The sequence below is a fragment of the Anomaloglossus baeobatrachus genome, unplaced genomic scaffold (assembly GCF_048569485.1).
Source record: "Anomaloglossus baeobatrachus isolate aAnoBae1 unplaced genomic scaffold, aAnoBae1.hap1 Scaffold_259, whole genome shotgun sequence".
Taxonomy (NCBI): Eukaryota; Metazoa; Chordata; class Amphibia; order Anura; family Aromobatidae; genus Anomaloglossus; species Anomaloglossus baeobatrachus.
In genome coordinates, this window is record NW_027442140.1 from 160386 (window position 1) to 232474 (window position 72089).

A 72089-nucleotide genomic window follows, 5' to 3' on the forward strand; every position below is an offset into this window, starting at 1 on the left:
CCGCACAGACAGGCGGCAGGGGGGCGCCCGCACAGACAGGCGGCGGGGGGGCGCCCGCACAGACAGGCGGCAGGGGGGCGCCCGCACAGACAGGCGGCAGGGGGGCGCCCGCACAGACAGGCGGCAGGGGGGCGCCCGCACAGACAGGCGGCGGGGGGCGCCCGCACAGACAGGCGGCGGGGGGCGCCCGCACAGACAGGTGGCGGGCCGACCGCACAGACAGGCGGCCGGCCGACCGCACAGACAGGCTCCGGCCGGGGGTGAGGGGGGAGGGAGGGAAATCAGCGCTGGGGAGATTAGTTTACTGTACCAGCAGCAGCAGAGGCAGCGCTCCTCTCTATGCCACGTCTACTAGGATGGTAGGAGGGAAAAGCAGGGAGGCGGAGAGAGAGTGGGTGGGCGGAGCCCGGGAGCCGGCCGTCCCGCCCGTGGCAACGGGACAAACAACGTAAAGCGTGAAAGTCCCGCTGTATCCGGGACGGTTGGGAGGTATGCAGCATGTTAGAATGTGTACATAAGATCCCGCTGGTGGTGGCCGCAGCTTATAGGCCCCAAATCTGGTGACAGGTTCCCTTTAAAGTGAACCTGTCAGGTGCAATATGCACTCAGAGCCAGGAGCAGTTCTGGGTGTATATTGCTAATCCCTGCCTAACCGTCCCTGTATACACTAGCATAGATAAAGAGATCAAGAACAAATATTTTTAAAGATCTTATATCTTATGCTAATGAGCGCGGGGACTAGTCACAAGGGCGTTACTTCACTTGGCTAGTCGGCTCGCATAGCATGTTAGCATGTTATTACGCCCCTGTGTGAGTACTAACACGCTATATGAGCCGACTAGCCAAGTGAAGTAACGCCCTTGGGACTAGTCCCCGCGCTAATTAGCATAAGATATAAGCTCTTTAAAAATACTTTTTCTATAGATGCCTTTATCTATGCTAGTGTATACAGGGACAGTTAGGCAGGGAATAGCAATATACACCCAGAACTGCTCCTGGCTCTGAGTGCAGATTGCACCTGATAGGTTCCCTTTAAAGGGAAACTGTCACCAGAAATTTAGCAAAAAAAATAAAAGATTCCCCTCTGCAGCTCCTGGGCTGCATTCTGGAAAGGTTCCTGTTGCTATTGTGCCCCCTTTGAGACCTAAAAAAATACTTTCTGAAGTCTTACCTTTTTGTATGCAAATCTGTTTTTATGGTCACGGGGGCGGGCTGCCTGGCGTCCGTTATTCCCCCTCCTGCCGTTGTACGCCGTCCCCCATTGCTCATTTCCATACATGAGGACGCCTTCCTCATGTAACTGTCCTCCTGAAGTTTTGTGCATGCCCAGTGCCACTCTCGCGGGAGTAAGCACTGTGCAAAGTGTGAACGCTTTTGAGGTGATTGCGCAGGCGCGAGATTATGGGCGGCGCTGTAATTGTCATCAGCAGCGTCATCCAAGTACCCGCCCATAATCTCGTGCCCGCGCTTCTCACTCTGCCTCCACCGTTATGCGCAAGCACTGGCCATATGAACCACGTTACCTATTACCATGGGCGCGAGATTATGGGCGGCGCTGTGATTGTCATCAGCAAAGTCATCCAAGTACCCGCCCATAATCTCGTGCAAGCGGTAATAGGTAACATGGTTCATATGGCCAGCACTTGCGCATAACGGTGGAGTCAGAGGGAAAAGTGCGGGCACGAGATTATGGGCGGGTACTTGGTTAACGCTGCTGATGACAATCACGGCGCCGCCCATAATCTCGTGCCTGCGCAATCACCTGAAAAAGCGTTCACATGCGCAAAACTTCGGGAGGACAGTTACATGAGGAACGCGTCCTTGTGTATGTAAATGAGCAATGGGGGACTGCGTAAAGCGGCAGGAGGGGGAATAACGGACGCCAGACAGCCCGCCCCCGTGACCATAAAAACACATTTGCATACAAAAAGGTAAGACTTCATAAAGTATTTTTGTAGGTCTCAAAGGGGGCACAATAGCAACAGGAACCTTTCTAGAAGCAGCCCAGGAGCTGCAGAGGGGAATCTATTACTTTCATTGTGAAATTTCTGCTGACATGTTCCCTTTAACTGGTAGGGGAGCCAGGATAAAGCAGAGCTGAAGTTGTTGGGAAGCTAGGACCCAGCAGCTCCACAGGCAGGAGACCACTGATCGGTAACTAATAGAAGCCTGCAGATGTCACTCTGCATAGGTTATTGCCACTGCTATCTGCAGGAGAGAGAAGTGCTGATTGCACGGTCTCCTCAGCTTCCTGACTCCCCGCGTGTCTGCAGCAGTGAGAAGCCACACACGGGGAGTCAGAGAACAGCTGCAGACAAACGCAGGCTCCGGGATTGGGGGGGTCGGCTCTGGTGCAGGGGGGGGGGTCGCTCTGCTTCAGGGGGGGGTCGCTCTGCTGCAGGGGGGGTCGCTCTGCTGCAAGGGGGGGTCGCTCTGCTGCAAGGGGGGGTCGCTCTGCTGCAGGGGGGGGTCGCTCTGCTGCAGGGGGTGATTCATACCTCAGCAGCAGTCACAGGAGTAGGTGCGCGCTCGGCTCTGTAATGAATAGTAGAAGGGAGAAACAGTGAGGCGGGGCTACAGTGGGTGGGTGGAGCCGGGACAAACAGCCTCACGGGCGGGACCCGGGATCAAAGGCTCAGAAGAGGGACTGTCCCGCTGTATCCGGGACGGTTGGGAGGTATGCATACGTTCTGATGATATTCCGGCCTCTGTACTGGGAAATGTCGTCTCCATCTTGTTATATTCTCAGGGTTTTCCCTATAGAGAAAGAGATTTCTTGTATCTCCAGTAATTGTATTATTACAGCGGATTCTCTATGATGTTACATCGTCATCTTCTCCCCATTCAGGTCCCTACAATATCGGATCCTCTCAGTGGAGATCTTCTATATAAGAGAATTCTCCTGATTGCCCCGTGAAGGATGGATATGGACAGGGACAAGATGGCGGAGAGGATATTACACCTCACCCTAGAGATCCTCTTCCGGCTTACTGGAGAGGTGAGAGATTCTGATGACGTCACATTACATCATTCTTATCTATGGGAATAACAGATGGACAGAACTGGAGAGGTGAGGACTCTGGAAATGTGTGGAGTGAGATTTATTACTGTGTCTCTCCATAACCAGGATTACACAGTAGTGAAGAAGACCTCTAGTGAGCGCTGTCAGGCCCCTGTGTCTGAGGGATGGGGAAGACCCCTGAGCCCAATCACGGGGCCTCCACCTCACCCCCCGATACATGAGGACATCAATGACCAGAAGATCCTAGAACTCACCTACAAGATGATTGAGCTGCTGACTGGAGAGGTGACACTGCTGGGAATGCTGGGACATTATACAGTAACGCTATGAAGGGATCGGGGGTGACGGTATCATTGTATGTGTCAGGTTCCTATAAGGTGTCAGGACGTCACCGTCTATTTCTCCATGGAGGAGTGGGAGTATTTAGAAGGACACAAAGATCTGTACAAGGACGTGATGATGGAGGTTCCCCAGCCCCTCACGTCACCAGGTAATAGACAGGACTAAATACACACGGCCTATAATTATCTGTATGTAAGGAATGAATTCAGTCCCTGTATGTGTCTCCTCCAGTTCTATCCAGTAAGAGGACAACACCAGAGAGATGTCCCCGTCCTCTTCTCCCACAGGACTGTAAACAAGAAGCTCCCGATGTTCCTCAGGATCATCAGGTAGATGGAGAGAAGGAGCCATGAAATCTCCCTATGATGTGTAGACGGCTGTGAAGGTCTTGTGCTCAGTCTTGTTTTATCCTCCAGTATTATATGTGTTATACTTGTGTAATGAGAGCGGTGGAGATGGCAGGATTAGAGCTGATCATAGATGGGACTTCTCCATCTGTCTGTGACTTTTACAATATTTGTTTCAGGGGGAAGATCTGCCCCATATTAATACTACAGAGACATATGTGAGGGGTGATGAGTGGAGTAAAGAGGAGATTTCTACAGATAATCGCCCAGGTGAGTAGTGACCACTAAATGTAGAGTAGTCACAGATTCTTCTCAGTCACCGGCTGTGGCTGCTTTATCAGGGTTGTAGTCCGGCCATAGAAAATGGTCACCATTCTGCTGCTAGACCCCCACATGCTCCTCCACACAATACTGACAATATTATTTTGGGCATTGTTGGAGTCAGATCAGCTACAGTAGATCTTACAGGTAGGATCCATCATATTCCCTGAAATTAGAAGACGTTTTCCTGTGAATTACCGTAAATTGGAGCCTTCTCTCATTTTCTTTGATAGAAGGTTTGATTTGCAGAATTTACAATTATCTCTTATTGTTTATGGAACAATAATAATATTTATTCATTTATATTGCGCTATTAATTCCACAGCGCTTTACATACATTGGCAACACTGTCCCCATTAGGGCTCACAATTTACAGTCCCTATCTGTATGTCTTTGGAGTGTCGAATAAACTGGAGCACCCGGAGGAAACCCACGCAAACATGGGGAAAACAAACAAGCTCCTTGCAGATGTTGGCCTTGGTGGGATTTTGAACCTCAAGCGCTGCAAGACTATAGTGCTAACCACTGAGTCACCACAAGACAGCAGTGCTAACCACTGAGCCACCATGTCACCAATAAGTTTTTATTTTGTTATTCAATAATTAACAAATATTTTTTACAACCATATATTCCAATAAAAAAACAGAGACAGAACAATGTCATACAAAAGGGATTAGGGGGTAGAAAGAAGAACACACACCATAAAATATGGTAACACATTAGGGAGCTCAATAGGGGAAGTAAGCACCAATTCAAGTACAAAAAGCCTTATATCATTACTAGATTTGGTTAACCAAGTCCCAAAGTTAGGAGAGCTAAAGGAAAACCGGGGTAACCATGTCCTCATATTCATAAGACTCAGAACGGAGCCAATCATATGAAATTACTAAATCTTCCATCCATATAAAAAAAGTCCACAGATTCAACCCATTCCAGCTTAGAGCGGAGAGGACGATCTCCAGTGTCTAGGGATGACGTGCCTCATTGCTGTCAGAGATATTCAGAAGAGACCTTTCTTGATGGATGAAATTGACAATGGAAATACTGAAAGTAACGTTGCTTCTGGAGAGTTCTGTAGTGTTGTACCAAAGACTTTATTAAAGAGATCAAAGATTGAGTCACAAACTTGCCCCACCAAAGATTGGTTATATTGCCCACAGGTGAATCACATTTCTAAAGCCCGCTTTACACGCTACAATATATCTTACGATGTGTCGGCGGGGTCACGTCGTAAGTGACTCACATCCGGCATCGTAAGGTATATTGTAGTGTGTGACAGGTACGTGTGATTGCAATTGAACATTAAAACGTTCATCGCATGCACGGCGTTCAATTACTAAAAATTGAACGTCAGGTTGTTCATCATACCCGGGGTAGCACACATCGCAGTGTGTGACACCCCGGGAACGATGAACAGATCTTACCTGCGTCCAGTGGCTCCCGGCTGGCAATGTGGAAGGAAGGAGGTGGGTGGGATGTTTACGTGCCGCTCATCTCCGCCCCTCCGCTTCTGTTGGCCGGCTGCCGCGTGATGTCGATGTGACGCCGAACGTCCCTGCCACTCCAGGAAGTGGACGTTCGCCGCCCACAGCGAGGTCGTATGGACAGGTAAGTACGTGTGACGGGGGTTAATCGTTTGTGCGACACGTTCAACAAATTGAACGTGCCGCACATACGATGGGGGCGGTTACGATCGCATATACGATATTGTATGCGAAATCGTAACGTGTAAAGCAGGCTTAACACTTATCAGATGTACCAGGGAACATATGATGAATGTGCTTGGGGGTCCTATACCACCTTGACAAGATCTTATAGTTAGTCTCTCGGACGTGACAAGATACGGAGATCTGATAAGTAAGGGCAGAGTCACACTTGCGTATGACTCGCACAAGTGCAATGCGAGAAAATCTCATATTGCACTCGGCACCATGTAAGACAATGCTGCAGCTCAAATCTGTGAGTTTTTCCTCAGCCCTAATCGGACTGAGGAAAAAAATTGCAGCATGCTGCGATTGTATCCGAGTCTCGGATCACTCGCACCCATACAAGTCTATGAATACGAATGTACGAATGAAACATTGGACTGCACTCTGATGACATCCAAGTGCAGTGCAATATACGCACAGGCTGACAATGGAGGAGATTAAGAGATCACTCTCTCCCTCTCCTCCGCAGCTGTGATCCGATCACAGGATCAGATCACAGTTGCATGATACTCAGCTCACGCTCGCAGCAGAGCAGGAGCCTAGGGTCATTAGTATATCGCATTCAGTGCTCTAGCATAAGACGAAATGCGCTATTGTGACTTTGCCCTAAGAGTAAAGATCACATCCCATTCAGCAGGAGAAAATGATCTATTGAGCTCTCGTTCCCATGCCCCCTGAAATGGAGCCAGGGAATTTAATCTTTCTGCCTCCCTCAACAACCTACTCAGCAACACAATGAGAAGGAGCTTCCTCTTTGATACAAAGTTTTTCAAACTCCATTAAGGGTCTCAGCCAAACCTCTTGACTTGGGGTTAAATGGAAAAGACCAGATATGTGACTGTAGCCCATGCGGATACGTGCGGCTGCGGAACATGCTGAGGATAATAGGTCCGGGACTTCCTCAGGTAATCCGCATGAATGTCCGCAGGTTTTCCACAGCTATTTCGCTGTACTATCGCAGCTAAAAATAGCTGCGGATTCCCGCGAGCAGCTGCGGGAAACCTGCGGCCGTACCTGCGGATATATCCGCAGGTACGAGCTCCCGTGGGCACATAGCCTAAAAGTATTAGCATCCTGTGAATCCCGTATGAATGGAGGCATAGGGCCAGGTATAGAAGAGATATTAGATTTATGAATTATCCAATCCCAGAGGAATATAAATAATGTTATAGGATTCATAGATTCTTCCAGCTCAGTCTATATTTTGTTGGAAGGATTTATGATTATATTTAAAATACAATTAAGTATGGAGGCTTTATGGTATACCAAAAACTGTAACACCTGCCCCTCCCCTCCTTGTGCCCTAGAGAGCATCAATACTGAGCATATGTCATGCGGTGTCCTACCCCTCACTGACTAGGTGTCATGGTGACTATAGACCCTATTCACATTTGCTCAGCCAGAGTCAGGTGTCGTCTCTTTAGTGCACTCTGGTCTTCGGTTTAGCAGGAGTTAATTCCTGCTGACTGATGAATTGCTGCTGGGGTCACAGGTTGCTGAGGTCTTATCACAGCCGCCTCCACCATATAATAAGTGGTAGAACCTAGCCTCACATGCCGAAGATGGCTCTAGCTTTGCTCCAGCGTTATCGGTCTTGTGCGTGGTGATCCTGTTGTTGGTGAACTGTCGTATGCTATTTGGTGTGCTGTGGAAATATCCTTGTTGTTTTGTTTTTTTTTCCTCCCTGTACTTTATTTCTCCCTGAGCATGTATTGTTGTTTTACCTGTATGTGCTTGCAGTGAATAAGGGACAGTTTGCTATTGGACAGCCTATACATCGGACACTGATCCTTGCACTCGCCTTTCCTGGTCTCACTGGCTCTCCTTGCCTCTTCTTATTCCCTGGCTACATCATTTATTCTTTATGCTCTATCTCTACAAAATATTCATTCATTTGTTTACCTAATGATTAATTTACCTTTACAAAGGCTCACCACTGAGCCGAAATGCTGACAAAACTGAGTTTGACTTTTTTTGCAGAATAAACATACATAATAGCCAGTTTCTGTAACCCTATTCCAGCATGCACCGCGGCACTGACGTCACCGCTCTTCCCACGCAAGTGCAGGACCAGCCGCGCCTCGATCACACATTTGTATACACACCTGATGTGTGTACGTGTGGCATCCGGGTTAAAAACGGATGTCACACGTACCTGAAACACGGACGTCTGAAACTGGCCTAACATTGTGCTATGCATACCACATCTACATACATAATTGCCAGTTGTTGGATGTTACCGCATCCCTCAATGCACTGCGGCACTGTCAGTTACGCAGCCGCACTTTGCGCCCATATCATAGCCATGGTAACCAGGCACAACAGTGCAGGTGGAGCCCAAATAGAGACATGGTGGGTGGCACTGAGAGAGACATGGCGGGCAGCACAGAGAGAGACATGGCTGGCTGCACTGAGAGAGACATGGCTGACGGCACTGAGAGAGACATGGCGGGCGGCACAGAGAGAGACATGGCGGGCGGCACAGAGAGAGACATGGCGGGCGGCACAGAGAGAGACATGGCTGGCGGCACTGAGAGAGACATGGCTAGCGGCACTGAGAGAGACATGGCGGGCGGCACTGAGAGAGACATGGCGGGTGGAACTGAGAGAGACATGGGGGGCGGCACTGAAAGAGACCTGGCTGGCGGCACTGAGAGAGACCTGGCTGGCGGCACTGAGAGAGACATGGCGGGCGGCACTGAGAGAGACATGGCTGGCGGCACTGAGAGAGACATGGCTGGCGGCACTGAGAGAGACATGGGGGGCGGCACTGAGAGAGACATGGGAGGCAGCACTGAGAGAGACATGGTGGGCAGCACTGAGAGAGTGAGAGATAGAGACTCCAATCATAGTCACAACAGCTTAGAAGAGACCACATAGTGTAAACATACACAGCACACAGGGGAGACAGCACATAGTGAACACAGCTCAAGAAACACAACACCAGATACCAATATACAGCACACAACAAGGAAGAGACAGTGCACAGGGGTGAAAGAGGTCAAATGACGCAACACATACAATACACAAATGTGGAAGGATGACATACAACAGATATGTTGGAAAGCGCAAACAGTGACACATGTCCACTGCTCCTGTCAGCACCACTAAGCAGAGACAGATGTTCATTTCACTGCACTCCCGATGCAATAGCATCCAGCCTATTTCTAGAATATCATAATATCCTGTGTGAATTCTTATGTGTTCCAGAAATATTTTTCTACTATATTAGCGTTTTATTCTGAGCACCAACCATAATAGTTGTAGCGGAGCTTCTCCATTATTAGTTTAGGGCCCCTAGTATGACAGCCAGTTGAGGTGACCCTTCTTCTGGTTACTGTATCATACCCATAACTGTGTGACAGCCTGGACCTCAGGGTTCCCCAAATGAACCTGGAAGAAAAAGATTTAAGTCTTAGAAAGATCTGGGTAGGTTGAAGGGGATAGTCTGGAAGAGGTAATGGATCCTTGGTAAAATGTCCATCTTCAGCATATTAACCCTACTGTACCATGAAACCAAGCGCCCGGATAAGTTCAATAAATCGCTCTCAATATTACATAGAAGAGATAAAAAATTTAGAGTATTTAGTGATCCCTAGATATTTGATGTGGTCATTCCGCCATTTAAAGGGAAATGTAGAACTAAGGTGTAAGGCTTCAGCCCCCGGCATATTTATATTAATCTTCTGTGATTTAGACATATTCACTTCACAGTTAGATAAAAAGGAAAAGTATTTAAATTCCACTCCAGAAAGAAGACCATTGTAATGTTTTCCAATTACAAAAAAAAAATAAATCAGAAATTTGTTAAAAATTTACAATAATTAGAAGTGATCAAACATTGTATTTGGATGCTTTTAACCTCATAACGACGACCGTATGACTTAAAGCGGTGGAAAAACGGTACTTATTCTGTTCCGCCGCTTTAAAGCGTCGGGCCAAAAAAACACTGTAGCGCCCGCCCAGCGACCGAAAATCTCGGGGGTTTCAGCTACCGGGGGTAGCTGAGACTCCCCAGATTATGAATCGGGGTGTTTTTTCCAGACCCCGATAAACTGATCGCCGGTATACACCGTATTCCGCCGGTCACATTAAAAAAAATTAAATGGCAGGTAAAATTGATTTATTTCTCATCTGACGTGATCAAACATGTCAGATGAGAAATAAATATGAGCCCCTAGTGCCCCCAAGGCCCCCGGTACCGGAGAAATCCATCCACCCTCCCCCCTCCGGAAAATCCAAGATGGCGCCGACGCGCGCTGAAAACTGCCGCCACCGCCGCCTCTGCATTCATTTCCCTCCGATCTGAAATGATCAAACATTTCAGATCGGAGGGAAATGTCCTCCCCCTGAGCTCTCCTCCGATACACCGGAGCTCTCTAGTCCCCCAGAGCCCCCTCCAGTTCTCCAGAGCCCTCCCCCTTCCCCCCTCCGGAGCATGCAAAATGGCGGCGCGCACAGTAGTGCGTGGCCCGCATTCATCCTACTCTCATTTCTGTCACATGCGACAGAAAAGTCGTCCCCAGGTCCTGCCAGGTCTCCCGCCGTCAGCCCCCGGTCCTCCCCGGTACCTGGCTTCTGCTCCTGTCCCCGCGATCACTCCGCCTCCTTCTGGAAAGCTGGCGGCGCATGCGCAGACAGCGGCTGTCAGCCAGCTCCTTGCAAGCATGGACGCTGACCTCACTGCTGCTCAGCTGCTGTACCGTGGACCGGGGGAGCGTGAGTGCAGTAATCTGCAGCCACACTCCTCACATGGAGGACCTGCTGTTCTAGAAAATGGGGGGTACGTTCTCTGAGCGTGCCCCTCATATTCTGGAATGAGGTTACTGCAGGTCACTCTGCCCTAGGTTGGACCGGGGCAGTGTGAGTGCAGTATTTTCAGATTACTGCACCCACACTGCTCACGTGAAGAGCTTGCTCTTCCAGAAAATGGGGAATACGTTATCTGAGCGTGCTCCCCACCCCATATTCTAGAAGGTACAGAGTCGTCGTGGGACCTCCAAAATGGATTACAGCGACCGGAATTTGTTTATTTTCAATAAATTGGTGAAAGAGGGAATGTGTTGGGGAGCATTTTTTCAAATAAAAATTTTTTTTTTGTCTTTCTTTTTTTCTATTACTGACTGGGTTAGTGATGTCGGGTATCTGTTTAGATGCCGTGACATCTCTAACCCCTGGGCTTGACATTACAGCGTGTATCAACCCCGTATATTACCCCGTTTGCCACCGCACCAGGGCACGGGATGAGCTGGGGCAAACGCCAGGATTGGCACGTCTAATGGATGCGCCACTTCTGGGGCGGCTGCTGCCTGCTATTTTTAGGCTGGGAAAGGCCAAATAACCATGGCCCTTTCCACCCTGATAATACCAGACCACAGCTGTCTGCTTTACCTTGGCTGGTAATCCAATTTGAGGGGGACCCCACATGTTTTTTTTTATTATTATTTCTAAATAATTCTAAAAAACAGCCTGAGGTGACCTCCAAATTGGATCACCAGCCAAGGTGAAGCTGCCAGTTGTGGTCTACAGGCTGCAACCGTCTGCTTTACCCTAGCTTGCTATCAAAAATGGGTAGGACCCCACTTTTTTTTATTTATTTATTTATATTTGGGCTAAATACAAGGCACAACACAATGAAAGTCACTAACGGGCACCAGCTTAGAATATGCAGGCGGTAGGACATTATATATGTGTTAGACATCTATCCATCCATCCATCCTAGCTCTTTAGGTTTTGTGCCCACAATCTGGATTTGCAGCGTTTTTGAGGCAGAGTGTTTTCACTGCATCCATAACGCTGCATTGTGCAGTACAAGCACAGAGGAAGGATTTTTAGAAATCTCCTGCCCATGTCACTTCTTTTCTCTGCAGGATAAAGTGACCTTCGGCGCGGCTTCCTGAGCAGCAGCATGTCAATTTATGCTGCAGAGACTAAAGTGTTCTTTGGAGGGAGAATAAAGTCCGCAGTGGCCCGAACCCGGATTGTATACACAGGCAGCTGCGTTTTCCCGTGGACAGCATATACATCTCCGCAGGAGGGCTGGCACTGCATCCTAGACACAGTGTCGCCGGATTGTGGGCAGGTAGCCTAAAAGTGAGAAATTTGGCGCTACAGCAACATTTTTGTGAAGTACCTGTAGATTCAAAATTCTCACGATACCCCTGAATAAAGTGCTTGAAGGGTCTAGTTTCCAAAATGAGGTCACTTATGGGGGTTTCTGCTGTATAGGTGCCCAAGGGGCTTTGCAAATGTGACATGGTGCCTACAATTTATTTCAACTTTTACAAAATTCAAAATCATGCACCTTTCGTTCTGAGCCTTACTGTTTGTCCAAACATACCATATTTTTCGCTCTATAAGACGCACCGGATTATAAGACGCACCCCCAAATTTGGTGAAGGAATAGAGAATTTTTTTAATAAATGGGGTCCGTCTTATAATGCCAGTGTCCGTCTAACAAATCATATAGAGTATATGTCCTTCATAGCCCCCCATCCTAAAATTAGCCCCCTTAATCTGGATATGGCCACCTTATATTGAATATAGCCCCACGTGGCTGGCACACATGGCCCGTGGCTGGCACACACGGCCCCCTGTGGATGGCACACACGGCCCCCTGTGGATGGCACACACGGCCCCCTGTGGATGGCACACACGGCCCCCTGTGGATGGCACACACGGCACCCTGTGGATGGCACACACGGCCCCCCTGTGGATGGTACACACAGCCCCCTGTGTTAGATCTCGTCCCCATGCTGCTGCTTTTAGTAAAATAAACTCTTTCCTTACTTTCTGCAGCACTGTCCTGTCTCGTGTCTCCCTCCTCGGGGTTGAGCTCCTCCTGTCTCCTGCACTTCCTACTTCCTGGTTCTAGTGCCGGTCATGTGATCGGGACAGCAGAGAGATATCTCTGCGTGCCTGATGATCACAGCGGCAGGAGGGAGACCGGGCAGACACGCTGGAGGAGGTGAGTAAAGAGTTTATTATTTTACTATGGGCAGCAGCATGTGGGTCATAACTAACACAGGGGGAGGGGGCATGTGCGATCAAAGGTAAGCACAGGCAGATAATATGCGCAGCTCCCCCAGCCCATCGCCACGGTGCAGTTTCAGCACCATGGTTATGGACAGCGGCTGTGCATATTATATGAGCGGGTGCAGGAGATCTAACACTGCCGCCCACAGCTTCACAAGCCTCTACCAGCAGCCCCCTGCACCACTCCAGAGTGGCCCCTACCTCCCCTGGACCCTGCAGTATATAATCCGTATATTCGGTTTATAAGACGCACCCCCTACTTTCCCCTAAAATTTGGGGGAACAAAAGTGCGTCTTATAAAGCGAAAAATACGGTAGTTTTTTTGCCGCATATGGGGTATCACTGCGCTCATAACAAATTGCATAACAAACTGTGTGGTCCATTTCTTGGTATTTCCTCTTGAAAAAAGGAGGAAATTGGTGCTAAAGCAACATTTTTCTGAAAAAAATTTAAATTTTCAATATAACTACCTAAGGTGATCAAATTCTATGAAGTACCTGTGTGATCAAAATGCACACTATACCCCTAGATTAAATCCTTGAGAGGTCTAGTTTCCAGAATGGGGTTACTTGTGGGGGAGCTCCACTGTTTAGGCACCTCAGGGGGTCTCCAAACGCAACATGGCGTTCGCTAATGATTCCTGCCAATTTTGCAGTCAAATGGCGCTCCTTTCCTTCCGAGCCCTGCCGTGCACCCAAACAGTTGATTTCCACCTCATATGAGATATCGGTGTACTCAGGAGAAACTGCACAATACATTTTATATTCATGGCTCGATGTTATAAAATTCTGTGAAGCACCCAGGGGTTCAGGGTACTCACCAAACATCTAGATAAATTCCTTGAGGGGTCTATTTTTCAAAATGTGGCCACATGTTGGGGAGCTTCACTGTATAGGCACCTCAGGGGCTCTCCAAACGCAACATGGCGTCCACTATTGATTGCAGCCAATTTTGCAGTCAAATGGCACTCCTTCCCTTCCGAGCCCTGCCGTGCGCCCGAACTGTTGATTTCCACTACATATAAGGTATCACCAAACTCAGGAGAAATTGCACAATAAATGTCATGGGGATTTTTTTCCTTTTACCCTTGGGAGAAAAAAAGCTACCTAGTTGAAGTAAGAATTTTGTGGTAAAATTTTATTTTTTATTTTCATGGCTCAACGTTATAAAATTCTGTGAAGCACCTGGGGGTTCAGGGTACTCACCAAACATCTAGATAAATTCCTTGAGGGGCCTAGTTTCCAAAATGGGGTCACTTGTGGGGGGTTTCTGCTATTTACGTACCTTAGGGGTCCTACAAATGCGACATAGTGCCCGCACTTTCTCAGCCAAACTTCCTTTCCAAAAATCAAATATTGCTCCTTCCATTCCAAGCCCTCCCAATTGTCCAAACAAAGGTTTGTGTCCACATATGAGGTATCCCCACGCTTATAAGAAAATGGGTAACAAATGTTGGGTCCAATATTTGAAATTACCTCTTGAAAAAGTGGGAACATTGATGCTAAAACAATATTTTTGAGAAAAAAAATAAAAATTTTCAATATGACAACGTAATGTTATCGAAATCTGTGAAGTACCTGTGGGTACAAAATGCTCACTATACCCCTAGATAGAAGCCTTGAGAGGTCTAGTTTCCAAAATGGCATCACTTGTGAGGGGTTTCTTCTGTTTAGGTACCTTAGCGGACCTGTAAATGCAACATGATGCCCGCAATCTATTTCAGCCAAATTTGCTTTCCAAAATTCAAATATTGCTCCTTCTGTTCCGGGCCCTCCTATTTGTGCAAACAGAGGTTTGTTACCACATGTGGGGTATCAGCACGCTCATAAGAAAGTAGGTAACAAGTTTTGGGGTCCATTTTGTTGTGTTATTTCTTCTAAATTTGAATAAATTTGGAGTAGAGCAACATTTTTAGGTAAAATTTTATTTTTTGCTTTTGTTCATTCCACATTGCTTTAGTTTCTGTGATGCACTTGAAGGGTTAATAAACTTCTTGGATGTGGTTTTGAGCAGTGTGAGGGGTGCAGTTTTTAGAATGGGGTCACTTTTGGGTATTTTATGTCACCTAGGCTTCTCAAAGTCACTGCAAATGTGATGTGGTCCCTAAAAAAATGGTTTTGTAAATTTTGATGTAAAAATGAGAAATTGTTCATAAATTTTGAACTCTTCTAACTTCCTAACAAAAAAAAATGTTGTTTCCAAAATCGCGCTGATGTAAAGTAGACAAGTGGGAAATGTTATTTATTAACTATTTTGTGTCACAGAACTCTGGTTTAACGGTATAAAAATTCAAAAGTTGAAAATTGCAAATTTTTCTAAATTTTTGCCAAAATTCAATTTTTTTTATAAATAAATGCAAAAATATTGTCCAAAATTTTGTACTAACATGAAGTCCAATATGTAATGAAAAAACAATCTCAGAATCACCGGGATCCATTGAAGCGTTCCAGAGATATAACCTCATGAAGTGACACTGGTCAGAATTGCAAAATTTGGTCTGGTCATTAAGGTGAAAATTAGCTCCATCACTAAGGGGTTAAAACAAACAATGATACCGCAACATATAGTCAGTAAATAGCATTTACCGTATTCTGCTTTAGTCTAAATGACTACCTTGACCCCACAGGCAGTCTCTGGAAATTAGTATGGAGTGGATGTTGTATAGTGAAAATTGCAAATCTGCCATTTTACTGTACAATACATAACACCCAGCTTGTGCTCCATGAGACACACAGCGTAAATATTTATGTGGGTTCTTCCCTGTGGCAATGCCAAACATGTAGATACTAACAGTGTTTGGGACATTGCAAGGCTGAGAAGCATCAAGGACTTTTGGCTTTGGGATTTTTCTGAATTGGATTATGAAACCATATCTCTTTATAATCAAGAGTCGTCAGCTACAACCATTGTGGAAACCCTCCATTTTTTTCACTGAAGGAATCGATTTTTTTGTATAATTTTGGCTTATAAAATATTATTTGGTGGCTTATTATTCCAATATACAGGAGGCAAAGTGAACAAAGAGGGTTGAACTCTATGTTCTACTACCGTAGTTCCTACTCTGAGGTCTACTGTTAGATTGTGTACGGTCTTTGTTTTAGTAAATGATTACTTTTTGCTCCATCACTTGCAATTTATTTAGATATTTTATTAATTATATCCTTAAATGTGCTGATATTAAAATAATTTTCATTCTTGACAGATGACTGTACTATTAGATCAGATGGACAACTGACATCTTCAATTTTTACATCAGATGACCTTGATATCACACAAGATATAACTGAAGTGAGTGACTCTATTTCAGATATACTATCATCTCTTTACAGCAAAGATCTATCATCTGATTCAATTGAACAGGTTCTACCTTCTGATTCATCACAGACTCTTAAGAAAAATAAAAGTCACAAAAGTGGCATTAAAAATCGAAGTGTTCCTACAGGAAAGAAGCCATTTTCAACTTCAGAATATGAAAAAATCCATCGAAATATTCAAACAAGGGAGAAAAGATTTTTTTCAGATTCTGTTAGTTACCACAGAACTCACACATGGGAGAAGCCATTTTCATGCTCAGAATGTGGGAAATGTTTTATAAATAAGTCCGTTTTTGTTGAACACCAGAAATTTCACACAGGTGAGAAGCCTTTTTCATGTTCAGAATGCGGGAGATGTTTTACGCGTAAATTATTTCTTGTTACACATCAAAGAATACACACAGGGGAGAAGCCTTTTTCATGTTCAGAATGTGGGAAACATTTTAACCAGAAATCAAATCTTGTTAGACACAAGAGAACTCACACGGGGGAGAGGCCTTTTTCATGTGCAGATTGTGGGAAATGTTTTGCACATAAATCGGAATTTGTTACACACCAAAGAACTCACACGGGAGAAAAGCCTTTTTCATGTTCAGAATGTGGGAAATGTTTTGCACAGAAATCGCATTTTATTTCACATCAAAGAACTCACACGGGTGAAAAGCCATATTCATGTTCAGAATGTGGGAAACATTTTAACCAAAAATCAAATCTTGTTATACACCAGAGAATTCACACAGGGGAGAAGCCATATGCATGTTCAGAATGTGGGAAACATTTTAATCAAAAATCAGATCTTGTCATACACCAGAGAATTCACTCAGGGATGAAACCTTTTTCATGTTCAGAATGTGTAAGATGTTTTGCAGATAGATCAAGTCTTGTTAGACACCAAATAATTCACACAGGGGAGAAACCGTTTTCATGTTCAGAATGTGGTAAACATTTTAACCAAAAATCATACCTTGTTACACACCAGAGAATTCACACAGGGGAGAAGCCTTTTTCATGTTCAGGATGTGGTAAACATTTTAACTGTAAATCACATCTTGTTATACATCAGAGAACTCACACGGGGGAGAAGCCATATTCATGTTTAGAATGTGGGAAACATTTTAACCAAAAATCGGATCTTGTTATACATCAGAGAATTCACACAGGGGAGAAGCCTTTTTCATGTTCCGAATGTGGGAGATGTTTTGCAGATAAATCACGTCTTGTTAGACACCAAATAATTCACACAGGGGAGAAACCATTTTCATGTTCAGAATGTGGTAAACATTTTAACCAAAAATCATACCTTGTTACACACCAGAGAATTCACACAGGGGAGAAGCCATATTCATGTCCAGAATGTGGGAAATGTTTTGCAGATAAATCAAGTCTTGCTAAACACCAACTAATTCACACACGTGAGAAACTATTGACATGTTTAGAATGAGGAAAATATTTTACACACAAATGTCCTATTTTTAATATCACAAAACTCATAAGGGTAGAAGCCATTATCATACATAGAAGGTGAGAAATATTTTACTTGAATATTTGTAGACCTCTAAGAAAAACTCACACGGGGAAAAACCATATATTTGACAAACTGAACAAGAAAACACAAAAGACAGTCACAGTAAAGGCAAATAAGTAAACAAGAAAGGGAAAGCATGTTAATGTTACATTATAATTATAATACATACAGTGACTAATAGACGTCTGTTTTCTGAAAATAAAAAGCAATATTCCATGTGCATTGAACATTTCACATTGTTATATATTCACAGTATATTACGAAAGTTAGTACATCCCATACAATGTTCTAAATATTTTATTATAACTTTTCCTTGCTCCTGGACAAAGCACTGAGGTTGCAAAACAAGCGTCAGGTGCATGGAGATACCGCTTTAGTTTTCACCCTTCTTTGGACCCTGATATTTAACCTCTCCTCTGCCATCTTATTGTCTTATATCATATGATGTCCAAATGTTGTTTTTTCATTCTAATTTCTCACCCTTGTGAGTATTAATTTATTTATATTTGAATTTATATATTTGATGATACAGTATTGGGACATCACATATTTATGTTACTTACTTGAAGCTGGTTAGTTTATCTACAATTTACATTAGGATTGTTGCCGGATCCTCCCAATTAATACCATCTGTCCCTTGGGTTGTTCCATTTTATTCTGTTTATTTTTGTATTATTGTTCAATCAAGAATATACAAATTTTTATCTTTATATTCTTGGCTTGGATATTTTTCTCCTTTGGTGTTGGTATGACATTTCTATATGCTTTGAGCCCCCACTAGTGGGTTGTGATATAGGTGTTACATCCTTGTCCCCTGTAGTAATGTACCCATGCGTATCCCCATCCTGTACTAATGTTCCACCATCCTGTAGTAATCCTTTGTCCCCTGTAGCAATGAGCCAATCCTTGTCCCCTTGAGGTAATGTGCCCATCCTCGTCCCCTGTAGTAATTTGTCCATCCTTGTCCCCATCTTATAGTAATGTGTCCATCCTTTTCTCCTGTAGTAATGTTCCCTCATCCCCTGAGCTCACCCCCGCTGTACTACAGAACACAAGTGACTGCCTGACTGCAGTTTGCAACATCATGTCTGCTCTCTATCTGAAACTTAACCTTTCCAAAACTTCAACTTCTTCTTTTCCCTCCATCTTCCAACCTTCCTAAACCTGACATCTCCCTCTCTGTGTGTGGCACAACGATAAGTCCTAGGCAGCAAGCCTGCTGTCTGGGTGTTATACTTGACACTGATCTCTCCTTCACCTCCCACATACAATCTCTTGCCCGCTCCTGCCGCTTGCACCTCAAGAACATCTCTAGAATCTGCCCCTTTCTCACCATGGAAACGACAAAAACCCTCACCGTGGCCCTGATCCACTCTCTCCTTGACTAAGAGTCTAACTAGATTCTCTCCTCTACAGTCCATCCTTAATGCAGCAGCCAGGGTCACCTATCTGGCTAACCGCTACTCGAATGCCTCCTCTCTGTGCCAGTCATTGCACTGGCTGCCCATATATCACAGGATCCAATTCAAACTGCTTTTTCTCACCCACAAAGCTCTCCACAGTGCGGCACCCCCCTACATCACCACCCTCCTCTCTGTCTATCACCACAAAGCTCTCCACAGTGCGTCACCCCCCTACATCTCCACCCTCCTCTCTGTCTATCACCCTACCCGTTCTCTACGCTCTGCAAATGACTTTCGACTAACATCCACACTAATTCGAACCTCCCACTCCCAAATCCAAGACTTCTTCCGAGCTGTACCAATCCTCGGGAAAGCTCTACTTCAAGAAGTTAGGAGGAATCACAACTTACTCAGCTTCAGACGCACCCTAAAAACGCATCTTTTTAGGGTAACCTATCACATTCCCTAGCCTAACTAAATTCATATAATCCCTCCACAATGTCTCAGAATATAACCCCACGTCAAACTCCATGGCACCCAAATGCATCTCAAGGTTCTGGCCAACTGGTCCAGGCAGCCATTATCTATCCCCCATTTCCTTGAGATGGCTGGATTGTCATTGTAAATAAGCACTTGTACCTTGCCCCTCCCCCCATCTCATTGTAGATTGTAAGCTCTCACGAGCAGGGTTGTCTTTTTTCCCTCTAAATATTGTATTTTCTATAACTGTTACTTGTTTGTATATGATCCTCCTGAATTGTAAAGCACTGTGGAATATGTTGGTGCAATAACAATAAAGAATAATTATTATTATTATTTGCTTGATTCTTTTGTAAAGCCTATCACACGGTATTATATGTATTTTACAGGTAAAAATATTTTCAGCAGTTTCAATGGCTATACCTGAATTTTCAATATGAAAATACGCAATATCCATTTTTTTGTATGTTTGATATTTTGTTCCTTTTGCGCAATTCCTTGGGTCAGTGCAATATATTAAGCTATTATTATCCGGCTTTAATATAGCACTTTAGTATATCTGGGTGGTGCAATAATATATATCCTTTCTGGGCTGTGCAATAAATACTATGAACCTTCTATTTATTATGATATATTTGCACTAATTTTGATCTATTTTATTCTTGGACCACAGTGACCCATACTGATCAAATTTGAGAAATCATCTTTCTGGCTGGGTTGATGCAATAATATATTTTTTTTTTCTGGGCTGTGCAATAAATATTATGAACTTTCTATATACAGTGTAACTTTGGATTAAGAGTAACTTGGTTGGAGAGCGTTTTGCAGGACAAGCAAAGCTTTTTAAAAATGTGTAACTTGGTTTAAGAGCAATGATTTGCAATAAGAGCAAAAACTCATCGAGCACACCTCCGATTCTGTCCTTTCACTGCACTCTGGAGGTAACTTTCTGTACATATGTACTGTATACTGCATACAATATACCGTTGTACAGTATATACTATACAGCATGTCTATTGATACAGTATTGTACTTTCTTTCTGCACATTGCTTGTACTGTAATCTAATTACCTGTGCAGTGTTCCTGCCCCACATGTGACTTAGTTCTGCCCTTATTTTGCGGAGAATAGATTTGAGGTGTAGGTTTTTTTTTGTGTATTGTATTAGAATAAAGGTTGTCATATTTATACATCATTTTTTTCTCTCTATACTGTACCTCACGCACATCAACAATTCTATCGTAAGCTAAACTGCAGTTTAATTTGTTTTATATGTTTTTACTGTTCTGGACAGTATTTTGTATTAGTGTACTGTAATAATTTGATATGAATACATTATATTATTTTGTATTACTGTATATGTGCAGACCTGCTCCTAAACCTCAGATCGCTCCTAATATCACGCAGACCATGCCGTCCACTCTCCTTTTCCCACCTGCTCTCCCTTTCTCTACTTCTCACTGCTGGTGACATATCCCCCAATCCCGGCCCCCCACAGATGGTACACCCCTCTTTATAACCCACCTATCACTCCCCACATACTAGTAACTACCGCAATCTCTCCAATTTAAAATCCATTTCCCTCTCACTACTCCACCGCTCCCCTTCTCTGGAGAACTCTGGAATGCCAGTTCTGTCTTTAATAAACTGCACATCATTCATGATCTCTTTACCTCTAGCACTCTATCCTCTCTGGGCCTCACCGAAACATGGCTGACACCCTCCAACACTGCCTCCCCTGCTGCACTATACTACGGTGGCCTTCATTTCACCCACACTCCTCGCCCTGACAATAGACAAGGTGGAGGAGTGGGCCTCCTTCTTTCTGACAACTGCAGCTTTAACCCAATCCCACATCTACCCTCCCTTAGCCTGTCTTCCTTTGAAGTGCACTCTGTCCGAATATTTTCTCCCTCCAACCTTCAAGTGGCCGTCATATACAGACCCCTGGGCCTTACCACTACCTTCATCGACCAGTTCGCTGCTTGGCTTCTACACTTTTTCTTTGCTGACATTCCCACTATCATCATGGGTGACTTCAACATCCCCACTGACACCCGCCAGTCGGCGGCCTCCAAACTCCTGTCCCTCACTTCGTCTTTGGACTAACTCAGTGATAAAACAAGAAGTAACAAGGCACTCCCAATTTGGGAGTGCCTTGTTACTTCTTGTTTTATGGCTTTGGAACCTGAAGTGCACCCCGACATCTTTTGAAAATATATACAAAGGAAGTGCCGTTTTCTTCTTCATATCTATGGACTAACTCAGTGGTCCGCCTCTGCCACCCATAAAGATGGACACACATTAGACCTTATCTTCACCCGTCTCTGCTCTCTATCTGACTTCACAACTTCCCCCCTCCCCCTATCTGACCACCACCTACTGACCTTTTCAGCCCTGTCCTCCTCACCTGCCCCCCCTGTCCAGCATCTAGCACACCCCGCAGAAACCTTGCACACCTCAACATGCACACCCTCTCTGACTGTATCCTACCGCTGTCCTCCATATCGTCACTCCACGACACAAACAGTGCCATCATTTTCTACAACACCACTCTCACATCAGCTATTCATTCAGTCGCTCCCCTTGTGCATGGCAGAGTGAGACGAATCAATAGACAGCCCTGGCACAACAGCCTCACTAAAAAACTTCGGCAAGTGTCTAGGGCTGCAGAGCGGCGCTGGAAGAAAACGCACTCCCAGGAAGACTTCACCACATTCAAAAATGCAATTCACACATTTCGTTCAGCCCTCACCTCCGCTGAACAGGAATACTTCAGAACCCTCATATCCCCTGTAACACACAACCCCAAACAGTTATTCAATACTTTCAATTCCCTCCTTCGCCCACCACTGCCCCCTCCAACCTCCCTCATATCTGCAGAAGACTTTGCCACTTATTTCAAAGAAAAAAATCGACCAAATAAGACAAGTCTTCTCTGTTCAGTCACCACAACCCCTTCATATAACTCCTCAGCATCACCGAAGGAGAGCATGCACGTCTTCTCTCAAAAGCGCACCTCACTACCTGCGTACTTGACCCCATCCCATCCCACCTCCTCCCAAACCTCACCACTATTCTTATTCCTGCCTTAACTTATCTTTTCAACCTATCTTTACTGACTGGTATTTTCCCCTCTGCCTTTAAACATGCAACAGTCACACCAATCCTAAAGAAACCTTCCCTCGACCCAACCTCTACAACCAGCTACCAGCCCATATCACTACTCCCGTTCACCTCAAAACTCCTGGAACAGCATGTCCATGCTGAACTTTCCTCCCACTCCTCATCGAAGGGGTACTTTGCACACTGCGACATTGCTAGCGATCTCGTTAGCGATGTGAAATTCTAGAGCGCAAGTGCGATCTTTCTAGATCGCACATGCGTAAAATGACCTACGTGCGATCTCAAAAGATCGCACTTGCAATCTAGAATTTCACATCGCTAACGGGATCGCTAGCGATGTCGCAGCGTGCAAAGTGCCCCTAACTCTCTCTTTCACAACCTACAGTCTGGCTTCTTCCACATCATTCTACCGAAACTGCCCTGACTAAAATCACAAATAACTGACTTAAGGGTACTTTACACGCTGTGATATCGCTATCGATATAGCTAGTGACCGTATCCGCCCCCATCAGTTCTGCGTCTCCGGCAAATCGCTGCCCGTGGCGCACAACATCGCTTACACCCGTCACACGGACTTACCTTCCCTGCGACGTCACTGTGGCCGGCGAACCGCCTCCTTTCTAAGGAGGCGCTACGTGCGGCATCACAGCGAAGTCACATGGCAGTCGTCCAATAGAAGTGGAGGGGCGGAGTTGAGCGGGACGAACATCCCGCCCACCTCCTTCCTTCCTCATTGCGGCCATCCGCAGGTACGAGGTTGTTGCTCGTTCCTGCGGTGTCACACATAGTGATGTGTGCTGCCGCAGGTACGACAAACAACCTCGCTACTGAATAGGCAACGATTTTTGGTAAGTGAATGACGTTTCACATACCAACGATTTTTGCCTCTTTTGCGATCGTTTATGGTCGCTCATCCGTGTTACACGCTGCGACGTCGCTAACGACGCCGGATGTGCGTCACAAACACCGTGACCCCGACGATATATCGTTAGCAATGTCACAGTGTGTAAATGGCCCTTTACTGCCAAAGCTAACAAGCACTTCTCCATACTCCTACTTCTAGACCTGTCCTCAGCCTTTGACACTGTCGACAACTCCCTCCTATTACAGATCCTCTCTTCCTTTGGTGTCAGAGATCTTGCCCTTTCTTGGATCTCTTCATACCTTTCCAACCGCACTTTTTAGTGTCTCCCACTCCCACACAACCTCTTCTTCCCAGCCTCTCTCTGTTGGCGTCCATCAAGGCTCTGTCCTGGGACCTTTACTTTTTTTCTACCTATATAGTTGGCCTGGGATAACTCATAAAGTCCCATGGCTTCCAGTACCACATATATGCCAATGACACTCAGATCTACCTCTCTGGCCCAGATGTCACATCTATGCTGTCCAGAATCCCGGAGTGTCTAACTGCTATATCCTTCTTTTTCTCCTCTCGCTTCCTATAGCTTAATGTGGCCAAAACTGAACTAATTGTCTTTCCTCCATCTCACCTACACTCTCCACCTGATCTATCTATTACAATAAATAACACCATGCTCTCGCCAGTACCCAAAGTTCGGTGCCTCGGAGTGACCTTTGACTCTGCCTTGTCCTTCATACCACACATGTGACGCCCTGGCCTATCAGGTCGTTACAGGGTATTGTGCAATCTGCCCTTCTGCACAGTATCCACCCTTCTTGGTTACGGGTCCTGGTTCTTTGGTGTTGCTAACAGCTTAGCCAATCAAAGTCCTAGGAACACTTTGCACTTTACCCACCAGACACACCATTGGGGGGGCCTGAAGGGAATAGCGCCGCCCACATGGGGGTTGGTGAGGGGAATGTGAAGAAAGTGACAGTTGAGCTAGAGTTGAGCTGAAGTTGAGCAAGGGAGAGGAGTGTGAAGCGGTGACTCTCTGAGAGGGAGAGGTCACCGGCTGGGAGCAGGGCTCCTGTAGTACTAGGTGGCAGAAGTTGGTCTGGGCCTGGTAGGAGCTGGAACCCCGGTCGCAGTGGATAGTGTCAAGGGCACGGACAGCCGAGGAGGGCAGCCGGCGGCCTTGAGCTATCACCGGGCAGGGGCTAGGGCACGACGGGGTACGTGGATCCCAGGCCGGAAAGTAGCTTCACGCGTTCTGGTAATTTTACCCGACGGGGGTGAAGACTTCAAGATTCATCCCCAACCCGCTCCAAAATTGGGGTACTAGCGCACCGATGAGATAGGACTTTCCCAATACAGTCCAAAGAAATCCTACGCGTGAACCCTGAGAGCAAGCTCACTCAGTTAGCCATATGGGTGAGTGGGACACAAAGAGTTTTATACCCAAGGGTCCAACAGAGACAGAGGTGCCAAGGACAGGGCCACAGGCTAACAGCAACACCAAGGACACGGACCCAAGCGTGCTCCCTACAAGCTGCAGTGGTGCTCAGAATTCTGGTTTCAGTGTTGTTATTTCCTGGACTGAGTGAGTACACTGAAAATCCCTGTTCTTATCCCCCACGGCACCCGAGCACCAACCATCCAACGGGCCCCGGGACACAAATTCCCTACCCACGGAGGAGTTAAACATCAGCCTGCCACACAATCGTCACCGGGCTCCCCAACGGCAGCGGTGGTCCCTCACATTACCACACACCGTGGGTGGCGTCACAAACTTTCCATTCCCCCTGTAAATAGTCCCCCCCCTTTTTTCTGAGTGGTCGCATGACCCCTGGGTCCAGAGACCCCTTGAGCTACCGCGGATCCGGATCCGAGCAGCCCGGCTGCTAGCACGGAGGCGGCACAACTCAGATATTCTGGCTTTAAGAACAGCATACGAGCAGGACCCACTTACCTGGGTGACGTGCACCTTGAAAGCCGAAGACCGAAAGTCAAGATTCTGTTTCCCGCCAAGTCCGCCATTTTCTGCCATTTTTAGCGCCAAAACCCCGTCTTCTCTGAGAAAACGTGCAAAGACTAAGCTCTGCCCCTCGTCTTCCCAGTGAGGCCGGAACCGGAAGTTCCCAGAGTGCCACGGTCAGCAAGAGGGTGCTGCGAAAAGACCAAGGGGGCATGCCAGAATGTGTTACTAGCGGAAGTGGAGCAGGGACGCCAGGACTCTGTTACAACGTTACTGGAAGACGCAGTGGCAAGATGGCAGAGCGAGACTGGTCCCAGAGCATGCCGTCTCTGGGACCGCGGCATGGATAGAGGAAGAAACAGAGCAGCTGTGCCGGACGATGCAGACGCAATTCCTCTTCATTCTGAACCACTGGAGGGAAGAGATGAGGAGCCTGGCGGTGGCGGTGCGAGCCCGTGAGATTGAAATCCCACGTGAAGAGAGGGTAAGCGGTTACCCAGTCCCTGTAGATTGCACAAATCCGGCCAAAGAAGCTGAGGGATCCGGACCATCCCAGCTCGCGGTGAGCGCTCCACTACCGACTACCCCGTCCTCGGCAGACGCCGAGTTGCCCCACCAACCCCGGCAGCGGATCCTTCAGTTTGTTTATCAGAGTCTCTGGCTGCAGCGATCTAGAACAAGGCCCTCATTCCAGCCACAGCAGCGGTCACCCAGACACCGGCCAGACCAGACCCGGCCTTATCACGAGGCCTGTCCTCAGAGGCGGAGCACCCGGGCCCTGCAACCCCGGCTGCGGAGCAGTTGGTTCATCAGTCTACACCAGCAGGAGTGGAACCAAGATGTGTGCCTGTTCCATTACCGCGCGGCATCCCGACGGCTGTTGGGGGCCGCCCGAGTTCAAGTAAAGCCAGAGCCAGATAGGGAGCTGAGGCCTGATTACCTGCCTCCCAGTGAGCGTGAATAAGAATGTTAAAAATGTTACATTACCAGTAGTTGCGATGCCATAGAATTGTTAGGTATCGGTGTTTTTGTTTGTTATTTTCCATAGTTTATTATTTTTCATATAGAAAACGCTAGTGAATAAGTGCCTAATCAACCAGTTTTAGTGAAAAGGGTGAAAATTACCTGATTTACAAGTAAATTGTTGAAAAGTGTACAAGTACATGGACTCCGTTACAAAGTTTTAAATATATTAAGTAAAAATGGACCACGGTCACAGGACTGGCGTGACCAACACAAACTTGTGTCTTGTATAATAGTTGCACCTCCTGTGCCAAGCAAAGTCGTCTAAAGTACAAAACTCGGGAACTTAACCCAGTTAAGGACCCACCTTAGGTTTCCAGGGGGAACAGGTTGTTTGGGTCGCGGGTTATTGGGATCCGGGATGTTGGGACTGGACTGTAGCAGGAAGGGGCTGCAACGGAGTAGGTTGAGCCTCCGTTGTCATGGAAACCAGTAGCGTCCCACCGTTGGGCGACGAACTCTTAACAGAATTTTAGTAACGTTTAAGTGAATTGCCTCCCCTGTGTGGGATGGACCCGTTAATAAAAATGTGTTAACCGTTATATTTTTACCTTTTCCAGTTTAAAAGCAAAACAAAAATAAACCTCTGGTATCCTGTAGATCGCGGACGAGCTATGTTTAACCAAGGGGGAATGTGATGCCCTGGCCTATCAGGTCGTCACAGGGTATTGTGTAATCTGCCCTTCTGCACAGTATTCACCCTCCTTGGTTACGGGTCTTAGTTCTTTGGCTAAGCTGTTAGCAACACCAATCAAAGTCCTAGGAAAACTTTGCACTTTACCCACCAGACACACCATTGGGGGGCCTGAAGGGAATATGGCCGCCCACATGGGGGTTGGTGAGGGGAAAGGGAAGAAAGTGACAGTTGACCTAGAGTTGAGCTGAAGTTGAGCAAGGGAGAGGAGTGTGAAGCAGTGACTCTCTGAGAGGGAGAGGTCACCGGCTGGGAGCAGGGCTCCAGTAGTACTAGGTGGCAGACGTTGGTCTGAGCCTGGTAGGAGCTGGAACCCTGGTCGCAGGAGATAGTGTCAATAGGCACGGACAGCCGAGGAGGGCAGCCGGTGGCCTTGAGCTATCACCGGGCAGGGGCCAGGGCATGACGGGGTACGTGGACCACAGGCCGGAAACTAGCTTCACGCGTTCCGGTAATTTACAAGACGGGGGTGAAGACTTCAAGATTCATCACCAACCCACTCCAAAATCAGGGTACTAGCGCACTGATGGGATAGGACTTCCCAATACAGGGCAAAGAAATCGTACAAGCTGCAGTGGTGCTCAGAATTCTGGTTTACAAGCTGTTGGTGTTGTTATTTCCTGGACTGAGTGAGTACACTGAAAACCCCTGTTCTTATCCCCCACGGCACCCGAGCACCAACCATCCAACGGGCCCCGGGACACAAATCCCCTACCCACGGAGGGGTTAAACATCAGGCTGCCACACCATCGTCACCGGGCTCCCCAACGGCAGCGGTGGTCCCTCATATTACCACACATCGTGGGTGGCACCACGAACTTTCCATTCCCCCTGTAAATAGTCCCCCCCCCTTTTTTTCTGAGTGGCCGCACGACCCCTGGGTCCGGAGACCACTCGAGCCACCGCGGATCCGCATCCGAGCAGCCTGGCTGCTGGCACAAGGGCGGCACACACATCCAATCCCTCACCACCTCCTGCCATCATCAACTCAAAAATATTTCTAGAATCCGTCCTTTCCTCAATTTGCAATCTACAAAAATGCTAGTGCATGCCCTCATAATCTCCCACCTCGATTACTGTAACATCCTCCTCTGTGGCCTCCCTGATAACACGCTCGCCCCTCTCCAGTCCATCCTTAATTCTGCTGCCCGACGGATCCACCTCTCGCCTCAATACCACCCCACTTCTCCTCTCTGCAAGTCCCTCCACTGGCTCCCAATCTTCCACCGTATCCAATTCCAGCTACAAACACCGACATACAAAGCCGTCCATAATCTGTCTCCTCCGTATATCTCTGAACTAATCTCCCACTACACTCCAAAACGTCACCTCCAGTCCTCCCAAGATCTCCTTCTCTCCTCTCTCATTCGATCCTCATGCAACCGACACCAAGACTTCTCCTGAGCATCTGCTACCCTTGCAAGGTTCAAACGGAACCTGAAAACTCATCTGTTCAGAAATGCCTATAATCTACAATGACCTCATTGCTTCACCACCGTGCAGAGCTGCCGCCCCACCACCGTGCGGAGCTGCTGCCTGACCACCATGCGGAGCTGCCGCCTGACCATCGTGTGGAGCTGCCGCCTGACCACCATGCGGAGCTGCCGCCTGACCACCATGTGGAGCTACCGCCCAACCGACACCCCACCTACTGTCTCCTCCCCAAAATCCTATAGAATGTAAGCCCACAAGGGCAGGGCCCTCTTCCCTCTGTACTAGTCTGTCTACTGTAACTTGTATATGTATTCTGTATGTAACCCCTTCTGATGTATAGCACCATGGAATTAATGGTGCTCTATAAATAAATAATAATAATATTACTGTAATAAGTTTGTATAAATACAGTAAATATTTCTGGGTTGTGGATGAATTGTCTACATTTCAATTATTTCCTATGGGAAAATTTGCTTTGATATAAGAGTAACTTTGTTTAAGAGTACACGGACGGAACAAATTATGCTCGTAATCCAAGGTTCCAGTGTATTATGATATATATTTGCACTAGTTTAGATTTACTTTATCTTTCATCACAGTGACCCCTAGTGACCACACTGAGTAATTTATTCTCTAGGCAAAAAATTCTATTCATTAATATTTTGTGGATATTTGCTATTTAGCGTATTTGCACATTTGGGTAGGTGCAATAATATATATTATTTCTGGGTTACAAATTGTTGTGATATACTTTGTTCAGACCGGCTCATATGAATATTTGGATCAACCAATTGGATTAATCTCTTTATTTTTTTTGCACAAATTGTGACCTCCAGTGACTTCTATAAGCATTTTTCATCCCGGGCATAAAACCTTTTTTAGTAACATCTAATGGATATCTGTTATTTGCCATTATAAATGTTTTTCTGGTATAAACACGTGCTTTTATGGATGATTTGTGGAGGAAGAATGTTCTCTGCATATCCCCACTATTTATTGTCATTGTTTAGATTGTTTTTAATTTCTTCAATAAAGAAATAGATTTTTTTATAAAAGAGAAGACATCTTTTCTGGCTTCAAATTCGGCTTGTTTTCATAGGTTTGTTGATTAGGAGTTATCATTGTGAATGAGATTTGGCCATTCTTTTTGGTTTCGTCTAATTATCTGTATCCTTACAGTCGTTTCAGGCCAATATGGACATCAAGTCCAGAGAAGACTCATGGAAGTCAAGGAGATAAGCAGCACACTATGAGACATTTTATAACCTGCAAAACTAAAAATGTAGTACATGCTGTTTTCTGTCCTTGCGGGCACTACTACATAGGCAAGACAATAAGACCTACAGTACAGACCAAAAGTTTGGACACACCTTCTTATCTCTAGAACAACTGTTAAGAGGAGACTTTGTGCAGCAGGCCTTCATGGTAAAATAGCTGCTAGGAAACCACTGCTAAGGACAAGCAGAAGAGACTTGTTTGGGCTAAAGAACACAAGGAATGGACATTAGACCAGTAGAAATCTGTGCTTTGGTCTGATGAGTCCAAATTTGAGATCTTTGGATCCAACCACCGTGTCTTTGTAGAAAAGGTGAACGGATGGACTCTACATGGCTGGTTCCCACCGTGAAGCATTGAGGAGGAGGTGTGACTGTGTGGGGGTGCTTTGCTGGTGACACTGTTGGGGATTCATTCAAAATTGAAGGCATACAGAACCAGCATGCCTACCACAGTATCTTGCAGCGGCGTGCTATTCCATCTGGTTTGCGTTTAGTTGGACCATCATTTTATTTTTCAACAGGACAATGACCCCAAACACACCTCCAGGCTGTGTAAGGGCTATTTGACTAAGAAGGAGAGTGATGGGGTGCTACGCCAGATGACCTGGCCTCCACAGTCACCAAACCTGAACCCAATCGAGATGGTTTGGGGTAAGTTGGACAGCAGAGTGAAGGCAAAAGAGCCAACAAGTGCTAAGCATCTCTGGAAACTCATTCAAGACTGTTTGAAAACCATTTCCGGTGACTACCTCTTGAAGCTCATCAAGAGAATGCCAAGAGTGTGCAAAGTAGTAATGAAAGCAAAAGGTGGCTACTTTGAAGAACCTAGAATATAAGACATACAGTTAGGTCCAGAAATCTTTGGACAGTGACACAAGTTTTGTTATTTTAGCTGTTTACAAAAACATGTTCAGAAATACAATTATATATATAATATGGGCTGAAAGTGCACACTCCCAGCTGCAATATGAGAGTTTTCACATCCAAATCGGAGAAAGGGTTTAGGAATCATAGCTCTGTAATGCATAGCCTCCTCTTTTTCAAGGGACCAAAAGCAATTGGACAAGGGACTCTAAGGGCTGCAATTAACTCTGAAGGTGTCTCCCTCGTTAACCTGTAATCAATGAAGTAGTTAAAAGGTCTGGGGTTGATTACAGGTGTGTGGTTTTGCATTTGGAAGCTGTTGCTGTGACCAGACAACATGCGGTCTAAGGAACTCTCAATTGAGGTGAAGCAGAACATCCTGAGGCTGAAAAAAAAAAAAATCCATCAGAGAGATAGCAGACATGCTTGGAGTAGCAAAATCAACAGTCGGGTACATTCTGAGAAAAAAGGAATTGACTGGTGAGCTTGGGAACTCAAAAAGGCCTGGGCATCCACGGATGACAATAGTGGTGGATGATCGCCGCATACTTTCTTTGGTGAAGAAGAACCCGTTCACAACATCAACTGAAGTCCAGAACACTCTCAGTGAAGTAGGTGTATCTGTCTCTAAGTCAACAGTAAAGAGACGACTCCATGAAAGTAAATACAAAGGGTTCACGTCTAGATGCAAACCATTCATCAATTCCAAAAATAGACAGGCCAGAGTTAAATTTGCTGAAAAACACCTCATGAAGCCAGCTCAGTTCTGGAAAAGTATTCTATGGACAGATGAGACAAAGATCAACCTGTACCAGAATGATGGGAAGAAAAAAGTTTGGAGAAGAAAGGGAATGGCACATGATCCAAGGCACACCACATCCTCTGTAAAACATGGTGGAGGCAATGTGATGGCATGGGCATGCATGGCTTTCAATGGCACTGGGTCACTTGTGTTTATTGATGACATAACAGCAGACAAGAGTAGCCGGATGAATTCTGAAGTGTACCGGGATATACTTTCAGCCCAGATTCAGCCAAATGCCGCAAAGTTGATCGGATGGCGCTTCATAGTACAGATGGACAATGACCCCAAGCATACAGCCAAAGCTACCCAGGAGTTCATGAGTGCAAAAAAGTGGAACATTCTGCAATGGCCAAGTCTATCACCAGATCTTAACCCAATTGAGCATGCATTTCACTTGCTCAAATCTAGACTTAAGACGGAAAGACCCACAAACAAGCAAGACCTGAAGGCTGCGGCTGTAAAGGCTTGGCAAAGCATTAAGAAGGAGGAAACCCAGCGTTTGGTGATGTCCATGGGTTCCAGACTTAAGGCAGTGATTGCCTCCAAAGAATTCGCAACAAAATATTGAAAATAAAAATATTTTGTTTTGGTTTGGTTTATTTGTCCAATTACTTTTGACCTCCTAAAATGTGGAGTGTTTGTAAAGAAATGTGTACAATTCCTACAATTTCTATCATAAATAAATAGATAACAGAACAAGCGCACTATGAGAAGCATCCGTGGAAACCTTTTAGCATTTAAATAATAAGAACTGCTCACCTTTGCTGGTTGTGCGCCCCCGCACAACTTCAGTGAAAGCTTATCAGTCTGGAGTTCCTCCGATCTGAATCCTGTGTTCAGGCTTAAAGAATCCAGACTTGGGGTATCGTTGTCGGCTACTGAGCTCCACCTGCACCATGGAATTCAGGTTTTTTGGTCCTCGATCCTCCAGCTAACCAGCTGGATTCTTTAATGGGTCAGTAGGTCCTTTGCAGCTATTACCGATTCCCAATAGGGAGAAGGTATATGGATAGATTGCTTTCGGTCTAAATATAGCGCAATAAGGACGTCTGCTGGTGATATTTGTTGTACTTTATTAATTAATTAAGTACTCCTATTGATACAACGCGTTTCAGCAGAAATGCTTTCATCAGGTATCTGATACCTGATGAAAGCATTTCTGCTGAAACGCGTTGTATCAATAGGAGTACTTAATTAATTAATAAAGTACAACAAATATCACCAGCAGACGTCCTTATTGCGCTATATTTAGACCGAAAGCAATCTATCCATACAATTTCTATCAGATATTTTTGTTCAAACCTTCAAATTAAACGTTACAATCTGCACTTGAATTCTGTTGTAGAGGTTTCATTTCAAATCCAATGTGGTGGCATGCAGAGCCCAACTCGCGAAAATTGTGTCACTGTCCAAATATTTCTGGACCTAACTGTATATAATTGCCTTATTCTGTCTGTCTTGCTCCAAAATTGTGTCGTTACAGTGACATTGTGTCCTTACAGTGACAACCGTCAGATTGGCCGCTGGGCTAGGCCTGGCCCCGCCCCTCCACACGGATTGGCCGCTCGGCTCGGCCTGGCCCCCCCCATGGATTAACCGTTTGGCCAGGCCCGCCCCCGCACACGATGCCTGCTAGGCCACGCCCCCTGCACGTGATGCCCGCTAGGCCATGTCCCCTGCACGCGATGCCCACTAGGCCACGCCCCCTGCACGCGATGCCCGCTAGGCCACGGCCCCTCACACTATGCCCGCTAGGCCACGCCCCCTCACACTATGCCCGCTAGGCCACGCCCCCTCACACTATGCCCACTAGGCCACGCCCCCTCACACTATGCCCGCTCGGCCACGACCCCTCACACTATGCCCGCTCGGCCACGCCCCCCGCACACGGGCACCTGTACACCTCCCCCCCAGGACAACTCCTCCCATTATACTCCTCTTTCCCCAGGACTACTCCTCCCATTATACTCCTCCTATTATAATCCTCCTATTATACTCCTCTCTGAGGGGTTCGCAGCATGGGGGATGGAGCACGATGGGGAGTGCAGCATGGGGGATGGAGCACGATGGGGGGTGCCCAGAAAGGGGGGATGAAACACGATGGGTGCGCAGCATGGGGGATGGAGCACGATGGGGGGTGCGCAGCATGGGGGATGGAGCACGATGGGGAGTGCAGCATGGGGGATGGAGCACGATGGGGGGTGCAGCATTGGGGGGTGGACCACGATGGGGGATGCCCAGAATGGGGGGATGAAACACGATGGGGGGTGCGCAGCATGGGGGATGGAACACGATGGGGGTGCGCAGCATTGGGGTGCGCAGTATGGGGGATGGAGCACGATGGGGGGTGCGCAGCATGGGGGATGGAGCACGATGGGGGATGCGCAGCATGAGGGAAGGAGCACGATGGGGGGTGCAGCATGGGGGGGTGGACCACGATGGGGGGTGCACACCTCCCCCCAAAACACACACCGCCACACATGCACCGCACAACACACCACACACACACACACACTGGGAACCACAAACACCGCCCTACACAGACACCCACACACACACAGACAATGCTGCACACACACAACACACAAACACCGCGGCACACACAAATATATGCACATACCGCGCAACACACACATTGCACAAAACATACCTCCCCCAAAACACACCCACGCACCCCACACACACACACCCACACAAACCGCGCAACACACACAGCACCACACACACACACACACACAACGCTACAGACACACAGCGCTCCACAAACAATACAACGCAACACCTAAACAACACCGCTTTCACACACCCCCACCCAGACAACACCCAGAACATTTATAGCGCCTACACAAACACTTGGCAACTACACACAACAACATCTATATATATATATATAACAAAAATCATACATTAACTACACAATACGTAAATTCTAGAATACCCGATGCGTTAGAATCGGACCACCTTCTAGTTTATAATAAGTATCAATAAATCACGATGTTTCTTAACACCCCTCATGCAAATGCAGCATTGATAAATAGTACAACCTGCTATGCAGCATACAATATTGACCACATAATACAAAATATGATAAAGTATAATGTGCAGGCTTGAGCAGAGCCTTAGATATAATATGGTATGTTAAGGGAGACTATAGTACCTCAGGGGTCACAGGCTGTCGTTTGGAGTAACAGTGGTCTAATGGACCTTTTCTAAATGGCCTGTTTGTAACAGTCTAACAGACAATATAAGGGACACTTTTTGAGGACCACAGTAACACAGACAAAGCCAGGAGGTACAAACCCTGGTCAATACGAGCATATATGCATATATACACATAAAGTGCAGTAATCTATTCTCATGCTCTGTCTTCACACTTAAAGCTGTTTCTGATATTGGTATGTTAAACTGACCTATCTCTGCTGTGTAATTAGTTATGTGTTGTCTTCTCTCCTGTGAGTTGTTTCCATACATGGTGTAACTCTTTGATCTGCTTCCTTCTCTCTTGCTCACCTGCTGTTCATCTTGTGTAATGAGACTGGTATATATCTAGGGCATTAGGTCTGTGTACCTTGGTCTGTGTACTTCTACAAGTGCTTCATAAGTGCTCAGAAATATACCAGAAATGTCCCAGAAGTGACCAGAAGGTGAACTCTACTTCTTTAACTGTGTCTTTCACTTGCATTTTGCTCCTTCCCCCTTATTCCCACTTGAAAACCCAATTCACACCATGTTCACTTACGCCCTCACAGTCTTTGCTCCACTCCTCCTCACTCTCCTTCGCTATCCCCAAACCCCAGCACTCTCCAAACAAATATTCATCTCCCCTTCCCTCTTACCTCCCCACCTGTCCTCATCTGCTGACCTGCTCCTAAACCGCAGATCGCTTCTAGTATCGCGCAGACCAGGCCGTCCACTCTCCTTCTCCCACCTGCTCTCCCTTTCTCTACTTCTCCTCGCTGCTGGCGACATATCTCCCAATCCTGGACCCCCACAGATGGGACACTCCTCTTTATCACCCCCCTACCGCTCCCCATCTAGTAGTAACTACCGCAACCTCTCCAACATAAAATCCATTCCCCTCTCTGCCACTCCGCAGCCCCCTCTCTCTGGAGCGCTCTGGAATGCCCGTTCCATCTGTAATAAACTGCACTTCATTCACGACCTCTTTATCTCTAGCAATCTATCCTTTCTGGCCCTCACCGAAACATGGCTGACACCATCCAACACTGCCTCCCCTGCTGCGCTGTGCTACGGCGGCCTCCACTTCACCCACACCCCTCGCCCTGGCAATAGACAGGGTGGAGGAGTGGGCCTCCTCCTTTCTAACAACTGCAGCTTCACCCCAATGCCACCTCTACCCTCCCTTGTCCTGCCTTCCTTTGAAGTGCACTCTGTCCGCATCTACTCTCCCTCCAACCTCCAAGTGGCCGTCATATACAGACCCCCGGGCCCAACCACTGCCTTTATCGACCAGTTCTCCGCCTGGCTTCTACACTTTCTCTCTGCTGACATCCCCACTATCATCATGGGTGACTTCAACATCCCCACTGACACCCGCCAGTCAGCGGCCTCCAAACTCCTCTCCCTCGCCTCATCTTTTGGTCTAACTCAGTTGTCCGCCTCTGCCACCCACAAAGATGGCCACACACTAGACCTTATCTTCACCCGTCTCTGCTCTCTATCTAACCTCACTACCTCCCCTCTCCCCTTATCTGACCACCATCTGCTGACCTTTTCAGCCCTGTCCTCCTCACCTGCCCCCCCTGTCCAGCACATATCACACCCCCGCAGAAACCTTGCACACATCAACATACACACCCTTTCTGACTCTATCCTACCGCTGTCCTCCATATCTTCACTCCACGACACAAACAGTGCCACCATTTTCTACAACGCCACTCTCACATCAGCTATTGATTCAGTCGCTCCTCTTGTGAACGGCAGAGCAAGACGAATCAATAGACAACCCTGGCACAACAGCCTCACTAAAAAACTACGGCAAGTGTCTAGAGCCGCAGAGCGGCGCTGGAAGAAAACGCACTCCCAGGAAGACTTCACCACATTCAAAAATGCAATTCACACATTTCGCTTGGCCCTTACCTCGGCTAAACAGAATTACTTCAAAAACCTCATATCCTCTTTAACACACAACCCCAAACAGCTATTTAACACTTTTACCTCCCTCCTTCGCCCACCGCTGCCCCCTCCAACCTCCCTCATCTCCGCAGAAGAATTTGCCACATATTTCAAAGAAAAGATCGACCAAACCAGACAAGTCTTTTCTGCTGAACCACCACAACCCCTTTATATAACAGACCACTGCCCCTCCCCCATAAACTTCCTCCCCACTATCACCGAAGGAGAGCTTGCACATCTTCTCTCAAAAGCGCACCTCACTACATGCGCACTTGACCCCATCCCATCCCACCTCCTCCCCAACCTCACCACTATCCTTATTCCCGCCTTATCCCATCTCTTCAACCTATCTCTAACAACTGGTACCTTCCCTTCTGCCTTTAAGCATGCAACAGTCACACCTATCCTAAAGAAACCTTCCCTCGACCCAACCTCTACTACCAGCTATCGACCCATATCGCTACTCCCACTTGCCTCAAAACTCCTGGAACAGCATGTCCATGCTGAACTTTCCTCCCACCTCTCCTCTAACTCTCTCTTTGACAACCTACAGTCCGGCTTCCGTCCACATCATTCCACTGAAACTGCCCTGACTAAAATCACAAATGACTTACTTACCGCCAAAGCTAACAACCACTTCTCTGTACTCCTACTTCTAGACCTATCCTCAGCCTTTGACACTGTTGACCACTCCCTGCTACTACAGATCCTCTCTTCCCTTGGTGTCAGAGACCTCGCTCTCTCTTGGATCTCTTCATACCTCTCCAACCGCACTTTTAGTGTCTCCCATTCCCACACAACCTCTTCATCCCGCCATCTCTCGGTTGGTGTCCCTCAAGGCTCTGTCCTGGGACCCTTACTTTTTTCTATCTATACATTTGGCCTGGGACAACTCATAAAGTCCCATGGCTTCCAGTACCACCTATATGCTGATGACACTCAGATCTACCTCTCTGGTCCAGATGTCACATCTCTGCTGTCCAGAATCCCAGAGTGCCTATCTGCTATATCTTCCTTCTTTTCCTCTCGCTTCCTAAAGCTCAATATGGCCAAAACTGAACTGATCATCTTTCCTCCATCTCCCCTGCACTCTCCACCTGATCTATCCATTACAATTAATAACATCACGCTCTCCCCAGCACCCAAAGTTCGGTGCCTCGGAGTGACCTTTGACTCTGCCCTGTCCTTCATACCGCACATCCAATCCCTCACCACCTCCTGCCGTTTTCAACTCAAAAATATCTCCAGAATCCGCCCTTTTCTCAATCCCCAATCTACAAAAATTCTAGTGCACGCCCTCATAATCTCCCGCATCGACTACTGCAACATCCTCCTCTGTGGTCTCCCTGCTAACACACTCGTCCCTCTCCAGTCCATCCTTAACTCTGCTGCCCGACTGATCCACCTCTCTCCTCAATACCACCCCGCTTCTCCTCTCTGCAAGTCCCTCCACTGGCTCCCAATCTTCCACCGTATCCAATTCAAATTACTAACACTGACCTACAAAGCTATCCATAATCTGTCTCCTCCATATATCTCTGAACTAATCTCTCGCTACACTCCAAAACGTAACCTCCGGTCCTCCCAAGATCTCCTTCTATCCTCCTCTCTCATTCGCTCCTCATGCAACCGACTCCAAGACTTCTCCCGAGCATCCCCAGTCTCCTGGAACTCACTGCCTCAACACGTCAGACTATCTACTACACTCGCAAGCTTCAAACGGAACCTAAAGACTCATCTGTTCAGAAATGCCTATAACCTTCAATGACCTCACTGCTTCACCACCGTGCGGAGCTGCCGCCCCACCACCGTGCGGAGCTGCCGCCCCACCACCGTGCGGAGCTGCCGCCCCACCACCGTGCGGAGCTGCCGCCCCACCACCGTGCGGAGCTGCCGCCCCACCACCGTGCGGAGCTGCCGCCCCACCACCGTGCGGAGCTGCCGCCCCACCTACACCCCACCTACTGTCTCCTCCCCAAAATCCTTTAGGATGTAAGCCCGCAAGGGCAGGGCCCTCTTCCCCCTGTGCTAGTCTGTCTATTGTAACGTGTACATGTATTCTGTATGTAACCCCCTCATGTACAGCACCATGGAATCAATGGTGCTCTATAAATAAACAATAATAATAATAATAATAATAATAAGCACAGGCAGTATGAGCAAACCCCTGAATTCAAAGAGCATAAGAATGAGGCTCACTGACTTCGCCAGTTCAGGGCAAGGCAGGTTGAAACCAATTACACTATCTTGTACGGACAATGTGTGTGAGTCAACCCTTGAAAAACCGCAGTGCTAATATCAGAACTAGAGATTAAATGCCATAGTCAAGGCCTGCAAATGTATGATGCAAACAAAGAGTGCAATAATACGCACAGGCAAAATGCACAAGCCCTAAATGCTATAGTTGTGTGGGCTAGCCGAAACAGTATTTAGGCACACCCTATTCAGTGGTTCAGGGTGATGCCAGTTAGACCCATACTCACTATCCCAAAGGGGGAGAAAACCTATGCAGCAGGGTATCAAGAGGGGTGGGTTTTTGGGCGATGTTACCCCACGCGTATCGCCCCCATGCAGGAGGCTTCCTCAGGGGAAAAGACAGACGTCTGTGTTACTGTGGTCCTCAAAAAGTGTCCCTTATATTGTCTGTTAGACTGTTACAAACAGGCCATTTAGAAAAGGTCCACTAGACCACTGTTACTCCAAACGACAGCCTGTGACCCCTGAGGTACTATAGTCTCCCTTAACATACCATATTATATCTAAGGCTCTGCTCAAGCCTGCACATTATACTTTATCATATTTTGTATTATGTGGTCAATATTGTATGCTGCATAGTAGGTTGTACTATTTATCAATGCTGCATTTGCATGAGGGGTGTTAAGAAACATCGTGATTTACTGATACTTATTATAAATGGTTTTTGGCTTGGGGATACATGTCTGCCTTTAAGTGTTTTTAACTGTCTTTTGGTGTGCCTTGACTCCCAGTGAGGAGATCTATGTATTTTTCCTTTTTGTAATAAAGATTTCCAATTTTACATGATACAATCTTTTGGTGATCCCTTGATAGATATACTCTTTCTCTCTTCTGTCTCGTGCCTTATCGTATACCTGGAGATCCCATAGGGTGGTGCCCTTCCTCTCCATATATTGTCTCTGAGTTATCTACACTTTACATTTATAATTAGTAAGAAAATTATTAATTTTTTAGATTTAAGTATATTTATTGAAAATGGAAAAATTGAGACCAAAACATATAATTAGCCCACGAATAGTAACATCTGTATTTCCTTAACAAGTTGCCATCTTCCGAGTTGGCTTTTAAATGTCCCCAAAAGCCAATTCATTAGGGCATATAGAAATTGCAGTAGGCCAGAAGATTTTGAAGTTGAAGCGAAAAAACTGGTAAATAAATTTGAGGAAAAAAGTTATAATAAAGGGTTCCTAAATAAAGTATATACAGAAACAAACCCCAAGGGACAATTTATTTAAGCAGAAAAGAAAAAAATCCGGGTCAGAGAAAATTGAAAAAATTGAAAACCTAGATATCCCCATAATTTTACAGTATACAGGGTAAACGGAAATTTTAAGAAATGTAATAAAAAAGTGGCTGACCCCCACCTTGCCATGTACCTCAATTTGGTATGTTTTTTCATCTGTTTTTTATTTTGACAATTGGTGTCTGTTCACAATCAGCCATCAGGCCCTGTCCGCAGGCTATTTATTTCATGCATCATTTGCTTGGGCCTGTCCCACCCCCAGCCATGATTCAGTCATGGCTACAGAATTGAAAAGCACCAGGTAGGTGCTGCTATAAACAGTTCTACTTTTTCATATGTGAGGCCGTATGGCACATTTTATATATAAAATATTTTAGAGTAGGACTGCCCCAAAGAAATTTTCCGTGATGTGGCGCGGTAGCTCAAGAAATTGCAAATTTTTTGCCAAAAATCTCAAATTTATAATAGTACAGTTTGGAATTTTTAGTGCAGTACACACCTTATAATACATGCTATTTTGAGTTTAGCTGGCTTTCTTATTTTTTTTGTAATAAAAAAGTATTAGAGTTTATTAAAGGAAGATAAAATGAGGAATTAATCCCTCTTTATCCAAAATTTGTGTATAGAAAGGCTAATAATTTGGGGAATTTGATAGCACCTACCATATGAAGACCTAATAACACTCAGTGTAATAAGGGTGCTATCTGTAAAGGTACCGTCACACTAAGCAACTTACCAGCGATCCCAACAACGATAGGGATCGCTGGTAAGTTGCTAGGAGGTTGCTGGTGAGATGTCACACTGCGACGCTCCAGCGATCCCACCAGCAACCTGACCTGGCAGGGATCACTGGAGCGTGGCTACACGAGTTGCTGGTGAGCTCACCAGCAACCAGTGACCAGCCCCCAGCGCCGCGTGGAAGATGCTGCGCTTGGTAACTAAGGTAAATATCGGTAACCAACCCGATATTTACCTTGGTTACCACCGCACGGAGCTACACGTGCAGAGAGCAGGGAGCAGCGCACACTGAGCGCTGGCTCCCTGCTCTCCTAGCTACAGCACACATCGGGTTAATTACCTGATGTGTGCTGCAGCTACATGTGCACAGAGCAGGGAGCAGCGCACAATGCTTAGCGCTGGCTCCCTGCTCTCCTGCTTACAGCACACATCGGGTTAATTACCCGATGTATGCTGCAGCTAAATGTGCACAGAGCAGGGAGCAGCGCACAATGCTTAGCACTGGCTCCCTGCTCTCCTACTTACAGCACACATCAGGTTAATTAACCCGATGTGTCCTGCAGCTACATGTGCACAGAGCAGGAGCCGGCAGCACAGGCAGTGAGAGCAGCGGAGGCTGGTATCGAAGGTAAATATCGGGTAACCAAGGACAGGGCTTCTTGGTTACCCGATGTTTACATTGGTTACCAGCCTCTGCAGAAGCCGGCTCCTGCTGCCTGCACATTTAGTTGTTGCTGTCTCGCTGTCACACACAGCGATCTGTGCTGCACAGCGGGACAGCAACAACTAAAAAATGGCCCAGGACATTCAGCAACAACCAACGACCTCACAGCAGGGGCCAGGTTGTTGCTGGATGTCACACACAGCAACATCGCTAGCAACGTCACAAAAGTTGTTCGTTAGCAGCGATGTTGCTAGCGATGTTGCTTAGTGTGACGTGGCCTTAATATGAATGGCTACTAGCCTTGAAAAAAATGTATTGTTTGCAAAAAACGTAACAAATAAAAAAAGAAAAAACTTTATGAAAGGTAAGGAAAAAGTTATCATTAGTGATTTAATCACATTCCAAATAAAAGGTGTAATTTATTGTATAGAGTGTCCCTGTCAGGAAAGATACATTGGCAGAACAATTAGACCCCTGTATAAAAGAATTGGGGAACATATTAGAAATGTGAATATTGAAAACCCCAGAATTATAAAATTATCCTTTATTATAACAAAGCTAAAATTGACTCACAGACACAATAAACACATTCAATGTCTCAACTGGGTTCAGCCAGTTAGGGGGTAAGTGAGGAAATAGCAGTGCACAATTTATAAAGATATTCACATTATAGATATTAGAGGGTTTGTGTACAATTCATACTAATATTCGATTTTTGCCCTCCAAACCCCTGCTAAGCTCACTGCCAATCAATGGTATAGGAGCTGACTATAGAGACAAAAAGATTTTTCGTCTCTATGTCCAGTTCCAACCTTTACCCAGTTATAGACCTATAATATATAACCACAGATATCCAGATATCACCCCTAGTAACCCCTATTGATGTTTTCATTGACTGCTATTCAATATCCATATCACAGTCTTAATTAAAAAAAAAAAACACAGAGGAAAAGCAGGGATGATCTTCAAAATTGGGTGCACCCTGGAATACCTTCAGGTTATTCCCAACAGAACCAAAACCCAACATATAGTGCAAACCCATCCATTGAACTGTTGATTTAAATATCGTGCACACCATGAAATGCCAAAAGAGGTCACTCCGTACAGGACAGAGACTTAATATCGGCCTAAAGGTACCGTCACACTAAGCAACTTACCAGCGATCCCAACAACGATAGGGATCGCTGGTAAGTTGCTAGGAGGTTGCTGGTGAGATGTCACACTGCGACGCTCCAGCGATCCCACCAGCAACCTGACCTGGCAGGGATCGCTGGAGCGTGGCTACACGAGTTGCTGGTGAGCTCACCAGCAACCAGTGTCCAGCTACACGTGCAGAGAGCAGGGAGCAGCGCACACTGAGCGCTGGCTCCTTGCTCTCCTAGCTACAGCACACATGGGGTTAATTACCTGATGTGTGCTGCAGCTAAATGTGCACAGAGCAGGGAGCAGCGCACACTGCTTAGCGCTGGCTCCCTGCTCTCCTACTTACAGCACACATCAGGTTAATTAACCCGATGTGTCCTGCAGCTAAATGTGCACAGAGCAGGAGCCGGCAGCATAGGCAGTGAGAGCGGGGGAGGCTGGTATCAAAGGTAAATATCGGGTAACCAAGGACAGGGCTTCTTGGTTACCCGATGTTTACATTGGTTACCAGCCTCCGCAGAAGCCGGCTCCTGCTGCCTGCACATTTAGTTGTTGCTGTCTCGCTGTCACACACAGCGATCTGTGCTTCACAGCGGGACAGCAACAACTAAAAAATGGCCCAGGACATTCAGCAACAACCAACGACCTCACAGCAGGGGCCAGGTTGTTGCTGGATGTCACACACAGCGACATCGCTAGCAACGTCACAAAAGTTGTTCGTTACCAGCGATGTTGCTAGCGATGTTGCTTAGTGTGACGGGGCCTTAAGACCGTCATCTGAACTGTTAACTTAGAAAAATTTCCATAGTAAAACAATTGTTTAAAAGAACAGAGAGTCCTCAGTGGTTGATACCTTTTAATGGCTAACTGAAAAGATGGTAATAATTGCAAGCTTTCGAGACTACTCAGGTCTCTTCATCAGGCATGGTATAACACAAAATCTGAAGAGTCACATATTTATACACAACAGGACTTAGAATAGTGTGTGGGCACCCTCACTGAACAAGTCTCTGGATGGGTAGAGGGTATCCTTAAACCCTTGGTAAGGGATACAACCAGCTACATCCAGGACACTACTGACCTATTGAAAAAACTATCAGCAATAGGTCCTCTTCCAGAGGGAACCATCCTTGCCACCATGGATGTGGAATCCTTGTACTCGAATATTCCACACCAGGATGGATTAAATGCTTGCAAAATTTTCCTGGAAAATACAGGAACTGATGCCAATTCTGTGGTGAAGCTTACAAAATTTATCCTCACCCATAATTACTTTGAATTTGACAATGACATATATCTACAGGAGACTGGGACTGCAATGGGAAGCAAAATGGCACCACAATATGCAAATCTTTTCATGGCCAAGCTTGAGAGTGACTTTTTATCCTCTTGTCCTATCAGGCCTCTGGCCTACTACCGTTACATTGATGATATTTTAATCATCTGGACAGAGTCTGAGGAGCAGCTGAAGACCTTCCATGAACAATTTAATCAGTTTCATCCCACCATCAACCTAACACTCAACTACTCCTGCACGGAAATCAACTTCTTGGACACCATCATTAAACTACGGAACAATGAAATACAGACATCCCTGTACAAGAAGCCAATTGACCGTCCAACATACCTGAAATGGGACAGTTTTCATCCAAAACACATAAAAAACTCTATTGTATACAGCCAGGCTATCAGGTACAATCGGATATGTTCCAACAGTACAGATAGAGACAATCACCTTGAGGGCCTCAGAAAAACCTTTTTGAATCAAGGCTACCACCCAAGAACAATTGAAAACCAGATTATAAGAGCCACCAGAATATCAAGAAACCATCTTCTACATTATAAAACCAAAGAAGAGAACAACCGGGTCCCTCTTGTAGTCACCTACAATCCACATCTGGAGGTGTTTAGAGGAGCTGCACGGAAACTACAACCATTACTGCAAAAAGATGCCCGGTTAAAATCTATTTTTCCAGACCCCCCACTTCTGTGTTTTAGACAGCCCCCAAATCTAAGAAGCATCATTGTCAGAAGCTCCCTGTCCTCTCCAACACCAACAGGAACATTTCCCTGCAACCAGAAAAAATGCAAGACCTGTGCATTAATATTGACAACGGACAAGATAAAGATTCCCAGATCACATCAGGACTACAAGATCCCAGGTACGTTCAGCTGCACCACAACCAATGTGGTGTACTTAATTATATGTACCAAATGTCCAACTGGGGGTCTGTATGTAGGGGAGACAGGACAACAGCTCAGGACAAGGATGAATTCTCACCGCCACACAATTAGAGAAAAAAGGATGGATCTACCTGTGGCCAAACATTTTTGTAACCCAGACCACAGCATCATGGACATGAAATTGCTGGTATTGAAAGGAAACTTCAAGTCCCAGAGAGACAGGAGACTATGGAAGTACAAACTTATGATGACCTTTGACACATTCAGAGCAGGAATGAATGTGTCTCATGGATTCATGTCTTTTTACATCAGTTAAAAGATGTGCTCCTCTGACCATCCGAGCATGTCACAGCCCTGGACCAGACCCTTATCAAAGGACAATAAAACTTTCACACTGAACTGCAGCAGTATTTATGGCTAGAACAGCTTGTCCCCCTGCCATAGAGATAGTTCTGTTTCATATAACTTGTTCTTTTTTTTTTTTTTTTTTTTTTTTTTTTTTTTACTGCACTATTCTAAGTCCTGTTGTGTATAAATATGTGACTCTTCAGATTTTGTGTTATACCATGCCTGATGAAGAGACCTGAGTAGTCTCGAAAGCTTGCAATTATTACCATCTTTTCAGTTAGCCATTAAAAGGTATCAACCACTGAGGACTCTCTGTTCTTTTAAACAATTTTTTTATCTCTACTGGCTAACACGGTACAAAGATATATTTTACTTGTTTTACTATGGAAATTTTTCTAAGTTAACAGTTCAGATGACGGTCTTAGGCCGATATTAAGTCTCTGTCCTGTACGGAGTGACCTCTTTTGGCATTTCATGGTGTGCACGATATTTAAATCAACAGTTCAATGGATGGGTTTGCACTATATGTTGGGTTTTGGTTCTGTTGGGAATAACCTGAAGGTATTCCAGGGTGCACCCAATTTTGAAGATCATCCCTGCTTTTCCTCTGTGTTTTTTTTTTTTTAATTAAGACTGTGATATGGATATTGAATAGCAGTCAATGAAAACATCAATAGGGGTTACTAGGGGTGATATCTGGATATCTGTGGTTATATATTATAGGTCTATAACTGGGTAAAGGTTGGAACTGGACATAGAGACGAAAAATCTTTTTGTCTCTATAGTCAGCTCCTATACCATTGATTGGCAGTGAGCTTAGCAGGGGTTTTGGAGGGCAAAAATCGAATATTAGTATGAATTGTACACAAACCCTCTAATATCTATAATGTGAATATCTTTATAAATTGTGCACTGCTATTTGTTCACTTACCCCCTAACTGGCTGAACCCAGTTGAGACATTGAATGTGTTTATTGTGTCTGTGAGTCAATTTTAGCTTTGTTATAATAAAGGATAATTTTATAATTCCGGGGTTTTCAATATTCTTTGAGATAATTTTTGACCCCATATATATATATATATATATATCGAATTGTATTTGTAAATAAAAACATATTAGAAATGTGAAGAAAAAGTGTACTAAACACCCCCTCTCTATACATTATATGAAAACACATGGAGGATCCTTCTCTGGTTCACAAGTTTGGGGGATCCAAAAAATAATGGAAGACTGGAGAGGGGGGTTATTAAAAAATGTCGAGAGCAGAAAGCCAATGGATATTTGAATTAAATACTCTTAAACCTTATGGATTAAACAATGACATTGAGTTTCTAGCTTTTAACTAAAGATAATACATTTTATCCATTAGTATACCTATGTATTTGTTTATATAATATTGAAAATTTTATATATATATATATATATATATATTTTGCACCTATCTTTTTTTTTAAAAAAAAAAAGAAAATTCAGCGAGATGTATATGCGCGCTGCCATTAGGATCCGCATCACTTCCGGTCCCGCGGCACCTATCACCGCTCACTTGGAGGTTTAAACAGCCCACCCTATCACAGCTCAGTCACGCCATTCACCACAGCGACACCGCTATCCGCAGGCGTGCAGTATTCACTTTCTCCACCTGGTCAGGTGTTTTCCCTCCAGTGACTCCTGATTATTCATGGTTGGCTTATACTTTTTAACATAATGTATTCACCATTGTGCCTCTTTCTCATAACATATCCCTCACCTGCTGTGCACAGCATTTCACAGCTGATTATCTGTTTTCTTTGTGTCCAGCACGTTTTGACAGTGTATATATGAGGAAGTTCATATAGACCGAAATGTCGATGATATTGACATTATACCAATTAAAGGGATCATCTTTTTTCTGCCACAATATTGAGTGCCGGATTCTTCTTTCTATATGAATACGGAGTTGGACCCTATCTGAGCACCAATCATAACCCCAGGAGTGCCGTACACCTATATATTTGAAATTACTGGGAATGGCACAGACATCACTGGGGAGAGCACAGACATCACTGGGGAGAGCACAGACATCACTGGGGAGAGCACAGACATCACTGGGGAGAGCACAGACATTACTGGGGGGAGCACAGACATTACTGGGGGGAGCACAGACATTACTGGGGGGAGCACAGACATTGCTGGGGAGGGCACAGACATCACTGGGGGGAGGGCACAGACATCACTGGGGGGAGGGCACAGACATCACTGGGGGGGAAGGCACAGAAATCACTGGGGGGAGCACAGACATTACTGGGGGGAGCACAGACATCACTGGGGGGCTGCACACAGCTCTTGAGGAGCCCTGACATCACTGGGGGAACACAAACCTGGGGGGGATACACAGCATTGAGGGTTGCACGCAACTCTGAGGGGAGGATGGTACACAGAACTGGGGGGGCGGGACACAAAGCACTGGACGGGGCACACAGCAGCAGAGGGCAGGCGCTGGACACACAGCAGCGCCAGACTCACAGCACCGGAGGGCGGGCACACCACCAGAGGGCGGGCACACGCCGCTGGAAGCTATGAAGCTGCTGTGGGATGGAAGCGCAGAGCGCTAAACCTGCCCACAAAATAAGTCCTGAGCAAGCTGGCACTGGACAGCGGGAGAACCCACTGGTATGCAGAAGCAGAGCATGTGGGGATTTAAAGGGCCTGTGGACTGCAAGACAGCAGTGGCGGCTTGAACACTGCTGTCCCCCGCAATCTGCCCGGGGGGCCACAGAAAAGGTCATGACGGGCCGCATGCTTCCCGCGGGCCTGAGGTTCCCCACCCCTGAGGTAAACACTGCTTACTTTTCAGATTAAATATATAAAATTAATAGTGTATGGCTTCAGGATGTGATTTATAGATTAAGAGGAACAAAGCTACTTGTAACGTGTGTCCAATCGACCTGTATAAGAAGAAACCCTTATTCCAGCGATGTGTCACTTACTTGGCTGCTTGCTGAAGTTTTGATAAAAATCAGTTTTATCTGCTTAAGATCTACCAGTTCTTGAAATGCTCTTGTGTATAACCCCACCCACATCACTGATTGGCAGCTGTGTACAATAAGCATAGACAGAAAGCTGCCAATCAGGGGTGGGGTGGGGTCATACAGAGCTTATGGAGAACGAGAATACATGGCAGCAGGTTTACTTGGATTGAGAAGAATAAAGCAAGAAATCACCAGTTGGTGTTTCTGGGGGACAATACTCACATGCAATTGGATATTTAGCACCAGTGAGGATTAATTACTAAAACTTAGCTTTTATTAATGCTCCTTAAAATTCAAAATACAATTATAAAATACACTTAGGATCACCCTGCAGGTAGCCAAGGTGCATATTCACATGCTATAATAAACAACCCTTGGAGCAACACCAATAGGGGATAACAGTTATGTGTAATGCAAGTATCAAATACTGTCATATACAGGGCATCATGGAGATATTGGACAGAGGTCCCGTTATCTCAATGCCAAAAAATGGAGAACTATCTCCTCAAAGACAGTCAGATATAAACTATCCCCTTTTACAGGGATTGCTTACACATAATAAGGTATAAAACTTAGAAAGATCTCACCCATTTGGAGGATCTTCAGACGTTTGGTACGGCAGTTCGTCTTTTGGAGGGGTCACAGAGGGGCCTGTGGTCCAGGCTGGATATAGCTCGCCCTAAACCCCTTTGTCTCCCGTCCTTACAAGGACGGTCCACATCTGAACCTGTGTCCTTGCAAAAAGTTGTCCCACATGCCTCCCGCCTCCCGACGCGTTTCGTCACTTTTTGTGACTCCTCAGGGGTCCAAGCATGAAAGATCATGTAGTGGGTCAAAGAGCGGTGTGTGACCTGCAGAATCCAAACACCAAATGCTGCCAACCGTACGGTTGGCAGCATTTGGTGTTTGGACTCTGCAGGTCACACACCACTCTTTGACCCACTACATGATCTTTCATGCTTGGACCCCTGAGGAGTCACAAAAAGTGACGAAACGCGTCGGGAGGCGGGAGGCATGTGGGACAACTTTTTGCAAGGACACAGGTTCAGATGTGGACCGTCCTTGTAAGGACGGGAGACAAAGGGGTTTAGGGCGAGCTATATCCAGCCTGGACCACAGGCCCCTCTGTGACCCCTCCAAAAGACGAACTGCCGTACCAAACGTCTGAAGATCCTCCAAATGGGTGAGATCTTTCTAAGTTTTATACCTTATTATGTGTAAGCAATCCCTGTAAAAGGGGATAGTTTATATCTGACTGTCTTTGAGGAGATAGTTCTCCATTTTTTGGCATTGAGATAACGGGACCTCTGTCCAATATCTCCATGATGCCCTGTATATGACAGTATTTGATACTTGCATTACACATAACTGTTATCCCCTATTGGTGTTGCTCCAAGGGTTGTTTATTATAGCATGTGAATATGCACCTTGGCAACCTGCAGGGTGATCCTAAGTGTATTTTATAATTGTATTTTGAATTTTAAGGAGCATTAATAAAAGCTAAGTTTTAGTAATTAATCCTCACTGGTGCTAAATATCCATTTACTTGGATTGAGATTAAGAGGGTGTCAGCTCGAAACGCGTACCATCACCACATGTCATCATTCATGGGGATTTTATATCCTGGATGTGATTGATATTGGATTTTTAATGGAATATAAATAAAAGTCAAGTTTTATATATATTGAACACGAGTGCTGGATCTTATCTGTTTTCATGGCAGCAGGTTTACAAGTTCTCTAGTGATAATTCCCTAGCGGTAATACAGTGTTTTATCAAAACTACAGCAAGCAACCCAGTAAGTGACACATCATTGGAATCAGAGTCCCTGTCTTTATATTATTATGCCGTTTAATTATGAGTTAAACACTTGGTGACAGAACCCCATTAATTCCGAAAACCCCAGCAGAGGTATCATACATGTTACTTGCTCTTCACCGACTCTGAGTTAAGCCAAGTATGTGAGACTTTTCAAAGTTTGTGTGACCTTTCTTGGTATAAAAGTGTGATGAATTGGGACCGGAATGTCTTAATAACTTCCACATAGCTAGGTGTCACGGGTGACAGACAGTCATATGGTTTCTTGCCATCAATAGTCACAGTGTCCGTACAGAATGCATTCCTGCTGGATTTATCTCTCTCCCTTTTGGACCCAGCAGGAGCTCGACTTCCACCCACCTGTTGATTATCAGTATTCCCTTTGTGTTTAAATTCCCATTCCTTCCTTTGGATTGTGCTGGTGATATTTTCAGTTCTTTCCAACCGAGGTTGCAAGCAGATGGCTTGTTCTCCTCTGTGGTGTTGTTGCTGAAAGCTCTGCTGAACTCCTTCCTGAGACATTAATGATAAGTAGATCATGCATTTCCTTGTGTCCCCCTTGTGTCTTCTATAGTTCTTTAGTGGGGTTGACAAAGAGCTCATCCCATCTGTTCCCTATTTAGGGCCCAGCATTAGGGATACCTAGGGTCAGGTATCCGGCTTGGCGCATAGGTGCAAAACCTATTTCGGGTAATGAGGGACCTCAGGGACCAGCAGTAGGTTTAGTCAGGGGTCATCATCTTCCTAGACACAGGGTTTCCCTTCCATTCCCTTCCTCCGTGCGCTTGGTACTTCCCCGTACCTAGCGTGACACTAAGATACAGTGTGATTCAATTCTCCCCTCACTATTTTTGTGTCAAATGTCTACAGGTCTGCATCAACTCCAGAGGTTCTGAGGCAAAATCATCACATCTAAACAACAGAAAGACAGGCATGAAGAATATATATTTATAAGTATTTATTAACAAAACAACAAGTTTTGAAATGCAATTATATACAATGTGATATACTTCAATACTCACTCTTCAAAATTCACTGCTCCTCACTCCCATAATCGCGTCTACCTCTGAGCACTGAAGCTGGCATCGAGGGGTGGGTAGAATTGTGTGTGGGGAGCAGTGAATATTCATCCTCTTTAATAGCATGCACACATGATCACCCAGCCGCCAACTTAACCCCTTAAGGACGAAGCCAGTTTTGTACTTAATGACCGGGCCATTTTTTGCAATTTTGACCAGTGTCACTTTATGAGGTCATAACTCTGGAACGCTTCAACGGATCCCGGTGATTCTGACATTGTTTTTTCGTGACATATTGTACTTCACGATAGTTATAAATTTAGAACGATATTTTTTGCTTTTATTTGTGAAAAAATCGGAAATTTGATGAAAATTTTGAAAATTTTGCAATTTTCAAACTTTTAATTTTTATGCCCTTAACCCAGAGAGTTATGTCACACAAAACAGTTAATAAATAACATTTCCCACATGTCTACTTTACATTAGCGCAATTTCTGAAACAAAATGTTTTGGGGTTAGGAAGTTAGAAGGGGTCAAAGTTCATCTGCAATTTCCCATTTTTTCAACAAAATTCACAAAACCATTTTTTTAGGGACCACATCACATTTGAAGTGACTTTGAGAGGCCTGGGTGACAGAAAATACCCAAAAGTGACACCATTCTCAAAACAGCACCCCTCAAAGTACTCAAAACCACATCCAAGAAGTTTATTAACCCTTCAGGTGCTTCACAGGAACTAAAGAAAAGTGGAATGAAAAAAAGCAAAAAATAAAATTTTACCTAAAATGTTGCTCTACCCCAAATTTATTCACTTTTAGAAGAAATAACACAACAAAATGAACCCCAAAACTTGTTACCCACTTTCTTATGAACGCGCCAATACCCCACATGTGGTCAGAAACCTTTGTTTGGACAAATGGGAGGGCTCGGAACAGAAGGAGCAATATTTGAATTTTGGAAAGCAAATTTGGCTGAAATAGATTGCGGGCACCATGTTGCATTTACATGTCCGCTAAGGTACCTAAACAGCAGAAACCCCTCACAAGTGACACCCTTTTGGAAACTAGACCCCTTAAGGCTTCTATCTAGGGGTATAGTGAGCATTTTGGATCCACAGGTACTTCACAGATTTTGATAACGTTACGTTGTCACATTGAAAATTTTCATTTTTTTCTCAAAAATGTTGCTTTAGCATCAATTTTTTCACTTTTTCAAGAGGTAATTCCAAAAATTTGACCCCAATGTTTGTTACCCACTTTTTTATGAGCGCGGTGATACCTCACTTGTGGTCTGAAACCTTTGTTTGGAGAAATGGGAGGGCTTGGAACGGAAGGAGCAATATTTGAATTTTGGAAAGGAAATTTGGCTGAAAAAGATTGCGGGCACCATGTCGCATTTGGAGGACCCCTAAGGTACGTAAACAGCAAAAAAACACCACAAGTGACCCCATATTGGAAACTAGGCCCCTCAAGGAATTTATCTAGATGTTTGGTGAGTACCCTGAACCCCCAGGAGCTTTACAGAAGTTTATAACGTTGAGCCATGAAAATAAAAAAATAAAATTTTACCACAAAATTGTTACTTCAACCAGGTAGCTTTTTTTTTCACAAGGGTAACAGGAAAAAAATCACCATGAAATTTATTGCGCAATTTCTCCTGAGTTTGTTGATATCTTGTATGTGGTGGAAATCAACTGTTTGGGCACACTACAGGGCTCAGAAGGGAAGGAGTGCAATTTGACTGCACAATTGGTTGGAATCATTAGCGGACGCCATGTTGCATTAGGAGAGCCCCTGAGGTGCCTAAGCAGTGGAGGTCCCCCACAAGTGACCCCATTCTGGAAATAAGACCCCTCAAGGCTTTAATCTAGGTGTATATTGAGCATTTTGAATCCACGAATACTTCACAGAATTTGATAAGCTTAGGTTGCCATATTGAAATTTTCATTTTTTTCACAAAAATGTTGCAAAATCGCTCATCGGTGACATGGGGGTCCATTCTCGATTATCATTACTGCAGCAGTAACGATGTACTTCGTCGCTCCTGCGGCAGCACACATCGCTATGTGTGACGCCGCAGGAACGAGGAACCTCTCCTTACCTGCCTCCCGGCCGCTATGAGGAAGGAAGGAGGTGGGCGGGATGTTCCGGCCACTCATCTCCGCCCCTCCGCTTCTATTGGGCGGCCGCTCAGTGACGTCACTGTGACGCCACACGGACCGCCCCCTTAGAAAAGAGGCGGTTCGCCGGTCACAGCGACGTCGCCGGGCAGGTAAGTATGTGTGACGCGTCTGCGCGATGTTGTGCGGCACGGGCAGCGATTTGCCCGTGTCGCACAACAGATGGGCGCGGGTACCCACGCTAGCGATATCGGGACCGATATCGCAGCGTGTAAAGTAGCCTTTAGGCTATGTGGCCATGATCCAGCGACACGGCGTCTAGTACCCAGTGTCAGCCTCCTGCAGAAATGTGAGTGTTGTCCACAGGAGAACGCAGCTGCCCATGCCCACGATTTGGGTTCAGGCTGCTGTGGACTTTAGTTCTATTCTACCTGCAGAGAACACTCATCTCCGCAGCATAAATTGACATGCTGAGGCTCGGGAAGCTGCGCCACAGGTCGATTTATGCTGCGGAGAAAAGAAACACAGTGGGCACGGGATTTCTAAAAATCCTGCCACTGTGCTTCTACTGCACAACGCAGCGTTATGGACGCAGGGAAAACACTCTGCGCCCAAAACGTTGCAAACCCTGATTGTGGGTACACAGCGTAAAATGCTACAATGGATGAATGGATAGATGTCAAACATATATAACGTCCCACCCCCTTCATATTCTAAGCTGGCGCCCTTTAGTGCCTTTCATGTGACACTAAAGGATGCCTAGCCTTGTATTTAGCCCAAAAAAAAAAAAGAATTAAAATAAATGACGTGGGGTCCCCCCTATTTTTGATAGCCAGCTAGGGTAAAGCAGACAGCTGTAGCCTGCAAACCACAGCTGACAGCTTCATCTTGTCTGGTGATCAATTTGGAGGGCTCCCCAAGCTGTTTTTTTTTTTTAATTATTTATAAATAAATAATTAAAAAAAAAAAACCAAAACGTGGGGTCCCCCCAAATTAGATCACCAGCCAAGGTGAAGCTGACAGCTGGGGTCTGGTATTCTCAGGATGGGAAGAGCCATGGTTATTGGACTCTTCCCAGCCTAAAAATAGCAGGCCGCAGCCGCCCCAGAAGTGGCGCATCCATTAGATGCGCCAATTCTGGCGCTTCGCCCCAGCTCATCCCGCGCCCTGGTGCGTTGGCTAACGGGGTAATGAATGGGGTTGATACCAGATGTGTAATGTCACCTGGCATCAAGCCCAGCAATTAGTTATGTCACGGCGTCTATCAGATACCCGACATAACTAATTGACAGTAATAAAAAAAAAAATTGACAACAAAAAAAAATTTATTTGAAAAAACACTCCCCAAAACATTCCCTGATTGACCAATTTATTGAAAAGAAAAAAAAAATCCACTATAATCCATTTGGACGTCCCACGTCGACTCTGGACCTTCTAGAATATGGGGGACACGTTCAGGGAACGTATCCCCCATTTTCTAGTAGGGCAGACCCTCCATTTGAGGAGAGTGGGTGCAAATAATCTGCACCCACTCTCCCTGGGTCACAGCTGCAGTGTGCAAGCAGCAGCAGCAGCAGCCAGCGTCCTGAACACAGGAAGCTGACAGCCGCGCTCTGCACATGTGACCGGAGTCTGCTGAGAAGGAGCCGGAGGAGGGGGCCGCGGGGGATCAGCGGTATGTATGACACCGGGGGACACCGGGGAACACCAGAGGGGGGTTAGGGGGGGACCCGGCGGGGCCTGGGGAGCAGGTTTCTGTCGTATGTGTTATGGCACATACGACAGAAACCATAGGAACAGTGTAAATGCGGCCGGCGCGCTGCTGTGATCACCGGTGCGCGCGGCCATCTTGGATTTTCGGGAGGGGGTTGGGGGTCGGGGGGGCACTTTGGGGACACCGAGGGGACCGGAGGGAACCGGGAAAAAGATTTATCTCCCATCTGGCATGTTTGATCATGCCAGATGGGAGATAAATCATTTTTTACCGGCGCGGTCATTTACTATAACTTGATGATCGGTATACGGTGTATACCGGTCATCACGTGACTGGGGACCGGAAAAACCGGCCCGAATCATGATCTCCAGGGTCTCAGCTACCCCCGGCAGCTGAGACCCCGGAAATTTTCTGACTCTGGGGGGCGCTAGACCCTTTTTTCCGACCGCCGTTAAAAAGCGGCGGATCGGAAAAAGTACCCTAATATGCCGCCGTTAAAAGGCGTATCGGCGGTCGTAAAGGGGTTAATGCTGCAGCTGGGTGATCACGTGTGTCTGCTATTAGAGAATGAATATTCACTACTCCCCAAGTCCATAATCCCAGGTATGGGGAGCAGTGAATATTTCGGGAGCTGATATACGCGTGTAACTGCAGGTGCATGGCAGTGACGTCATGCGATGCGCCGCTTCCACACTGAATTCACTTGCCGTCAAAGACGAGACCGCACACTGGGGGAGCAGAGGGATGATGAGTATAATCATTTTTTTTAATGTCTGCAGCGTGATGAGGGATATATATACCAGGATGACAGCAGAAGCAGACACATCATTGGTGCAACCTGCATCCCAAGAAGTAAGGGGGCCCATTTTAACCTGTAAATACCAAGATGAGGAACATATATACGAGGATAAAAGATATATTCCAGAATGGGCCCAGGATGGGGGATCATATACACGAGGATGAGCCCAGGATGAAGGCCATATATACCATGATGATTGCCATATATACCAGGATGAGAGCCATATATACCAGGATAGGGATCATATATACCAGGATGAGCCCAGGATGAGGGCCATATATACCAGGATGCGAGCCATATACACCAGGATAGGACAAATATAGGGAACATATTTACCAGGAAGAATGACATATGCACCAGAATGATCGACATATATAACTGAAAGGGGCCCAGGATGGGGGACACTAATACAGAATTGGGGGATATTGCCCCCATAACAGTGTTAGCAGCACATTTTCCCCCATAAGTGCGTAATGACTACATTTTTTCCTACATTTTTTTTCCCTATTTTCCTCCACTAAAACCTAGGTGCGGCTTATGGTCATAATAATACAGTAAGTTTAAAAAGAAAGAAAATGGTGCTTTCCCTGACCAATTCTTAGTGGAGCAATTGATTTTTGGATAAAACCCATTGAATCACGGTACATCATGATGATTTCTCCTATGTGACTCATCTCACAACAGGACCTGATTATTGATAAAAATATCTGCCAAATTCTGAATACAAGAATGGCTCCTCTACTGTGTGGGTTTTCTCATAGTCGACAAGAATTGATTTACCACTTAAACATTTCAATTATTCACAACATGAAAAAGGTTTCTTTCCTGTGCAGCCTCTTCACATGTTTAACAAGATCTGATTTCTGAGAAAAACATTTCCCACATTCAGAACATAAAAATGGTTTATCTCCTGTGTGAACCATTTCATGGTCAAAAAGAGATGATTTCCTAGTAAAACATTTACCACATTCCAGGCATGAAAATGGCTTTTTCCCTGTGTGAGATCTTTGATGCGTAACAAGATGTGATTTTAGAATAAAACATTTCCCACATTCTGTACATGAAAATGGCTTCTCCCCTGTGTGAGATCTTTGATGCTCAACAAGGTATGATTTCTGGTAAAAATATTTCCCACATTCTGAACATAAAAATGGCTTCTCCCCTGTGTGATATTTTTGATGCCTAACAAGTTGTGACTTCTCGTAAAAACATTTCCCACACTCTAAACATAAAAATGGCTTCTCCCCTGTGTGAATTCTTTGATGCCTAACAAGTTCTGATTTAGGGTTAAAACATTTCCCACATTCTGAACATGAAAATGGCTTCGCCCCTGTGTGATTTTTCTGATGCCTAACAAGTTCTGATTTCTGAATAAAACATTTCCCACACTCTGAACATGAAAATGGCTTCTCCCCTGTGTGAGTTTTCAGATGTCTAACAAGTTCTGATTTCCGAACAAAAGATTTCTCACACTCTGAACAAGACAATGGCTTCTCCCCTGTGTGATATTTTTGATGATAAATAAGGTTTGATTTTCGAGCAAAACATTTCTCACATTCTGGGCATGAAAAGGGTTTCTCCCTTGTAGGAGCGGTTTCATGTTCCATATCACTTCTGTAACTTTTATTTTGCTTACAATTCTGTGATAAATCGGAATTTTGGACTTGTTTGAAAAGATCATGTGATAAAGCTTTCCGAGGAAGGACTGGAGGTATATCTGGGACAGCAGCATGCTCTTCATATGTATCATGTGTGATACTGTCATCATCTGTTATAAATTCTGAAGATATTAGATTTCCATCTGAACTCCCAATACAGTCATCTGCTAAAAATAAACAGCATGTTATTATTTTTAATGATATTATATCGAAAGTACATTTATTTTTTTAAACCATAACATCAGAAATTAAAATGAGGAAAAAATGTATTCTGAATCTGTTTTCCAATTTCAACATCTAAGAGCTACATCTTCGTTAATTCGAATCTCCCATTCCTAGCACCAGTTCTCTGGAATGTGCTGCAGTAAATAATGTTATGGATTATCACAATGTGACTGCAGGATAATCAGGGACAGGTGGCTCCTATACTGTCCCTCATGCTAGGAGACCTTAAGCTATTCCTAACCTCTGGATTACCACTGAAGTTGGACATGGCGGAGTCCCATGCCTTACTACTCCCCTGACCAGATCAAATATGTTATAGCCCTGGGGAAGGAAGGGGCAGGAATATGATGGAAACATAGCTTAAGACAGATGGGACACATTGCAAACTCACAGAAATAAGCAGTGAGGGACTAAGGAGAAAAGCAAGAGCAGGAAGGCAGCAACAAAAAGGGTTAACACCACAACAGCTCACAGCAATAATACACAACAACCACCAGTATGTCTGGAGAATAACTCTTGCTAGCCTGCCCAAGCCTGTGGTTCGACGTAAAAGCAGGTAGCAGGGTCTTGCGGGCTGTGCAGATAACCATTAGGGCTCCAGTTCATCAAGACCAGAGATGGACACTGAAAAATGATGTTAGGGACTAGAGTAAGATTTCTGGCATAGCGAATGCCACAGTTTGTTATGAATTAAAGAAGCCGTGGCATCACACCCTTCTTCTGGTCATGCTCTGCCTATTTTGGCAAAGCTGGTTCAAACTGGTGTGAACACACACACACACCAGCCTGTCGCCTTTTCAGCTTTAGACTTCTGTAAATAAGAGATCTTTGGTCACATGACATGTCAAAAACGTCCTTAAGCAGTCCTAAAATCGGCATATAAACACTGGGGCCCTTAGGAGAATGGGGGCCCTATGAAATAGTCCTGTTTGCCCTCCCTTTCCCCTAATGCCAGTCCTGCATGCCAGCCTGTCTTTTGTTCAGTTCTTTAAGACTCCTGCAATTAAGAGACCTTTGGTTACATCATGTCACATGACTTTGAAATCATCAAAGGTCCTTAAACAATCAACCTTAGAATACAACTGATAGGGACCCTAAGAGAGTGGGGTTCCAGTGAAATTGCGCAATTTGACTCCTCCCAACGTTGGCTCTGACTGTAACTAGGGCTTATTTTTGGAGTAGGGCTTATATTTCAAGCATTCTCCAAAAATCCCATGAAATCGTGCTAGGTCTTATTTTCGGTGTAGGTCGTATTTTCAGGGAAACAGGGTATTCATGAACCCTCTGCAGGTCTTTTAGTTGCCTTCATAACAACATAGAGAAGGCACTAGAAACAAACAGCAGAAGAAGCAGAAGCAAAGAAAATACAGCTGAAAAAAACAGAGCAGAAAGCCTAAAAATGTAAACACAAAGTTAGTGCAGAAAGTACATGAGTAGATATCTCTTACTGGATAGAGCTGGAGGAAACACATCCTGAGGAACATCGGGATCTTCTTGTTTACAGTCCTGTGGGAGAAGAGGACGGGGACATCTCTCTGGTGTTGTCCTCTTACTGGATAGAACTGGAGGAGACACAGACAGGGGCTGAATTTATTCCTTACATACAGATAATTATAGGCCATGTATATTTAGTCCTGTCTATTACCTGGTGATGTGAGGGGCTGGGGAACCGCCATTATGACGTTCTTGTACAGATCTCTGTGTCCTTCTAAATACTCCCACTCCTCCATGGAGAAATAGACGGTGACGTCCTGACACCTTATAGGAACCTGACACATACAATGATACCGTCACCCCCGATCCCTTCATAGCGTTACTGTATAATGTCCCAGCATTCCCAGCAGTGTCACCTCTCCAGTCAGCAGCTCAATCATCTTGTAGGTGAGTTCTAGGATCTTCTGGTCACTGATGTCCTCATGTATCGGGGGGTGAGGTGGAGGCCCCGTGATTGGGCTCAGGGGTCTTCCCCATCCCTCAGACACAGGGGCCTGACAGCGCTCACTAGAGGTCTTCTTCACTACTGTGTAATCCTGGTTATGGAGAGACACAGTAATAAATCTCACTCCAGACATTTCCAGAGTCCTCACCTCTCCAGTTCTGTCCATCTGTTATTCCCATAGATAAGAATGATGTAATGTGACGTCATCAGAATCTCTCACCTCTCCAGTAAGCCGGAAGAGGATCTCTAGGGTGAGGTGTAATATCCTCTCTGCCATCTTGTCCCTGTCCATATCCATCCTTCACGGGGCAATCAGGAGAATTCTCTTCTATAGAAGATCTCCACTGAGAGGATCTGATATTATAAGGCCCTGAATGGGAAGGAGATGAGCCGATCTGTAAAATTAATGTAGATAAGAGAGGTGAGATATCATTTGAGTAGGAAAAAAAATTCAACATGAAATGTGCTATGTAAGTAGTAAAACCGACCAATAAAAGTAGCAAATGATCTTTATAATAAAACACAATCCTTCATATGACAATGTGAGCGGAAAAATAAAAGCGTAATTGCTCCCGAAATAAGAGGAGGAAAATATAAAAGTGCAAAAATAAATAATTTCCCAGTTTTTCGGTTAAGAACAGGGCAATGGAATTAGGATTCGATGTATTCTTGTGTCTAACGGAAGAAGAGGGGCCACACATGGTGTACGGATCTGTGCACTCGCTGACGCACAATTTACCACCCATTTCTTGTATGAAGGCAGTAAAATAGTGAATATTATCCCAATTACAAAATGTGCCCACATTATATTTCACTCCTAAACTAGAAAAATTATGTAAATAACAAAGTTTAGATATTCTAAACTGGTTTCGGAGCTCGTAGACTTTAACCCCTTAACGACTGCGGGCAGTAAAATTATGTCCTAGCGGTCAGTGTTAATTCCCTCCCGCTGCTGCCGGCAGCTGGCGGAGATAGGCGCACATCTCAGCTGATTTGTACAGCTGAGATGTGTGCCTAGCAGATACGAGCAGATCCGAGATCTGCCTGGGGCTGTTAACCTCTTAAATGGCACTGTCAAATTGTGACAGCCCCAGTATAATCGCAATCACCATAAAACTTTACTCCTAGGCCTCCACCGGAAGTCACGTGACCTGATCACGTGGATCCGATGGTTGTGATGGTAGTACAGGGTCATATGATGACTCCTGTAGCTCACATGACTTAGGTCCTGTAACAAGCAGCCAAGTACTGCAGGATACAGGAGATGAGTATTTTTCCCGATCTGACCGATGCTGCTCTGATCGGAAGACATGAATAAGTGATTATACTGCTGATCCTTATAGCCCCCTAGGGGAACTAGTAAAATAAAAATAAGTAAAAAACAAAGTTTTCAAAAATTAAAAAAAAAACAACTAAAAGTTCAAATCATGCTCCTTTCACCCCATTGACAATGAAAGGGTTAAAAAATTAAAAATATATACACATATTTGGTATCGCCGCGTTCAGAAAGGCCTGATCTATCAAAATATGAAACCAATTCATCTGATTGATAAACTATATAGCGGCGAAAAAATGCCAAAATTATGTTTTTTGGTCGCCGTAAATTTTGAGCAAAATGTGTAGTATGTGCGCAAAAACGGTACCATTAAAATCTTCAGCTTGAGACAGAAAAAGTAAGCCGTCACTGAGCCATAGATCATGAGAACGCTACGGGATGCGCAAAATGTGCACCACTTTTTTGGACAAACTTCTCTTTTTTTAGCCCCTTAGATAAAAGTAAACCTATTCATGTTTGTCTACAAACTTGAAACAAGAATGACGCAGAGACACCATCACATGTTTCTCAAGGCTGGCAGGAAACTAGCCAGGTCTTTCACTGGGAAGGAACAACCACGGGAAGGGCAGTCTCCAGTCAAGGAAACCACCTATACCAAAACATGGTATCCATCCACAGACAGCTGTTTCGAGGTATTTGCCCCATCATCAGTGTGGAGTAGGAAACTGGCTAGTGGGAGCAATGCCTTACCTATGTAGTCTTCTACTAGGCATTGCCCCCACTAGCCAGTTTCCTACTCCACACTGAAGAGGGGAAAATACCCCAAAACAGCTGTCTGTGGATGGATACCATGTTTGGCATAGGTGGTCTCCTTGACTGGAGACTGCCCTTCTCGTGGTTGTTCCTTCCAGGTAAAAGACCTGGCTAGTTTCCTGCCAGCGTTGAGAAACATGTGATGGTGTCTCCGCGGCATTCTTGTTTTGTTTATTTTCCCAGGGGGCCTTGTTCTAGTGTCACTGCGTTGAGAAAGACGTGATGGTGTCTCCGCAGTGTTGGATGTTGATCTCCCCGAGGTCAACCATCCTTACCTATGTAGTCTTCTACTAGGCAATGCTCCCACTAGCCAGTTTTCTACTCCACACTGATGAGGGGCAAATACCCCAAAACAGCTGTCTGTGGATGGATACCATGTTTTGGTATAGGCGGTTTCCTTGACTGGAGACTGCCCTTCCCGTGGTTGTTCCTTCCCGGTGAAAGACCTGGCTAGTTTCCGGCCAGCGTTGAGAAACATGTGATGGTGTCTCCGCGGCATTCTTGTTTTGCTTATAAACATATAATATGACAGTGTCCAGCTTTTAGTCATAGGGATGGCCCCGATGAGGTTTTAGTTATTGCTCAATATATAGTGATCAGTGGTTGTATACGCGCTCTCAGCACTAAAGGCTGCTTTACACAAGACGACCGATCGTGCGATTTCACAATCGATCGTACCCGCCCCCGTCGTTTGTGCGTCACGGGCAAATCGATGCCCGTGTCGCACAAACTCGTTTAACCCCCGTCACAGGTACTTACCTTCCGGACGACCTCGCTGTGAGCGACGAAAGTCCACTTCCTGAAGTGGGAGAGACGTTCGGCGTCATCGCGACGTCACGCGGCAGCCAGCCAATAGAAGCGGAGGGGCGGAGATGAGCGGGATGTAAACATCCCGCCCACCTCCCTCCTTCCACATAGCTGGCGGGTGCCGCGGGACGCAGGTAAGCTGTGTTCATCATTCCCGTGGTGTCACGCAGAGTAACGTGTGATGCCACGGAAACGATGAACAACGGGCGCCATTTTAATTAAATAATTTTATGAAACCTAGCGACGAGTACACAACTCACGATTTGTGAGCGATACTGCGTCGCTAGGAGGTGTCACACGAGACGACAGTGTACGATGCCGGATGTGCGTCACGAAAACCGTGACCCCGACGATGCATCGCACGATCGGTCGTCTCGTGTAAAGCAGGATTAAGGCTGCTTTCACACATCCAATTTTTGCTGCCAGACACAATCCATCAAAAAACGATTAAAATGGATCCGGCGCCGGATCCGTTTTATTCCCCAATGACTTGTATTAACGCCGTATTGTGTCGGATGGCCTTGTGTTGCATGCGGCGTCTGCCAAATCCAGCGAAATTTCTTGGTCCGGCTGCCGGAAAGGACGCAGCATGCAGCGTTTTTTGTCTCCGGCAAAAAAACGGACCACGATGGATCCGGCACCATCCGGCATGTTGTTATAGAAGCCTATGGGCGCCGGATCATCGCCGGCGTCGTCCGGAAAAAAACGCATTCCAGTGATGGATCCGTTTTTTTAATTTGAGCATGCTCAGATGAGATGTGAATTCATTTCTGGCCTCTCTCTCTCTGTCGGTCTCTCTCCCTCTCTGTAGATGTCGGTCTCTCTCTCTCTCTGTCGGTCTCTCCCTCTCAACCTCTCTTTCATACTCACCGATACCGGGCACGGCGCTGCACAGCTGTCACATTGCTCTGGCGCCTTCTCCTACTTTTGAAAATGCCGGCCGCTCATTATTCCATCTCGTATTCCCTACTTTCTCCGCCCACTGGCACCTATGATTGGTTGCATTCAGATGCGCCCCCACGCTGAGTGACAGCTGTCTCACTGCAACCAATCACAGCCGCCGGTGGGCGGGTCTATGTAGTGCAGTACAATAAATAAGTAAATAATTTTTAAAAAAACAGCGTGTGGTCCCCACCCCCCAATTTTGATACTAGCCAAGATAAAGCCACACGGCTGAAGGCTGGTATTCTCAGGATGGGGAGCCCCACGTTATGGGGAGCCCCCAGCCTAAAAATATCAGTCAGCAGCCGCCCAGAATTGCCGCATCCATTAGATGCGACTGTCCTGGGACTCTACCCGGCTCATCCCGAATTGCCCTGGTGCGGTGACAATCGGGGTAATAAGAAGTTAATGGCAGCCCATAGCTGCCACTAAGTCCTAGGTTAATCATGGCAGGCATCTATGAGACACCCCCAATTATTAACCTGTAAGCGAAAGTAAATAAACACATACCCCTGAAAAAATCCTTTATTTTAAATAAAAGACAAAAAAACACCCTCTTTCACCACTTTATTAAAATCCCCAAATACCCCTCCAGGTCCAACGTAATCCACAGAGGTCCCACGACGTTTTCAGCACTGCTACATCGGAAGCTGACAGAGAGTGGCCACAGACCGTGACCGCTCTCTGTCAGCTCCACGTAGCAACTGAAGTGAGTCGTGCTGTCAGCGGTGGCATCACTCAGGTAGTGCCGCTGAGTGCGGTGATGATGGGTGCGGTAGTGCCTGCATGTGTGCGGTGATAATTGGAGCGGTAGTGCCTGTCTGTGCGCGATGATGATGGGGCGGTAGTGCCTGCGTGTGTGCGACGATGATGGGAGCGGTAGTGCTGGGGTGTGTGCGGTGATGATGGGTGCGGTAGTGCCTGCGTGTGTGCGGTGATGATGGGAGCGTTAGTGCCTGCGTGTGTGCAGTGATGATAAGTGCAGTAGTGCCTGTGTGTGTGCGGTGATGATGGGTGCGGCAGTGCCTGCATGTGTGTGATGATGAATGGGGCGGTAGTGCCTGCGTGTGTGCAATGATGATGGGGGCAGTAGTGCCGATGTGTGTGCGGTGATGATGGGGACGGTAGTGCCTGCGTGTGTGTGGTGATGATGGGGGCAAAGTGCCTGCGTGTGTGTGGTGATGATAGGAGCGGTAGTGCCTGTGTGTGTGCGGTCATGATAGGTGCGGTAGTGCCTGCGTGTGTGCGATGATGATGGGAGCTGTAATGCCTGCGTGTGTGCGGTGATGATGGGGCGGTAGTGCCGGGTGTGCGGTGATGAAGGGAGAGATAGTGCCGGGGTGTGTGGTGATGATGGGGGCGGTAGTGTCGGGGTGTGCGGTGATGATGGGAGCGCTAGTGCCGGGGTGTGCGGTGATGATGGGAGTGGTAGTGCCGGGGTGTGCGGTGATGATGGGGACGGTAGTGCCTGCGTGTGTGTGGTGATGATGGGGGCAAAGTGCCTGCATGTGTGTGGTGATGATAGGTGCGGTAGTGCCTGCGTGTGTGCGATGATGATGGGAGCTGTAATGCCTGCGTGTGTGCGGTTATGAAGGGAGCGGTAGTGCCGGGGTGTGTGGTGATGATGGGGGCGGTAGTGTCGGGGTGTGCGGTGATGATGGGAGCGGTAGTACCAGGGTGTGCGGTAATGATGGGAGCGGTAGAGCCGGGGTGTGCGGTGATGATGGGGGCGGTAGTGCCGGGGTGCGCGGTGATGATGGGGGCGGTAGTACCGGGGTGTGCGGTGATGATGGGAGCGGTAGAGCCGGGGTGTGCGGTGATGATGGGGGCGGTAGTGCCGGGGTGTGCGGTGATGATGGGGGCGGTAGTGCCGGGGTGTGCGGTGATGATGGGGGCGGTAGTGCAGGGGTGTGCGGTGATGATGGGAGTGGTAGTGTCGGGGTGTGTGCAGTGATGATGGGGGCGGTAGTGCCGGGGTGTGCGGGGATGACGGGGGCGGTAGTGCCGGGGTGTGCGGTGATGAAGGGAGCGGTAGAGCCGAGGTGTGCGGTGATGATGGGGGCGGTAGTGCCGGGGTGTGCGGTGATGATGGTGGCGGTAGTGCCGGGGTGTGCGGTGATGACGGGAGCGGTAGTGTTGCGGTGTGCGGTGATGATGGGGGCGGTAGTGTCGGGGTGTGCGGGGATGATGGGGCGGTAGTGTCGCGGTGTGTGGTGATGATGGGGGCGGTAGTGTCGGGATGTGTGGTGATGATGGGGGCGGTAGTGTCGGGGTGTGCGGGGATGATCGGGCGGTAGTGCCGGGGTGTGCGGGGATGAAGGGAGCGGTAGAGCCGAGGTGTGCGGTGATGATGGGGGCGGTAGTGTCGGGGTGTGCAGTGATGATGGTGGCGGTAGTGCCGGGGTGTGTGGTGATGATGGTGGCGGTAGTGTCGGGGTGTGCGGTGATGAAGGGAGCGGTAGTGCCGGGGTGTGCGATGATGATGGGGGTCGTAGTGCCGGGGTGTGCGGTGATGAAGGGAGCGGTAGTGTTGCGGTGTGCGGTGATGATGGGGGCGGTAGTGTCGGGGTGTGCGGGGATGATGGGGCGGTAGTGTCGCGGTGTGTGGTGATGATGGGGGCGGTAGTGTCGGGATGTGTGGTGATGATGGGGGCGGTAGTGTCGGGGTGTGCGGGGATGATCGGGCGGTAGTGCCGGGGTGTGCGGGGATGAAGGGAGCGGTAGAGCCGAGGTGTGCGGTGATGATGGGGGCGGTAGTGTCGGGGTGTGCGGTGATGATGGTGGCGGTAGTGCCGGGGTGTGTGGTGATGATGGTGGCGGTAGTGTCGGGGTGTGCGGTGATGAAGGGAGCGGTAGTGCCGGGGTGTGCGATGATGATGGGGGTCGTAGTGCCGGGGTGTGCGGTGATGAAGGGAGCGGTAGTGCCGGGGTGTGCCGGGATGATGGGGACGGTAGTGTCGGGGTGTGCGGGGATGATGGGGCGGTAGTGTCGCGGTGTGTGGTGATGATGGGGGCGGTAGTGTCGGGGTGTGCGGGGATGATGGGGCGGTAGTGTCGCGGTGTGTGGTGATGATGGGGGCGGGAGTGTCGGGGTGTGCGGGGATGATGGGGCGGTAGTGCCGGGGTGTGCGGGGATGAAGGGAGCGGTAGAGCCGAGGTGTGCGGTGATGATGGGGGCGGTAGTGTCGGGGTGTGCGGTGATGATGGTGGCGGTAGTGCCGGGGTGTGTGGTGATGATGGTGGCGGTAGTGTCGGGGTGTGCGGTGATGAAGGGAGCGGTAGTGCCGGGGTGTGCGATGATGATGGGGGTCGTAGTGCCGGGGTGTGCGGTGATGAAGGGAGCGGTAGTGCCGGGGTGTGCCGGGATGATGGGGACGGTAGTGTCGGGGTGTGCGGGGATGATGGGGCGGTAGTGTCGCGGTGTGTGGTGATGATGGGGGCGGTAGTGTCGGGGTGTGCGGGGATGATGGGGCGGTAGTGTCGCGGTGTGTGGTGATGATGGGGGCGGGAGTGTCGGGGTGTGCGGGGATGATGGGGCGGTAGTGCCGGGGTGTGCGGGGATGAAGGGAGCGGTAGAGCCGAGGTGTGCGGTGATGATGGGGGCGGTAGTGTCGGGGTGTGCGGTGATGATGGTGGCGGTAGTGCCGGGGTGTGTGGTGATGATGGTGGCGGTAGTGTCGCGGTGTGTAGTGATGATGGGGCCGGTAGAGCCGGGGTGTGCGGTGATGAAGGGAGCGGTAGTGCCGGGGTGTGCGATGATGATGGGGGTCGTAGTGCCGGGGTGTGCGGTGATGAAGGGAGCGGTAGTGCCGAAGTGTGCGGTGATGATGAAGTCTCTCCCTCTTCCTTTGACATGAAAAAGAAAAAAAAACAAAAACGGATCAGTTTTTTACTGGATCCGTCGCATCAGTTTTTACACAATCTGCGATGGACCTGTTGCATCAGGCACAAACCGGATTGTGCCTGATGGCAAAAAACGGATGTGTGAAAGCAGCCTAACTGACAGCAGGTTCTAATGCTGAGCGGCTGTCAGCCACTGCGGGGGGGGGGGGGGGTGGGGGGAAGGGGATATATGTGGTAATAACAGACATTTCCCCACCAGTATCGCTCAACATGAGCAATAAAAACTCGATGCTGAAGTTGTTTTCTTATTGGTCAGTTTCTTATTCGGGGCTGCAGATGGTTTATTATTTGGATTTTTTTTCTATTTTTCTTTTTACAGGTTTAACAAGAAACGTAAAAAATAATCATAATATAATACAATACAGCGAGGAGCCCGGATGTGAAGACACTTAAAAGCTGCTACAAAAATTAGAAAACTGGCACAAACATGGGCATCAAAGTGGGCAGCAAAGGGCGTTTTGGAAAGGGTTAAATGACCTTGGTCACAAATCTGACACCACCATTATATAGGAGGATAAGGCTGCACATCAAACTTAGATAATAGTATAATGCCTCAAGCATATGGAAAAATATTGGAATATACAATGAAAAATGCTACTTGCTAATTTGAACATGTGAATAATGAAATGCATACCTGCCATGAATATTAGGAAAAAGGAGATATTTAGCAATCGCATTGATCAATGTAACTGAGCCCCAAGACCTCGTCAAGGTATATCTCTATATTGGGGTCCCTAGCTCTGTGACCCTAACTGTGTGTCATCTCATTGCAATTAAAAACTGCTGTGGGTGGAGAGGGGTAACTAAGGACTTTCTTATATAGGAGATGGAAAAAACATGGCCGAAAGGGGCGGAGCTGTGTTCACATTCAGAAAAAAACTACATACAACTGAATAGGATAACTGAAGTGAGCACTAATATATATAAATATGAGTGCAAGCCAAAACTTACATACTATAGGAGGATAAGGCTGCACATCAAACTAAGATAATGGTATAATGCCTCAAGCATATGGAAAAATATTGGAATATACAATGAAAAATGCTACTTGCTAATTTGAACATGTGAATAATGAAATGCATACCTGCCATGAATATTAGGAAAAAGGAGATATTTAGCAATCGCATTGATCAATGTAACTGAGCCCCAAGACCTCGTCAAGGTATATCTCTATATTGGGGTCCCTAGCTCTGTGACCCTAACTGTGTGTCATCTCATTGCAATTAAAAACTGCTGTGGGTGGAGAGGGGTAACTAAGGACTTTCTTATATAGGAGATGGAAAAAACATGGCCGAAAGGGGCGGAGCTGTGTTCACATTCAGAAAAAAACTACATATAACTGAATAGGATAACTGAAGTGAGCACTAATATATATAAATATGAGTGCAAGCCAAAACTTACATACTATAGGAGGATAAGGCTGCACATCAAACTAAGATAATGGTATTGTTACGCTCACCGAGGAGCGGCGAACGTCCGGAGGTGGACCCACTGGACCGTGCACCGGACTCCCCTGAGAAGACGGCCAGCAGCGAACCCCTATACAGGGACTGTGCGGCGCCTCCCCAGAAGGCCTAAATGCACGGCAGCCAGGGACCGGAGGTAGGAGTCTCTGTACGGCCAGGCGTGGCTCGGGTACGATGTCTGCGGCAGGCGGAACACGGAAGTGGCACCGGAGATGTTTCACAGCAGGTGACGTCCACAGCCGGTACGGTACAGATAGTGTCCACGGCAGGTATGGCACGGTGACGTCCACGGTAGGAATGGGTGGTGACGTCCACAGCCGGTACTTTACAGATAGTGTCCACGGCAGGTATGGCACGGTGACGTCCACGGTAGGAATAGGTGGTGACGTCCACAGCCGGAATGGTATAGATGGCACTACGGTGAGACACAGGATTAGAATCAGGTAACAAATGTACGGATCATAAACAATAGGATAAACAGATTAGGACACTGGCAATGCACTAATAGAGGCGTTGCTCGGGCGCCTGCTGCCGGGGGAAGTGAACTTAAATACCTATTAGGCAGCAGGTGACCTCTGAGATCACTTCCAGGATTTGGGGCATGCCACTTTAAGAAAGGGGGCGTGGCCTCGCACGCAGCCTAGAATCACCTACAGCAATTCTGTGTGAGGAGGAAACTGCAGCAGGCCTAGGAGTGGGAGCAGCGTCTGCAGAGCCATGGGGCCGGTAAGTGGAAGGCCTTCTCTGCCTGGGAGTGGGGGCAGGAGTGCATGTGGGAGCCATGCTGGGACTGGGCAGATGTGAGGGAGAGCTCCCCCCCCGGGGTCTGGTGGGACCAGGCGTTACAGTACCCCCCCCCTGAAGCCCCTTCCTCCTCAGGAAGCTCCGGAGGAGACGAGGAGCATCCACGTCCTCCGCAGGTACCCACGTCCTCTCCTCAGGACCGAACCCCTTCCAGTCCACCAGATAATAGGTTTTACCTCGGACCTCCTTAGCCGCAAGGATGGCTTTTACCTCATAGACGTCATCATCACCAACAGGAGGAGGCGAGACCCCAGGATCACCATGGAAACGACTCAGGACCACCGGCTTGAGGAGGGACACATGGAAGGAGTTCGGGATGCGAAGAGTCGACGGCAGCTTCAACTTGTAGGACACCTCATTGATCCGTCGGAGCACTTCAAAGGGACCAAGGAAGCGGGGACCCAGCTTGTAAGACGGCTGTTTCAGGCGGACATACTTGGACGAGAGCCAGACTTTATCTCCGGGTCGGAAGAAAGGAACATCCAGACGTTTCTTGTCAGCGTGTTTCTTCATGCGGACAGAGGACCGTTCCAGAGCCGACTTGGTCTCAGCCCAGACGGCGGAGAAGGACCTCACGAGGTCATCAGCTGCAGGGTTGCCTGAGGAACATGTCACAGGACACGGCACTTTGGGTCGCTGTCCATACACCACCTGGAACGGAGATTTAGCAGAGGACTCACTGTCATGGTTGTTATAGGAGAACTCGGCCCACGGAAGCAGTTTGACCCAGTCGCTGTGGTGTTCGTCCACGAAGTGGCGGAGATAGTTAGTCAGGATTTGGTTAATGCGCTCCACTTGCCCATTGGACTGAGGGTGGTAGGCAGAAGAAAAGTCCAATTCCACATCCATCATCTTGCAGACTGCTCTCCAGAACCGAGCGGTGAACTGGACCCCTCTGTCGGACATGATATGGAGAGGCAAGCCATGAAGCCGGAAGATGTGTTGGATGAAGAAGTCAGCAAGAACCGGAGCGGACGGTAGCCCGGAGAGTGGTGTGAAGTGGGCCATCTTGGAGAACCGGTCCACTACCACCCAGATGACTGTGCAGCCAGACGATTTTGGCAGGTCCGTGATGAAATCCATGCCGATATGTTGCCATGGAGCGGATGGTACAGGTAAAGGAAGCAAAGGGCCCGCCGGAAGGGTCTTCGGGACCTTGTTCCGGGCACAGGAGGGACAGGATGAACAAAAGTCCTGGACGTCTTGACGTAACCCTGGCCTCCAGTAATATCGGGATATCAATTGCAGAGATTTCTTTTGACCCACGTGACCTGCTATTCTGGAAGAGTGTCCCCACCGGAGTACACGTTCCCTATCGACCTCAGCAACAAACGTCTTACCGGGAGGAAGGTGATGCATGCCGACTGGAGCCGCCATTAGTTTGGAAGGTTCAATGATGTGCCGCGGTTCATCCTCCTGGTCCTCTGACAGGAATGATCGAGACAGCGCATCGGCTTTCAGGTTCTTCTCGGCTGGACGGAAATGCAGAACGAAATCAAAGCGGGCAAAGAATAATGACCATCGGGCCTGTCGGGGGTTTAGCCTGCGGGCTGTCTGAAGATATGCCAGATTCTTGTGGTCAGTATAGATGGTAACTGGATGCAATGACCCTTCCAGCAGGTATCGCCATTCCTCCAGAGCCAGCTTGACTGCCAGCAACTCACGGTCTCCGATTGAGTAGTTTCGTTCTGCTGGGGAGAAAGCCTTAGAAAAGAAGCCGCAGGTTACGGTCTTACCCTCTGACGTTTTCTGTGTAAGGACCGCACCGGCTCCGGATGAGGAGGCATCTACCTCAAGGATAAACGGCTGGTTGATGTCGGGTCTGTGTAAGGCTGGAGCAGAAGCAAAGGCACGTTTAAGGGACAGGAACGATTCTTCAGCTTCCGGTGTCCATTTCTTCGGGTTCTCCCCTTTGCGAGTGAGAGAGGATATGGGGCGCACCAGAGATGAGAAATGTGGAATGAATTGCCGGTAATAGTTGGCGAATCCCAGGAATCGCTGGATAGCCTTCAACCCTTCCGGACGGGGCCATTTCAGTACGGCTGAAACCTTGTCAGGATCCATCTTCAGGCCGGTATCCGAGACTATGTGGCCAAGGAAGGGTAACGAGGTCTGCTCAAACAGGCATTTCTCGAGTTTGGCGTAAAGGCGATTCTCTCTCAATCTCCGCAGGACCAGACGGACATGTCTTCGATGGGTATGCAAGTCCGGAGAGAAGATAAGGATGTCATCTAAATACACAACTACGCAGGTGTAGAGAAGATCACGGAAGACGTCGTTCACAAACTCCTGGAAGACCGCCGGTGCGTTACTGAGCCCGAAGGGCATCACTCGGTATTCATAGTGCCCATCACGAGTGTTGAACGCGGTCTTCCATTCGTCTCCCGACCGAATGCGAACCAGATTGTATGCACCCCGGAGATCTAGTTTGGAAAAGATCTTGGCACCTCGGAAACGGTCAAACAGTTCTGGTATAAGGGGTAGCGGATACCTGTTTTTCACCGTGATCTTATTCAATCCGCGGTAGT

General features: G+C 46.8%; 1 protein-coding gene across 1 annotated transcript; it reads left to right on the forward strand.

Annotated features, from left to right (window-relative positions):
- Positions 1 to 3432: 3432 nt before the first annotated feature.
- Positions 3433 to 19797, forward strand: LOC142263451 (uncharacterized). The gene is made up of 4 exons (XM_075332228.1): positions 3433 to 3512; positions 3596 to 3693; positions 3891 to 3981; positions 15979 to 19797. Exons 1-4 carry the CDS (start codon positions 3479 to 3481, stop codon positions 17529 to 17531), a joined length of 1776 nt encoding a protein of 591 aa, XP_075188343.1. The 5' UTR covers positions 3433 to 3478; the 3' UTR covers positions 17532 to 19797.
- The last annotated feature ends 52292 nt before the right edge of the window (positions 19798 to 72089 follow it).

Excerpts from the sequence above, each read along its gene's own strand:
- LOC142263451 (XM_075332228.1), top strand. The coding sequence starts at position 3,479 with ATGATGGAGGTTCCCCAGCCCCTCACGTCACCAG. Across the intron at positions 3,513-3,595 it reads CCAGCCCCTCACGTCACCAG|TTCTATCCAGTAAGAGGACA; the intron begins GTAATAGACAGG and ends TGTCTCCTCCAG. Across the intron at positions 3,694-3,890 it reads ATGTTCCTCAGGATCATCAG|GGGGAAGATCTGCCCCATAT; the intron begins GTAGATGGAGAG and ends TATTTGTTTCAG.